We start from the raw sequence: 72089 nt of genomic DNA on the forward strand, positions 1-72089 counted from the left end.
GGCAGTGTGACTTGGCTATAGCGGGACACCTATGAGAGGACAAGCTGCATGACTGCAGAGAACACCAGAGTCAGCCCAGAAAGAAAGAGGAAAGATTTGTCTTTTTTCCAAAAAAACCCAGAGTTACTGAGGCCAAAAATGGCCATTTACATCACACAAAACAGTGTTCAGTTTTTTCAAGTAGTAAACAACAAAAAATGGCGTCTTTCTACCACTGCCCACCTGAAATACCAGGCAGCCAGAGTATAGGCCAAATTTCAACTTACAAAGACAGCAAAAGACATGACAAAAAATACTCCCAGAGCTGCCAAAATGTCCCAGCACAACACCAGACAATACTCAAAATAACAAATACAGTAGCTAAACGACCTGGCAAAAAGCCATACTCACCCAGTTCAGCAAGACGCCCGGCTCCGGGTCTTCACCTTTTCTGCCAGGCTATAACAGCAACAAAACCGAAAACAGTTTCAGTAGCTTGACTACTTACAAAGCCTCCAAACTTTTCCTCTCTAAAGTTAACTGCTAGAGGCCTCTCCGCGGTCTTCAGAGGCCCACACCAGCCTTCCAAAAGATCAGCACTGGTGAGGGCCAAAATCACTGACCCCAAAATTGCTAAAGATCCAAAAATGCTAAATCCCAAGCACTAAATGTTCAAACGCCAAATCCCAAACACCAAATCCTGGGGGCTTCTTCTGCAGTCCCTTATATTTCTTATCAAAGTTTCCACCCCAAAATATGATACTTTTTAACATTTTTCCTGGGGCTATCTATCCTCACCAACCCCCTCCAGGGGACAGTCACCAGTTACAATTCGATTACATTTCCCACAAGTTGTGTTTAAATATTGTTTGTTTACCTGTAGCTTTCATTTACTGGAATATATATATATATATATATATATTTTTTTTTTTTTAAAGATCCATTCATGTATGCATACAAGAGGTGGGGTACAGACCAGAGATGTGCATTCACCAGAGACAGCATGGGGAACAGAACAGGCAGACTGAAGTACACTGCTGTGGGGAGCAGCTGGCAAGTCAGGAGAGGTCTGCTGCGCCATGTGGGCTGCTCCCTGGCTGGCGGGAAATGGAAGTCATGCTACAGTGGCTGCGGACAGCTTCATAGGCCGCACCCTAACCCCTGCGCCACGAGGGAGGCCCTGGGATATAAATGTCTTAAGGTCAGGGAACATGTCAATTTTGTTCCTTATCTTATACTCAGCTCCTGAAATCATAGTAGTAGGTGATAAATTTTGATTAATTAAAAAGAAAAAGGAATCTAAAAAATGGAAATTTTTGTGCTCTCTAGGAAAATTTAAAGAGAAATAATATCTGTATTATTAGAAGGAAAATAAAATGGAAAAAAACATAGAAAATTTATTCAAAGAAGCATCACTGAAAACCAGCTCACTTTGGGAAACGAACCAGAGGTTTTGATGCAAGATGTGCAAAGAGTTCCAAACAAATTAATACCAGACAGATATATGCCAAGACACATAATAATAAAGATGTCAACAACCAACAAGGACAGAATATTAAAAAATGTATCAAGGAAAAAAGAGTAACCTATAAGGGAAAACCAATCAGGGTAGCCACCAATTTCACAGCAGAAACATTCTAAGCACAAAGGGATTGGAAAGAAATATTCAAAATACTTTAAGAAAAAGACTTCCAGCCCAGAATCATTTGCCAGCAAGATTAACAATTAAGATAGAAGAAAGAAGGCCTCCCTGGTGGCGCAGCGGTTGAGCACTGGGTTGCGAAGCTGCCCGCAGCCTCTGCAGAGCCGGTTCGATCCCCGGCTGCTCCCCGGCCACCAGAGGTGGGTCCCACATGGCGCGCAGATCTCTCCTGCTGCGCCCGCTGCTCCCCTCAGCGGTGTACTTCGGTCCTTCTGCCTGCTCTGCTCCCCGCTCTGGCTCTGAATTCTCTCACCCTCCCGCACTTCTGACTGTACCCAGTGCTTTCATAAACAAACAAATAAATAAATACATAAACAAACAAATCTTTAAAAAATAAATAAATAAATATTTAAAAAAAAGAAGAAAGAGTAAGGCACGTCACTGAAAAGGAAACGCTAAAAGAATTTATCAACAACAAACATATATGAAATAAGTCCTAAAGAGGTTATCATAAGCAAATAAAATAATGACTGTCAAGGCATAGGGCACCTAAATTACTTAACATGAAGGAGGAAGAAGAAATTTACAATGTGGCCCATTAGAAACAGCCAAATACCAGACCATCCAACAGGTCACACAAATAGCCCATCATATACAAACAGAAATAATAAAAATAATACATAAGACAGTGGAAATGGAATCTAAATGAAACATATTACAAAGCCTTCAAAAACATAAAAAAGACAAGACAAACCAAAACAAAACCATAACAAAATAGCAATAAACAGTTCTAGCCGCATTTTAGGATAATGATATTGCTTGGCCGTACTGCAATTATAGACAAGCTAGAGACTTTGCCTCCCAAAATGAAAACACAGACAGTTTTCTACTTTCCAGTGCCAACACTCCAACCCTTTTTAATTTGAATTAGTAACTTCAATGGTGAGATAGAATGTTATTTCTGTTAAACAATATCTGGTGCACTTTCTGGTGAAAGCTTATTTTTCCTTGAATCCTTTAAAATAAACTTGGGCAGTGATTTTGGCTAATGAAATGTGAGCAGAGTAACATGAGTCACTACTGTAGGTAACAGTGTGAGGAGCCAAAGGGTTTCGCTGCACTCAATTTTCCCTCAAGCTAGTGAGTAGGTATGTTCCCTGCCCCCTCAGGAATATTTTGCATAGTTTTTTTTAAATATGTATTTATTTATACATACAAGAACTGGGGTACAGGCCAGAGATGGGGGGTAGGGGTATTGGGGGGTGGTGTGAGGATTCACCAGACACAGAGTGGGGAACAGAACAGGCGGATATACTGAAATACACTGCTGAGGAGAGCAGTGGGCGAGACAGGAGAGGTCTGCTGGCCATATGGGTAGTTCCCTGACCAGCTGGGAATCAAACTCATGCTGCAGAGGCTTCGGATTGCTTCACAGTGCAGTGCTTAACCCCTTGTGCCACCAGGGAGTCCCATTATTTTGCATATTTTTTTAGTGTAAAAGTTATTAATAAACCTACCTATTTTATATGCTTTTTTGTAGAGTCCTGAAGATACTTTTGAAGAGAGAATATGATGTTCCTGTGAATAAAGAGAATGTTAATTCTTCCTTTCTACTTATGTTTACTATACTGTCTTTACGTTATAACATGTTAGAACCAGACAGAACAAAATTGGACCCTTATCTCACACCATATACAAAACAAAAACTTGAAAAGAAACAAAAGGACCTGAAATGGCAAAATTCCTAGGAGAAAACATGGGGGAAAGGTTTACTGATACATTTCTGGGCAATGACTTTTTAGATATTACCCCACAAACATTAAGTAGTACATTATTTAATGGAAGTAATAAGAGCATGTATCATTGCTTGGCTCCTGACCACAGAGAGAGATTGCATATTTTTTTTACAAAATATAATTTTGAATTTGTGCATTTTTCTTTTCCTATAGACCAATTTTAGCTTCACCTATTTTGAAGCTTTTTTATTTGTAATCCACATTTAGGGCTTCTATATTCTCATGAAATGACCCATTTATTTATCAAAATGAAATATTTCTTTCATGTTACCTGTATGCTACTATTCCTTATCCTAAATTTTATTTTATCTGATATTAATGTAGTTATTCTGGCTATCTTTACATTAGTTTTTATACCTTATTTGCTATCATTTTTTAATACATTTGTCCTTACTGAGATTTTCTAATTTTCCATGCTTCAGAAGAATTTTTAATTGCTTTTGTAAGTCCTTTGATGATGACTACTTTAAAATCTTTGTCTGATAATTCCAATAGTTGATTTGTCTCTCTGTTGTCATCTGTTGGTAAGGAGCATCCTGTCCAGGTTTGGCTGGACCTTGCACCCTGAGTTGACAGAATCTTGAACTGAAGTAATCAAGTTGGAATATCAGTGATCGAATACAATTATTATTTACTATGAGAAGTGTTCTGAGTCCTTATTTAGCAATTTAGTGACATTTTTGTAACTAAAAATATGATTTAGGAACCTATTGGAGATGTTAAGTAGGACATTCATCTAAGGGTAATTTTATTATGTACCTCTGTTATTACAGATTTCTGAATACTTGCACAACTGAGTATCATTTATTTGAGCAGGAAACTCAAAATCTAAGTTCTTTTCTTTCTAAAAACTTAAAAAAGAAACAACTTTGATATTCTGCACCCAGTGTTGCTGTTGAAATGCCTGATATTTATCAGATTTATTCTTTTGTAAGCCTTTCCTTTACCTCTGAAAAGATTTAGAACTGTTGCTTTGACTTTGATATTCTTAAAGTTCACTAACACTATCATGTTCAGTAGAGATGAATTTTCCTCTTTCTTATATTCTGAATATCAGTAACCTGAAGCCTTTCATCTTTTTCTTTTTTCTGTCTTCGGAAATTTATTGTTTCTTTAAGTATTTTTCACTTTCCTTTTTCTCTTTCTAGAGTGTCTGTGTGGATTTATGTATTTCTATCTGGCCTCACTACTTATTAGCATTTCTAACATGTTTTCTGTAACTTTATATTATCCTCCTGCTTACTAAGAGATTGCCTTTTTTTTAAAGATTTATTTATGCATGCAAAAACTGGGGTGCAGGGGGTGAGAGGGTTCACCAGAGACAGAGCAGGAAACAGAACAGGCAGACTGACAGAAATACACTGCTGAAGGGAGCAGCAGGGGAGACAGGAGAGGTCTTTTGCACCATGTGGGTAGCTCCCTGGCTTGTGGGGACCGAATTTGTGCTGCAGAGGCTGCAGATAGCTTCACAGTGCTGTGCTTAACCCCTTGCACCACCAGGGAGGCCTGAGATTGCCTTGATTTCATCTCTCGATCCATTTATTCTCCAGCTACACAGACCCCACTACTATTGTGCTGGGACACATTCACTTCCCAGCTCCCTATGTCATACTGAATGTATATTTTTTTCTTTCATTTATTCTGTGACTATCAGGGTTTTGTAAATCTTCAACATGTGGATACCTTTTCTCTGATTCTTATCAGCATTCTGTGTCTGTCCTGCCTTCAATGGAACTTACCTACATCTTGGGTATCCATTTATTTTAAGCCTTAATGTCCTAATTATCCTAATTTCTATTTGTAATATTCTATTTTTACTTAATATTTTACAAGACACATCTACTTCTTCCAGGTTATGGAAAACTTTCCTCAAATGATTGGTGCTTTGGAAATTTGTGTGTCTATTCAATTAATTGTACACATTCAACATATGGACAGAATTTGCTTTAAAATGGCAGGAAATATGATGGTATTAATAACCTTAAGAATTTTAAGCTTTATTTGTAGTTATTTTTAATAACATTCCAAAAATGAAATCTTTTAGGTTTATCTCATTCATCATAGAAGGTACAGAATAAATTATGTGCCCCAAGAACATAACAAACACTCCATAAATTTTATTAGAATATTTGTTTATATTAGTTATGATTGTATTATTCTTTGACATTGAATTCTGCTTTACTTAGGTTATTGCCTTATAATTAAATATTCTTAATGTTTACAAATTAAATCTCTTTTTATTTGAATGCATTTTTTCTTTCATTTATTCTATGATTATCAGGGTTTTGTAAATTACAAAATAAATACTTCCAACATCTCTTTAACACTGACTTTTTAGTCTGACACTTTCTAATAAAGTAAAATAAGTAACTCTTTTCTTATACGAAGTTAATGTAGATGATTTTTCTGCAAATGTCTGAAAAACACTCAGAAGGAAATAATATAATAATAACTACGACATTTTGGGCCTCCCAGGCAGTGCAAGTAGTTAAGGCGCAATCTATGAAGCTCTCCACAGCCACTACAGCAGGAGTTCAATCCCTGGCCAGGGAGCTACCCACATGGCAAAGCAGACCTCTCCTGTCTCACCTGCTGCTCCCCCAGCAGTGTATTTCAGTCAATCTTTCTGTTCTGTTCCCTACTCTGTCTCTGGTGAATCCTCTCACCCTCCATACCTCTGACCTATACCCTAGTTTGTATGCATAAAAAAATAAATCTTTTAAAAAAATGAGTATCACATTTTGTTTCAAAAATAATGGGAACTTAGGTAGCACTTGCTTCTATATTATGGTGGCAAGTTTCTCTAGGAGTAAACCTTTATCTTGCTCTTGCAAGAACTGTTCTATAAGTGTAAACAACTTAAAAGTAGTCAATATGCTTATACTATTATCTAAACACTTTTTCATTGTATTGTGGAAACAATAGTTGGGTGGTTATGAATTATGTATGAACATTTGTTACTTTGATTCATCACCCTAAAATTTTTAATTTTTTGTTATTACAGAAAAGAATTCTTGTTTTCTTCTGAACTTTCCCACTGCTCCATTTTCACTCTAGCCCAAGTTTTCACGTCTATGTCTATTTCTCTTTTCCAGTCAAGTGCTCCAACCATTGGGCAAGGCTGCCATTAGCCAAAGATTTATTTAGTGAGTGAGAACATGTGGGAATATTTGGCCTGGTGCATGCCCAGGCTAACTCTCTTTGGCAGTGGTTCGCTGAAGGTGACTGTCAAAGAGAACATCATATTAACCAAAAGAACTGGGGAACAGCCATTAGAACCAGCAGAAATTATCTGTGCTTTGGTCTAATATTTTTTTCCGCTGTGGAGAAACATTCTCTCTTTCCTTTCAGGATTGTTGTATTTCTTCAATTGACATAGGGAAATGTTTAAATAGTTAAAAAGATCACTGGTATAAAGAAGAAAGATAATTCAGTATAGGCAAGGTAGTTTATATTAGTACCTGCTAATAAAAAACACTAAAGAATATTCTACTTCACATTCTGGTTTTTAAATGTTTGTAAAATCCTAACATATTGAGTTACATGCCTGATGCTATAATTTTAAGACTTTAGCATCAATGTTATTGTGAGGGGATACAGTCTGTGCAGATAAACAGAAACAATGAAAATATAATAAATTATTTTTTGTGATCACACAAACGATTCTTTTTTTACATAAATGATTCTTAACATGCATATAGTATGCATTGGTACACTCATACATAAATCAAAAATGTTCAAATATTTCAAATATTTCATTTATTTTTAAATAAATAAAATCCAACTGTTGTCAATTAGGCCCTGATTTATAATGCAGCATGTCTCTTAAAGAGTGTAACACATTCAAAGTAGATTTTGCAATGCAATGATTTAACTTCCCCTTAGGTCATCTTAGAGTGGTCTACATCAGATCGCATGTTTTACTATTTTTTTTTATATAAAGCACATAGAAGCTCAGACATTTAAGTTGATTATAGTATTTCAAGAAAGGAGAATAGTGACAACTCAGCTAGAGTTAATGCACGCAAGATACGTGTTAACACCTTTGTTACATCTGTTCTTTCCAATCTCCATAGCAGCTGCACCAAGTTTCTCTTTCACATCACAAACCTGTCCAAACTCTTCATCTCTTCCCCGTTCTCATTGTTTTTATTTTTCTATTATGTTTATCTTGTTTTATTAACTATTGATTCCAGACTCCAGCCTGATTTACCAACCAACATGTGATTCACAGTTTTTTGATCTCCCAGATTTTGAATCTGCCTAACGCCTTGAAACTATAAAAACCTTCAACTCTTAGATTAGATAGATATATAAACAAACAGATGAATATACAAAAACTTAATAGTTATTGTCAAAATTTTCTGCTGTATAGCAGGAATAATTAAATACCTAAACCAAAGAAAATAACTTAAAAACCAAGCCATAAGTTTTAGATTATTTGAATTTGAGTGACTTCTAAAAGATTAGGTTAATGAATCTAAGTTGCTTGAGAGGGATAAGCTGTTGTTTCAGTGTGTTTTGTTTTAATCTAGGGAGGAATAGTGAACTATAAAAACAAGGACTGCACCTTGTTAAGTTTTTCTAGCCTTAGAACATAGCACAGGACCCGGTGCCTAAGAGGTCACAAGAAATATTTGACATATAAACTTATTTCATTTCTGTACATTGTTTCTCTAAAGATGCTTCTTAACCATTTCTTTCCTTTTGGTGATTACTCCCTGTTCTTCTCATCAAGAAATGGAATATAGGGCCTCCTTGGTGGCGCAAAGGGTTAAGACACAACCTATGAAGATATCCGGAGTCACTGCAGCATGAGTTCCATTACGGACCAAGGAGCTAACCACATGGTGCAGCAGACCTGTCCTGACTTGCCTGCTGCTCCCCTCAGCAGTGTATTTCAGTACATCTGCCTGTTCTGCTCCTCCCTCTGTCTCTGGTGAATACTCTCACCCTCCCTGCACCTCTGGCCTGTACCCCAGCTCTTGTATGCATAAATAAATAAATATTTTAAATAAATAAATAAATAAAGTTAGATTTTGAGAACATGCTTTTGTTTAGTTTCCTCTGTTCCTTTGTTTTGTTATCTTCATATTCCGTAATTGAATGAAATCATTCTTTTTCTGACTTACCTCACTTAGCATAATCCCCTTGCGCTCAGTAGTCACATGAGGCTATTAGCTACCATCTGGGACTATGCAACCTTAAATTTTTCAGCTTAATAATGTAGCATTTTCAAAATTATGTGGAAATCTGAGTTATTTAAAAAAAATTGTTTAAAAAATGGATCTGTTTCGGGCATTTGGGCTGTTTCAAAACAGCCCAAATGCCCAAAAATAGATGACTGGATCAAGAAGATGTGGTACATATACACCATGGAATATTACTCAGCATTCAAAAAAGATAAACACATGCAATTTGCAGCAACATGGATGGCGTTGGAAGGGATCATGCTCAGCGAAATAAGCCAAAAAGAAAAAGAAAAATACCGGATGGTCTCACTCATAGCAGGAATCTAGAAAACTTAAATAAGGGACCAGGAAAATGAGTATAAGAAAGTGAAAATCAAAATCAACAAAAAACTATGAACCAGAGGCACTTTTTGGGGGGTGGGGGGCGGGAGGGGAGGGATTGGGGTCAGAATGGGGCGTTTGCAATTGTATGGGGGAATATAAAAATAAAATTTATTATTAAAAAATAATAATAATAATAATAATAAATAAATAAAATAAAAAAATGGATCTATTTGTGGGCCTCCCCCGGTGGTGCAGTGGTTGAGCGCTGGGCTGCGAGGCTGCCCACCAGCCTCTGCAACGCTGGTTCTTTCCCCGGCTGCTGGCGAGAGTCCCACAAAAAAAAAAAAAAAAGATCTATTTGAAATACAAATTTCTTCTTCCTAAACCCTTGTATCAAAATTTTAGGTTGATCCAACATTTAAACATAATAAAGAAAAGTTTGAATTTGCTTGAAGAAAACACTGAAGATTTTTTTTTAACTTATGTTTAGAGTAAGAAATAAGCAGGGCACACATTTCAGATATCATTAGGGAATGCATAACAACATACAAACACAGAGTTAAAAATAAGAGGAAAAATGACTGGAGAAAGTATTTTAAATTAAAAGGAAGTATTAACTTCTTAATTATATAAAGCAGCATAATGGTTCATTGTTAAGAGTTCACATACATTCATGCAAAATTGCATAAATTCAAAAATTTGCTTATCTATGATTTTAACGCATATGGAGTTTAGCTGAATTTATAAAGGGGAACTAGGCATCAAGGTAATAGCAAAATTTACTTTTCATCATAGCCTTTGAACTTCTGGATTTATTTTATTACTGACAGCTGTTACATTACCTTTTCTGAATAAATATAGTTTATAAAAATATACAGTGTAGCCTTCTAGATTCAGCCATAGAATAGCTAGTATTGAAGTAACCCCCTAGCTCAAAGCTACTATAAAAGTTGGAAAAGTTTATGAAAGTAGATGAATAGGTTCTTTCTGGCCTTTATAGTGAAGTCATCTTCAAAATAACAGACAAGGGAAATAGAGGATAAGCGGAAAGTGAAAATCTTGCTGTACTGGGAAGACTGAAGGCAGATATTGGTACTGCCATACTGGGGAGGATTTAAAGGGCAAACCTCATGGGAGGAGAAAACCCTAAGACAGACTTCAGTGGAAGGAAATTGCTCTAAAACAAATCTCCTTCAAAAAACTGGCTGACTTCTATCTGTACAATTATAGGTAAGACTCAAAAAAAAATTTTTTTTTTAATTAGTAGAAATAGCATCTGAGTGATTAAAATACTAAAGCAGAGATGCTGTAATCCATGGTATTGGAGAGAATTTGGAGTTCAAACCCTGTCCTAGCAGAGTGACTTTGGTAAGTACTCAAGACTCCAGAAGGGGTATGAAAATATGATTGGACACCTGAAGAACTTATTCAAAATTAGTCTGAGCTCTTTGCCAAATGAGTGATTCTTCAATGTTTTCCATCTTCAAACTAAGAATGAATGATAATTAGAAGAACACTAGGATATTTATTTAACCCACTGTCATTTGTGAAAAGGTAAATTTATGCACAAGCATAAACTTACACACAACTTTGTCCAACTATAGTCCTCGAAGAAGCCTATGGTTTTGTTTTGTTTTTTGGTCAATTAAAACCATATCAAAGTTATGGGGCTATTTCTAGCACATCTGTTCTGGATAATATTATAATAATTATTTCCTTCCACTGAACACCTCAGCAGTGCCAGAGTAATATGCCAAGTGGGAGCAAAAATATTATTAAGCAGTAACAATCTCCAATTCTTTTATTCCTCTGATGCATGATAATTAAAGTCAATTAAAGACTTCTTAAGTAAAAATAAATGTTATTTGTATTTAATAGTTTTAAATAAACTTTCACTTCTCAACTTCGAGCAAATGCAGTATTTGGCTTTTTTTATTACTGCAAGATCCAGCAGGTTGGGCCAATGTCCAGAATATGGGCTGTAGAGAGATAGATCAGGGCTGGAACTTCTCGGGAACACTTAGCACTGCCAATGTCCAACCCACCAGAAGACAGAGATCCCGGAAACAAAATCTCAAGGAAGTCCTTAGTCTTCCACCCAAGGCAGTGAAGGGAAGTCCACTGTCAAGAGATAACACACAGACCTTAACTCTCAGAGAGGCCACAAAGCCTTAACTCTCTGGCATGAGGCCACAAAGCATCTGGCTCAAATGATCTTCCCTGCTCTGCATCAGAAGTACAGTTAGGAGAACCTCTGACCCCAAGATGAGGGCCTGCTGAACTGGGCTGCTCCTGTCTGCAGAGTCTTATAGTACCTGAATGCCTGATGCTGGATATCTGATGCCCGAAACCTGAGGATAGGTGCAGGGATATTGAACTTTGCAGCCAGGATTTTCTATCAGGTCTATAGTGAGTTTCCAGACCATAGGAGGGCCTTCTGGGGGACACTCAACAGGATTACAGTCCAACTGCTCAAAAAAGAGTTGCAAAGTTCAATGAACCAGATCTCGCAAACTCAGAAGCACTTCCAGTCCAGACCAGAGTAACATGAGATGGAAAACTCCTGAGAATCATGGTTTTCCAAATGGACCTCAAGTGCCATAAGGTCATCTGGATCATCATTCGTATGGTAGTAGCCATCTTTCTAGAGTGAATCAATGGGAGGATGGGAGGAGTGACTATCTCTGCAGAGAACCTTAGTGGAAAAGGGCAGCCCTATCTAACAGGTTAAGATGTAGTATGTAGGAAATAACCCTGTGTGCTCCGTACTTTCTGGCTCAGTGTCCAAGCTCTGCGGTATAGTTTCCTGGGTATGGACTGGGCCACAGGTAAAACTTCTAGCTAGATTTCAGCATAACACTTCAGTGTTACAATTGCAGGAAATGCTGGGAAGCCCACTGTCAAGATACCTGACTCCAGTAGAGGCCTGTACCTTCACTGTCAGCACCACTAGGGAGCTACTCAAATGACCTTCCCTTCCACATCTAGGGTGAAAACACTGGCCTTAGAATGCTTAAATAATTTTATCTAGTCTTGAGTTGGGAATTGTAACTCAAGTCTCCACCTCTCTAATCCTCAAAACTATAGTCTTACTACTGCATTAACTCTACTAAACATTTGAATGGAAACTAAATAATTCCTCCCATGTCAGGTTGAGAAGTACTTTTGTACACATTTTATAATCCTTGAATACGCTATTCATTTGTGAAACACAAGAAGATCTGTAGAAAAGTAATGGAAATTTAGTCTTCTTTACAAGTCCTGTGTGATAATAAAGAACTTTGGTTCAGGAAACACCAAAAAGAATGAGATCTGTGTTCCAAGATTTTGAAATAGTGGGCTACTTTTCCAAGACAGTTAAATTACTTCAGCATCCATTCATTAAAAAGATAATAAAGAAGAAAAATAATATGCCCATAAAAGCATGAATATCCTGAAAATGGATGGTTGTTGGAGCCATAGTGATCATTGATGCAGAGCACATGGATCTGTGGTTCAGAGCCCACAAAAGAGAAGCCTGTATGTAGTTAAGATAGGGGCTTATCTTAATGGCAGAGGCATAAACCAAGGCGATGGAAGCTTTCTAACTTCTATACAGGTGGCCTCTTCCCCTACATTCTTTAAACTCCAACTCCAACCTGCCCATAAACTCTTAAATGAATATAACTCATCAACATTCATTTTATCTTCTGCTGTGATAATATGCAACAATATTCACTTATGTGTCAAGAATAAAATTAGGAATTGTTGGAAAATTCATTCTGTAATATTGACCTGCCATTTATACAAGGTGAAAATATTACCATTATCTCTGGGGTAGAGATGGATGAGAGTATTAATATAATCTCAAGAAGCTTATTCTTAAGTTTAAAGAACTCAACAAAATTTACAAATATCTCAAATTAAAAAGGCACATTAAAAGAGCATTATATAGTTTTTACAAAAATTGCAGGAAAATTCCTAGAGGATTTCCCATTTAGTTAAGTACTGAAGGCTCCATAGTATAACAAAGGCACAAGGAAATAACAACAAAAAAATGATTGTAATTATTTTAACAATAAAAAGTAATATCTAATGGCCATATACTATATGTTTGATGTTAATGACATTTCACATAATTTTTTTAAGATTTATTTATTTATGCATATAAGAGCTGGGGTACAGGCCAGAGATGAGGGGTGGGGGGGTGAGAGGATTCACCAGAGACAGATTGGGGAACAGAACAGGCGGATTGACTGAAATACACTGCTGAAGGGAGCAGTGGGCGAGTCAAGAGAGGTCTGCTGCGCCATCTGGGTAGGGCAGCTCCCTGGCAGGGGATCAAACTCATGCTGCAGTGGCTGCAGAGAGCTTCATAGCTTCATAGTTTGCATCTTAACCCCTTGTTCCACCAGGGAGGCCCTTCACATAATTCTTAAAGTAATCCCTATGAAGCATTCTTTATCCCATATTTCAAGTGAAGTAATTTGAAGCACAGAAAGTTAAAAAACTTACTTAAGGTAATACCTTGTGTAGAACTTAGATAAGCAATATGGAACAAGTCTAGAGAAGTTCTTAAATGTCCTTATAAAATGATTTGGTTTTCTTAAATAATGAAGATTATGGAAGAGAGTAATCCCATGACAAAATTACAGATGCATTAGAAAAGAATGGAGAGGAATAAAAGAGGAGGCTCCTGTTGGAGACAGTGCAATGGTAGAAGAAACAGATGCTGAATATCTATACTGAAAAAATTGATGGAGTTTCTCTATTGCAGGAGGGCAGTGAAGAGCACAGATGAATCTGGGTAAAAATTTACATTTTAACCATACTATTTAAGAAGGTGAGATGTGTATTTTAGAAAAATATGTTCCCACAAAATCTGCTTTAAGTTTTTAAGTTTTGATTTTATAAACTGTTACATTTTCATTACCTGTAATTGGAACCACTTAATTCCTGGCCAATATTTGATAAGTGATTATGATCTCATTTCATCAAATTTTCTCTCCAGCTGCTATTTGAGTGAACCCTTCTTTCCTGTGTGTTATCTAATTCTCTAGATTTCCCCCATTTTCATGCAATTTTTCTTTTATCTGCTCATACCCCCTGCTCATTTACTTTCTAAAACTATGTCCATTCTTTTATAATTGCTTTGTACTTTCAGATTATTTCCCTCTAGTGTATAATTTGTTTCATTTTATCCTACTTTCTCTTAATATAATGCTTCTGAACTTATGATTGTCTGCCTTTTCTCTTTCACATCCAATACCTAATTAATCAGGTTGACTTTGTAGACTTCTGGTATTAAGGATGTTATTTTATTAATGTCAATAAACCAAATTTAGAAGACTTAACAATAATTTTATTTTTAAATGATTTCTACATCAAAATAAGGATGCAAAGAGACTGAAAAATAATACTTTGAAACATGTTTAATTTTAGTAAGTTTATAGGGAAAGAGTAAATTCACCAAAGGAAAAACATTACCAAAGTGAACATTTACAGATTTTTCAGTCTCAAAGCACAATACATTTCTCACAGAAACAAACATCACCATCATAAGTACTATAATATGGCAACATTTTATACATAAAGTCATTTTACCATTAAGAAAATCAGTGGCAATGGTGATACAATACATTAGTTTATCTTTGTTAAACTTTTTACTACTATATACTTCCTGGCCTGCAGGAGTATTTGCCAGGATACAAAATAAAATGAGTGACCTCAGTTTGAATAATATACATAGAAAGCTCTCGCTGCCCACATTCACCCTTACATTTACTATATAATCACTAGCAAAGTTTTCATCACACTACTCCAACTTCATTTCATTACTGTTAAGGCCATTCCCAAGGAATCAAACATTTTAACAAATTGGATATCAAGGAAATATTTTATACAATATAAGAAGTGCAATATTGGGACTTACTATTCTACATGCCTAAACTTAACAGAAAGCAATACAAATATAAGTGGAAAATAATTTGAGATTACTTGGAGTAGGTAATAGTGTAGCATTGAACTGGGAAAAAGCTGATAGCAATGTTTCTTTCCTTTTTTTTAGTGTTGATTATTTTTAAATGTATCAGATGATTTTCTGAAGGCCATTCACATTCAATGTTAGATTCATTTTATTAGTGGCATATACAAAGCACCATATATTATATGAAATGTAGAACAATGACTATGAAATTAACTAGAAATAACTGCTAAGAAAATATAGCATTATTTAACACAGGATTTCTCAAACCATGACATATTCATTACTTTTTCCAAAGTTAATAATGTCCCATGTTTTATTTTACAGACTTTGTCTTTCAAGATTTATATGCATTTGGCACTTTGGGGAAGTAGGGCTGGAAATAGTTGATATCTTCTGTACAGTAATGTTACAGTTTTATACAAACTTTAGAAATAAGGCATTTGGAATAATCTCTACCATCTTCTTCCAAGTGTTTCATTTCACACAACAGCAAAAACTCTGAATGCCTTCCCTCCTGGAGGATTCTGTAAACTGCAAAAAATACAAAAAGTATACTGATGTCATCTCCACATATAACCCTTTCAATAAATCATGCTTTTAATGACAGTTAAGAAAGCAGCTCTATGAATCCAGATGGTCAAGTTTCTTAGGCTGCTATAATTTATGATTACTGGAGACCGTGAGTGAGGCTGACATAATTTTTTATATTTTGGTTGTATGCTGGACTGCTGAGATCTAAGGTGTAATGGTGGTAATAACAGTATTTTATATAGAACTCTGAAGATTCTAATTCATGTTTTAATATATTTCTACCTTTGATTCTAATAAAGCTAAGCAGTAGTTATTTTCATTCACTGAGGGAATACTAAGATCCTACTTTATACAGGACCAGGACTGGCAATGACTAAAAGGTAATTGCAAGTTTAAAAGATGATAATACTTAGACAATACTCTAGGGTACTAACTTACCATTTGCTAAACTTGAAAAAATTTAACTCTTTGCACTCCAAACCATTTTACAATATTTTGATTTAATTTCTTGTGCCATTTCAAGATAAAACTTCAGGGAAACATGCATGTCTCAAAAAGTTGCGTTGAAATAACCTCAATTCCCCGTAATCACTAATAAAATGCAATGTCCCCTGAGAGGGGGCATCTGAGTGATATGCTAGAATTCCGATGTCCCCTGAGAGGGGACAGCGGAGTGCAAAGGGCTAATTATATTGCTCTCATACCTATTTATATTTTTAACATTTATAGTTTCAAGAAAAATCTTAGTTAGGAAATATAATGGTTAAACTTAAAGGTCCTCAGAATTTCTTCAGTGAAATAAAAACAAAGCAATCAATTTCATTTTGGAGGTAGTTTATAGCAGAAATGTAAGGAAATGTAGAATCACACTGCTTAGTCTTTATTAATTATCTGTATTTTAGTTGACAATATCAACTAAGGTATGTCTTGTTGAAATGCCTAAATGTTAAAACAGATTGATAATTCCCGGAATTATTGTTTATTTTAATCAAATGGTCAACTTTTGATGTCTGCACATTTTTGCATAGAGCTTTATTTTCTTAGAAATAAAAAAGGCTTTTAGATATCAACACAATAAATGCTAAGTGGAGGACAAAGAATAATTTTTTTATTATTAAAAATATGCTTATGTACAAGCAATGGGAAAATTTTAGCTTGAAGAAAGGATGAGGATATCACAAATGTATACAGATAACATGCACACAATAAATATACACACATACTAGATTTTTCATAAAAGCAGATGGTGATCAAAAGACATTTTCATTTGTAGGAAATGGGCTGACAGGGTGCCCCAGAAAGTGAATGTATTTGGCGTGTTTCTTCTTTGTACATAGTGATACACTAAGAAATGTATCTCTGAGCCTACAGACTTAGTGCTGAACCTGAGCTTTGAGCCTGACTAGGTACATGATGCTGGGCACATCATTTAACCTGAGTCTCAGTTAATAGATCTGTAAATTAAGGTTTACAGAATCTACTCTATACAACTGTTGGTAGAATTGAGTTCATATACTTAAAGTGCATTAACAGATTTGGCAAATGCACAGTAAATGCCCCCAATATAATTACTATTCTTAATTTTTTAATCATATCATCTATCATTTTATAGTTTCAAAATAAATTTAAGAAATGAGGCAGGTAAATAACACCACACCACACAATTTTGCTCATATAGTTGCAATCTTACAGTTGCCTGTAAGACTCTGTAAGTCCAGAATGTATTTTTTCTATATTGTATCTGCTTAAGGAGACCAGGAGCCAGGTTGTAGAGAAGTCACATTCTCAACAATAACCTCTTGAGATATTTGAAAGAAGACGCTAAGCCAAAAACTTGTCTTTTTATAAAGATGTCACCCAGACAGTTAGGTGAAAGGTAATACCCTACATGACATATCTTTGGTCTTTTAGAGAAGCTTTACTATGTATTTGAACTCTCCATTGGTAATTTTGAAGAACTCAATAAATGTCTAAAAGTTAGTGATTTTTCTGTATCCATACAAAATACATGGGACTTAATACTGCTTCCACAATGACCAATGCTTTTAAAAAATCACTATAGGTTCTCCTAACTTTAATACTTAATTCAGTAAATCATGTGAATTTTCTCAAATCACTAAAATATATACTACTAATGGGTCAAATAGCATGAAATGACCTGAAAGAGTTTACTTACATTATACTGCCACCCAACTTCCAAAAAAAAAAAAAAAAAAAAAAAGAAATTTTGGTTCAGAGGAAAATCACTCATTATTTTTGTCCTCACCTAAAAAAAGTACATGTAAAAACTAATCTAGAAAATCCAAGAATGGATGAAAGAAATTTCCTTATTATAAGCTGAATTAACAAAATACTGGTTTGACTTATAATCCGATTTTCATGTTGATTTTTATAAGCCTGCAGAGACTGGCACCTCTCATACTGCAGCTTCTCCCATGCTTGGAAAACCTAGTATTATTACACAGTGTGCAAAAGAAACACTGGCTCAGCTGTGAGACTTCAAGCCCATACTGAAGTGAGTTGGCTGTAAAGTAAACATTAGAGAGGTAAATGGTATGTAAATATGTACTTTTTCATTTACCTTTCTGAGAAGATTCCATTCTGAAAAGAGGCAGTGTAAGTCTTTCTTTTGTCCACAGGCATAACATCAACATAACCACCTTGATTTCTAACCACCCCAGCGTGGACTGCAGCTCTGCAGATACTGGACAGCTGAGGAGGCAGGAAAAACTGGTCAGTATCAGGAAATTCCTACTGAACTTGTCCAGACAATTCTTCTGCGGGACTGAAATAGATGACCTCTGACTCTATATGGATACCGGGTCAGCAGCCAGAGGAGGATATTTTGTGTATTAAGGGATATTTCAAAAATCACATAGTTAAAGGCAATTCTGAGCAAATCCAAAATCACATCTGAGGGGCGGCTTCGCAGTCTAAGGTAGGGAACATTTGCCTGAGCAAACAGCAGGCAGGCTTTCTATTGAGGAAGCAATCAATGCAAATTACCTCCAATTAGTCCTTCAATGGCCTATTTACCATCCCTAAATTTTAGCATTTGCTAGTACCCACTGTAGTCACTGAGCAAATGTTCAAGGGTGGATATCTCTGTGTTAATACATTCAATTTTTACTTATAAACAAGTCAAAGGTGGTTCCCTATATATGTAAGGCACTTTGTCCAAAATATGAACATCTATCAAATGGGTTTTTTTTCCCCTATTAAATAAGATAATCTACCTAGAGAAAATATGCCTGAAAAAATAATCACAAGAAAATTATGAGGACCAATCGTAACATCTACCAAGATTTGCAATGTCTATCGGTCCTATTTGAATGATCTGACATGAAATACTAGGAAAGTTCTATGACTATATAGTATCAGTTATACAGTAATGAACTGAATGGCATTCGAGGGGGAGAACATTATTGTTTCAGGTTAGACTTCCACATTTTAAATACTACTGACTTCTGGAAGTCAACTTTTTTCTTCTGTCCCATTTAAGTCTTCTGTAGATTTTTAGGCAAGCTTTAACTCTTCTACCAAAATCTGTCAACAGCTAAGTATAGCCTCAGGCAATCCCACAAAATGAAACACTTGAACTGTTTCAGCAGGAAACAATATACCTCTTAGTCCCACAGGTCTTTCCTGATCCTACTGGCACTTTCTTTTCTTATCTCTATGCACATGGAGAGACTTAATGTGCTTTTTTTAAGTTCACATAAGCATGTGAATCTTACTTGACCTTGCTTTATTGCTGTGCTCTCAACTCTGTGGTATCAGTCAGGATTTATTAGATCAGAGAGTTCAAATGCCAAGCTATTCAATCCTTTTCATGTTTTTGCTATATAACAAAATACCATATATCTAAAACCACATGTCCTTATTCTAAGGAAGCATCTTATTCAACATTTAATGTTCCTCAATGAATTGCTATTTGAACTCAATGTGGCTCATAATAGATGGGATTAAAAAATAATTCTGTTCACATTCCAGTATTTATTTTATTTTGTTAAAAGGGCATTCTCAGCATTTTTCCAAGGCAATAAAAGTGCTTAGATGTAACAATTCACTAAATCCAGGCATTTAATATGCTTTGAAACTATTGTTTTGCCCATAACTGTGTAGTCAGCAAGCATTCCTATTTGAGAACAAAGGTCAGAAGAGATTTTCTTTCCATGCTCACACTTCATAAGAATTAATATATCATGAAAAGAAAGAATAATTTATCTGAAATCAATGGAATATTTTTAATGAATGCAAAAATCAGCTTCATCTATAATAAATGAGAAATAAAAGTTCAAAGTAATGGAATGTTCAAGTTATTATTCTATAAATGGAAAGAGAGAAAGATAAAGATGAGAATGGAAAGAGAGAAGGAGGGAGGCTGACAGCTCATCTTAAGCAGTCTCATCTTATCTTGTATCTAAAAGATAATATATTTTATAGGGGTGGGAAGATTGGTAGCTAATGGTTGAATCTCTGACTCTACACTTACCATGCAATAAAAATCTTTATATTTTCAAATTCCTCTTAAAGGGATTTGAAATACATAGTCATTTATCCATTTCACTGGTGTGGAAAGATAAAAATTATCTCTGATGTTCATTCTAACATCTAAAATCTTAAACCCAACAAAGATGGCTTTTAAGTGTAGAAGTATGTTTTGAAAATTTTGAAAGATTTTCACCAGATATGGTTAAAATTAAAAGTTTTGGTGGTTAAAGGGATAATTTGGAAAGAACAATGCCTTTGGAAATCTAGTGGCTCTAGATATGCTCATTGATATACAATATTTATGTGCATGATATTTGCTTCCTATCTGATCTCACTTGTGTGCTCTAAAGCAAGAAACAAGTCTGTCTTATTCAAAGCTTGGCACACATCAAATTGCTAATGAAAAAATGATGCATGAATTGTTAAGTTGCTGCCCTCAAGGAACTTAAAAATTAACAATAATAAAAGATGGGGAATCATGGGACCTCCTTGGTGACACAGGAATTAACGTCAGTGCTATCAGGCTCAGCAGCCACTGCAGCATGAATTCCATCCCCGGCCAGGGAGCTGACCCACACGGCAAAACAGATCTCTCCTATCTTGCCCACTGCTCCCCTCAGCAGTGAATTTCAGTAGAGCTGCCTGTTCTGCTCCCCTCTCTGCCTCCGGTGAATCCGCTTACCCTCCGTACTTCTGGCCTACACCCCAGTTCTTGTATGCCTAAATAAAAATAAATCTTTTAAAAAAAAAAACAAATAAACATGGTGAATCCGAATATCTAATAGTGTTGGCTAAGTGCTAAAATGAAAAACTAAGTAATAGGGTTAAGATAAGGGCAACAGCATACAGCAATACAATATACAGAGAAAGTGGCAATAATGCAAGATGTGAAGAAGGCTGTGTTTTGGGAAGTATGAAAAATTAAAAAAGGGATGTTTTCAGAGACAAGAAGATACACAAACTAGAAGACTAGCAAATTAAGATGCCATCTGGATATTTAGGCTACAAAAAAGAATACTACAAAGTTGGAGCTTGGAAGAAACAAATTTAAACAGTAATTTCAAAGGTAAAGCCAAACTAAAAAAAAAAACCCAAAAAACTGCTCATCTAAATGAATTCACCAACAGAGAAACATGATGGTAATATATGTATTTCATAGTATTTTATTGTATATATCAATCAAAATTATATTTCATAAATTTGTTTTTGTTACTTTCTGGCTTAGAAATCTGAAATAGTTTTTAAATGTCTGCCACATAAAATCTAAGCTCAGCAGCATGCACTAAGACTTTCCATTTATGTTTTAAGAGGTAGATCCTTCTGTCCCTCACACAAGAATGCCTGTAATCCCTTTTAGCTTCAACTCCCATCAGTTCCACGACAAGAAAAACCATGTGCTATGCCTGCATGAAGTTCACTTGCTCTCCCCTCCCTATCTTTGGAGTTATCCTTTCCCCTTCTAGAATGTGTTCCTTAATCTTCTTACCAAATCACACTCAATACCTGGCTCCAAAAGTGCTTATCCATACTGAAGCCATCACAGATAATATTTCTTGTCCAATCCCAGCAGTGCTTTCCATTACAACATTCCCTCAACTGGTTTCTTTTTGTATGTATTTTAATGTGTTATCTGTTCGTGATTTCAGGCTAATGTTTAAATATACCTTTGGCAAATAAGATATTGTTCACATATTTCATAAATTCTTAATTGTTAAGTTTATACATAGAATACTGAATAACCAAAAGGAAAATTAAAGAAAAGCAAAATATACTTTTCTTTCCAAGAATGCATCCAGACCATTTCATTACATGTCTGTTGTAAGATATATGGTTAAGATATGGAGAAACAATTTGTACAAATAAATTATTATGCACTTATTTTCATATAATATACACTTTTCACTGTTACTTATGATTACCTCTTCTGAGACTCTGTAATCAACACAATCTGTTTTCTTATTTCCTTACTCTGATTATAAGTGTACATGTATATTCACTTAAGTGTGTATATACACACACAGAGAGCTACATAAATTATGATACTTACATCTGAATAAACTCGAGTTCCAATTACACGCGCATAATGTGGATTTGCCTGCATACAGTTACGAGGACAATAGACTCTGAAAAAATATATAAATACAGACAAAAATTGAGTGCTGGTTACTTCAGTCTCTCTTATTAGTAAAACTAGACATGCATACACAAAAGTAACCTCAGCATGCTAAACTTAACTCTTTTTTTTCTTCTGAAATAGATCAGCTGACTAGGTCAGGTAGTAGACATAATTGCTTCTGCTTATTTCATCTACTTCCAGTTTGGGAGGACAAATGGGCTTTTTTTTTTTTTAACTTAACCAGACATTTTTCTAATCTGGGAATTTAAAACAGAAAGAAACATTAGAAGTATCTCTAAATATCTGAGAACCTGGTACCAAATGGATATATAAAATGTTACTGTAGAGCAGATAACACGGAAAAATTGAACCATTGCCTGTTTCGTGTACCCTATAGTTTCTTTTATGTACATTCACATCTTTGGTCACTTCAGTTTCATGGTTTTAATTTTTATCATCTATAAACTACTGATTTCCAAATTTACATCTCTAGTTGGGACCTCTTCTCTTAATTCCAAATCTGTATGTCCTACTGGTTATTCAACACCAGCACTCAGATCTAAGAAACATATCAAATTTACCATTTGACAACAAAATCCTAATCTCCCCAATCTGTTGGGGAGATTAGGACAGTTCCCCAATCTGTCCTTTCTGTAGTCTTCCTGTAAAAAATTAGAACTTCATTTTCCAGATGTTCAGGTCAAAAACTTTATTCTATTTCCAATCCCACTCTTTATTTTACACCATTTGATCAATCAAGTTATCAGTAATTTCTATTGGCTCTGCACTGAAATATATACAAACCCAGAGCATTCCCAAACATCTCAATTTCATGAGCTCTGGACTGTATTACCTCATGTTTGGGTTATTCTCGTATGCTTCCAATTTTGCCCCTTTCAATTTATTTTTCCATACAATTACATGAAAGTATACAAACCCATTATGTCATTCCTCTGCTCCATATAGTCCAGTGCCTTTAGATTTCACTCAGAATAAATGACAGGATCATCATAATATTAGGGCAATAAGTCCTGCATATTCTGTCCCCTCATTACTTTCTACTTTATATCCTACTCCTCCCTCTTACATTTTCTTATCAGCTCCAGGCTGTTTGTTGTTTTTTTTTTTTTTTTTAAGATTTATTTATTTATGCATTCAAGAACCGGGGTACAGGCCAGATGCACGGGAGGGTGAGAGGATTCACCAGAGGCAGAACAGGAAGCAGAACAAGCAGACCCACTGAAATACACTGCTGAGAGGAGAAGCAGGCAAGACAGGAGAAGTCTGCTGTGCCATGTGGGACTGATTATCACCGGCCAGCCTGGATTGAACCCGCACTGCAGAGGCTGCGGACAGCTTCACAGTGCTGCGCTCAACTGCCTGCGCCACCAGGGGAAACCCCAGGTACGCTCTTTTAATGTTATTCTTTAAATATACAAAACAAGGCCTCCCTGGTGGCACAAGGGGTTAAGCACCACACTATGAAGAAATCTGTAGCCTTTGCAGCATGAGTTCGATCCCTGGCCAGGCAGGGAGAAACCCACATGGTGAGGCAGACCTCTCCTGTCTCGCCTTCTGCTCCCCTCAGCAGTGTATTTCAGTCAGTCTGCCTTTTCTGTTCCCCACTCTGTCTCTGGTGAATCCTCTCACTCCCCCATCTCTGACCTGTACCGCCGCTCTTATATGCATAAATAGATATATCTTTAAAAAAATGAATAAATATGCAAAACAGGCTCCTCCTCAGGGCCCTTGCTCTTAATTTTCTCTCTTCATGGAGTGTTCTTTCTCTACATATCATATTGCCTTTTTGATATCTCATTACAATAGCACAATTAAATTAAGTTTCAAAAGTTTCTATTTAAATCTAGGGCCCAATTATCAGTGTTCAATCCCAGAGGGGAAAAACATATTTCCAGAGCTTCAGAAATAGTCAAGTGGTAGGTTTTCTTTTTAAAATATAATCTGTTGGATCATAAACACACCACACACATTCATGCACTAAAAGGAAAGTAAACATAACTCATTTTACATGGTATATCAGTCTCAACAAAATGACTACATAAAATCATTTTGACAAAGGCATCGATGATTTTTCTAGCAGTATTCTTAGAAAACTTATATTGGCAGTACCTTTAACAAATTAAAGAAGTTCTTTTAAGACGACTTATATTTTGTTATTTAAATAAGAAAAGCTACACTTTTTATTTAAAGTCATTCTTTTTAAAATCTCTGTAACACTATAACCCTAGAGTATATATACTTTATAACATCTAATGGAGAACTATCTAAATATAAATAGCAAATGAATCTGAGTTTTTATAACTTTAAATTAAAAATTGAATTGTACACTGTTGGGGGTTTCTGTAGAAGGAAGGGTATCGCCATTGACTGCAAAATTTTCTCCTTGAATTTGAGAACTGTTGGGAATTCACTGCCCAACCTATGGAAGTAATAACCCCAGCTCTGCCCTTTGGATCACGCTGGGTGGGCTCTACCAAAAACTTTGTCTATAGAAGGCACCATCAGTTACCATCAGTAGCTCCAAACTGAGATAGTTCTATTCCTGAATTCCAAGTGAGTTCAGGTCAACAAAAGACACCATTATCTTGTTTTATAGTAGGTAAACTCCATTATAATACTTTTTATGAAAGAGCATTCAAAGCAAAAATAAAAGGCAGAGGATGGGCTTTTTGATTCACAAGTAACAATTAGATTTATCTGATTTAAGAACTGGATGACAGTGCTAAAATATATGAGCTTTGTCATTTTAATTTCCACAGTAAGGACCTGTCAAGGACAGAATGTTTCCCTCTGCTTTGCCCCAATGAAGCTTCAACTCCAAGAGTGACTGCACTTGTAAATAGGACTTTGTGAAAGAAATTAAAGATAAATGAAGACATGAGGGTGGAACTCAGGAGAGAAGAGTTCTCACTTCCTCTCCCACCACTGTGAGGACACATAGAGAGAAAAAAGCCAAGTGCAACTGGAGAGGTTTCAAAGAAATCAAACCTGCTGACATCTTTATCTAGGACTTTGGCCTCAATAAGTGTGAGAAAATAATTTTCTGTTGTTTAGGATACCCAGTCTATATCATTTTATTATAGCAACCTGAGCAGCTAAGACAAAACTCTTTGTAGCACATGTGAACATGTGCGGCATATGCACAAATCTGTTATTATGGAAGAGCAAGACTTACTCTGGCATTTGGGGACAACACAGCAGGGATGCCTGGAGTACCTGGAATTAATGATGCCCCACTGTTCCCTGCTGCTTAGCAGTTCAGGATTATACATCCTTTGAGTTTAGGAATATCACAATTTCAGGCAAAAGCAGACATATGGGGTAAGAACACCTTATATGTTTACTGGCATAAAAAAGTAAGAAGTTTCAGAAAACGTTACCTTGGGCAATGTGAAGCAGGCTTATGAAATGGACAGAGTTGTTCCACTGTTGTTTCACAAGTAACAGCCTGAACTGAAGAATTAAATGAAACATAAAGCAGTAAGCAAATCCCTTGAAAACAGCAACATGCAATGTAGTAATAAGAAAAAATAAAGGTGAAAAAAGTGCTAACCTGTTACTTTAGAGACTGTGAAGGAATTAGCAGACTGATATTTGCTGAAGATAAAAACATAAAATCAATCATTTCTTACATGCATCATCCATATAACTTCTGTAATTTTGGTGTCTATGAATACTTTATTTCCCCTTAGTCTTATTTAAATGTCTAGATAAGTAGTCGTATAATACATTTTCTATTTTATGCTAAATCCAAATCAAAAGAATAAACCGAAACAATACCATTCGTGATATTATAGGATGATCTCTTTTCATTATCCATCTCAAAAACGTACAGATAATACCATAAAGTAATATACAGTTATATTTGTATACTCATTTCCTATTAAAGTTAAAACCCTCAATATACTAATTCCTTGTCACTACAAAACCAATTGATTAAATCTTTCAGAGCACAAAACACATGATAGTCATACATACTACTAATAACTATCTTCAAGGATTGTGTATTATTCATCTTTTTGCTCCCCTTATTACCCAGTAAATGAGCACAGTACATAAATGAATTCTTCTTTGCTATATGCATTATTGAAACAGCAAGAATGTAAGAACGGGCATATCATTAAATATTAAAATTTAATTGATTTATTTACACTCAGATTTTCAGAAAAACATTTATTGAAAAAGGTAAGGTTTATTTGTAATGGCACTTTAATATGACAACCTTCAAGTTCTAAGAGTTTCTATAATAAACATAAACAAAAATTAAGGTAAGAGAAAAAAATATCAGAACACAGATTCATTAATGCAACATTCAGTGTTTGGCTTATTAAAGCTAATAACCTATATTTATTACTTATTGAAGGTACTTAATAAATATTTGTAGAATAAGTTAATTAACATTTCCATAAAGCTTTTACTTAAGAGAACAATCACTAACAGCTGAAAGTCATATATCAAGCCCTTGAATGAAACTGTATACATAGGAGATCATTCTACTAATTTGCAACATCTTAAATAAATTCTTATTAAGAATTTTCTTCTATATAGTTTCATATAGCAATTGTATAGCTATAAAGAAAGGAGACTATGTCATATCTTCTAACTAAAGGCAGTCCCTATGAACTTCATTGTTTTTTAGATTGAAAAGATACTACAAAGATATCTAAAAGTCCATATCTTACTACTATCTACAGAATGTATAAGAAAACATACAGTATTTCAGAATCATATGTTTAACAAATTTAATGAGAAACATTTAAAAAGTTAATCAATATTTTTATTTGGGTTACAATATGCTTATATAGACAAAAGAAAAGGTGACATGGTCTATCACATATTTAAAGAACTTTTCAAAGTCTTTTTACCTATTAATCTAATTTATCTTATAGACAGAATCGGTGTGACATGAAATAAACCATTTTCCAACATAGGGCAGGAAGTAGATGCAAATCAATATACCCTCTACCCTCGGTGGAGTATATTCTTTCACAGATGAAAAATTTATTGCTTTGCATCAAAACAACATTAAAATTGTAGATTCTGAATGAAACATAGAAAATTTGGAATTTATAACCAGTAAGGTTCAACTATGAACTTAGATATTTAGATATTTTTCCTTTCTGTGTCTACATAACTGAAGTGAGCTTTGAAAACTACTTTCTTCTTTATAAGTTAAATATTTCTATATTTTTCTCTAAAAGAATGTATTAACTAATTGCTATAATTAAAAAGTATATGATTCAAAGGATCATTATGGTACTTACCCAATTGTTTGGATACCATTTCTATTAGATTTGATGAAATAATGTTTTCTTCCTTGTCTAGTGATATCTACCCAACCACCTTCATTGTCTATTATGCCATAATGTATTGCAGCTCTACAGATGCTGGATTGCTTGAAAAGAGGAGGGGAGAAAGGGAAGCTAAAATATTAATATTTAAGCACAAGACAACTCATCATTGTTTATGTGACTTCAAACATTTCCGAGAAAAGATCAATATTTATATAAATAGTTATTTTTCACATTAAAAAAATCAAATTTATATGAAAGAACTCTATCCTCAAATAACTACATTTAGAAAACTTACCATTTCATAATGCACACTGCCTATAACTTTAGCTTTACTATCCAAACAGCCAGCAGGGCATTCGTATCTAAACAAAAGAAGTTGAAAAGAAAATTTAGTTCCTCTGAATATAAGTATAGAATGAAAACATCTCATTATTTTGTCAGTTAATTTTGAGAAGAACAAAGATTACCTATTGCAGGTTGTTCCTTTGCACTGATCTCTTAATCTTACTTCACAAGAAACAATTTGGGCTAAAAAAATAGTAATTTAGATAATGTTAAAGCTGCTATAAGTCATCACAAAAAAATTTAGTTGATGTAAAAGTTGCTATAGTTCATCACATAGAGCTTTTCCATCCTAAAAATACTCAAATTAATAAAATATAGTAGGAAATATCATCTATGTAAACTTTAAAATTTTTGTAAATAATGCAGAGGTCTTACACATTTGCTGTGTGCTTACAACTTCATTTCTGTTACTATCATCTGCTCTTGTCCGAATGTGGGTGTCATGGACTTGTGACTGCTGCCGTTCAATTTCATTTGTTTCTTCTTCTCGAGGAGGGTAATACTTGTCTGACCCTTCTGTAAGACGGAATGGATTTAATTAATATGAATCCCATCTTATAGGTACATAAATTATTAAATAATATAGCTTAATGTGGCTTTCACATTTTTAAAACAGAAAAATCAGAACTACCATTTGGCCAAGGTTTTGGTTTAAGGTATTCATATGCACTACACTGGAATAAGCTTTAATCCCTTTATTTTTGCTACATCAAGCTAATGTTAAATGGAGACATTTTGAACTTTGCTTATATTTCCATGTGGTATTGGTGATTGCTTCTCATAATGACTCCAAGAAATCTACAGTGATCTAATGAAGTAATAAAGTGAATCTGAATTTGTTTTCCCAAATGAAACATTATTAATATTTTTAGGAGGATTTTAAGACACTTCTTGAATGAAATTCGGTCTAAAGAAGGACTAACATGCCCTTGTGATTTATTACAGTATCAGTTTCCATGGAAAAGGTTTTCTTTTTTACAAGGAAATTCAACACCTAAAAATTTGAATTTAACAATAGAGAATAATTTAAATCTTTGAATATATTTTTTTTTTCAAAATTGGCTTGACAGTGGCACATTTTGGAGAATGCTTTGTTTCCACGTGTGCCCAAGAACTTAGAACCCAGGAAAAGGAAGTATGAAATCAGAAGAAAATCAATTTTTAGTAAAATACAGTGGCCACTGGTAAAGAGATAAAAAGGTTGGAGTTATGGGAGAAGAAAGGACAGAAAACAGATGAACACATATGAAAAATACTGTGAATGTATTTAGGAATTAAAAATAGCTCAGATAACAGCATGAAATATGCAAATAATTAACATTCTGTCTTCAAGGAAAAAAAACATCTTTTATGAGTGCTGAGAAAAAGGTTGTATGCATTCATACATTTTCTAATATACTTAGTTTGCATTAATCTTCATTTTGTCGTCATTATGAAAAAGGAGTGAAAACTGTTCACTTGGCTACCCAAGAAACATGACTTCACAAAGTTTTGCCATACACATTTTAACTTCATGTGCTATAAATAAAACGCCATATTTATGTTTAATTTTTTGAACATTTGCGAGAACAACTTACAACAGTTTTTCAGTATTATACTTTTTTTAGTATTTTGGCATGAGAAATTGTATACGCCCCAGTGAGAAGCGGAGAATCAGAATAATTCATTGAGCATGGTTCATAAGATTCATGGATAAGTATTTTGGCAAAAACTTTTACACTGCTAAAAATTAATTGTGCTAAATTGCTAAATCCTTCAAAAATGATGACAGTTATGGAAATAACACTAGTCAACAATTTGTCAAACTGGTTTCTAAAGTATAAATATACTTGCTATTCTGGGATAATTTCAAAGTAGAATTAGAAGTAGTTATCTGGAATAATCATGAAATGTTCTTTAAAATACATATTGGTATTATGGACTTACTAATAGAAATATTTAAAGATATTTTAAATGCCTTCTTCAAAATACTTGAAAGAGGTCTAGAAACTATTCATGTAATAAATTAAATACACTTTTGGATTTTAAAATAGGAACTGATGTATAAATTAGATCAAAATACAAAGCAAACTGAATATTACAGCACAATAGCACATACCTTTGTAGCATAGATTTTCTCTACAGCCCCCTCCAAAACTAGGTGGACAAGCAGAACAGGGACGGCCATGTTTGTAGGGGGCATGGCCCCACCAGTTTCCCCTTAAACAGATGAACCAATCTATTAGAAGTGAGCCTAACAGTATAATTTATAAGACATTGCAAAATACTAGACACTATAGATTATATCTATATAATCTCTATATAGGGATTATATATACATAGATTATATACAGCTTATATTATAGGTTATATCTAGATACTATAAGATTATATCAGAATCTTCTAAGTAATTATTTTGGTGTGTAGATTTCAAGTATTAATATCTTTTATCAGATTCCTTCTGGTTACTAGGTTTAAAGATAAACTGTTGCTTCATTCTCTTTAAAATATACAAAATAATTTGTGACGTACATTGTTGAAAATTACAAAGTCAAACTTTTGCAGAACCTCATATTTGCTATGGTATATTCATATATAATCCATTTGATTTAGTAAAACAAATTTCAGACAGATTTGATCCTAAGTATGACTATAATATATTTGCAGGGCAATGATCTTTATATAGGAAAAAATATATTTCTCAGTTAATCTATGATTGCTAAGTTCCAATAAGTCAAAATACCTAATAATTTGTGCAGTGGGTAAAATGAAGACATAAAAATATGATTCATATATTCATAAAGATATTTAAAATTTTCATATTCTCTTTAAGTTCTGACTTTATGCAGCAGGCAACCACAGTTGTCATGTTAAATAATCTGAGTTAAAACAATATACTTTACTCAATGAAGGTAAGAAAAAAATCAAGGATATAAAGATCTTTTCAAGTTGATAAAAAATTTACATATGAAAGTAGCATTTTGCCTACTTACTTTGGGGAATAATTGCACACCAGGTAGACAGCTTTGGGCCATATCTGCCCCCAGATGTTCATGTTATGGCACAAATTAATGGCACAGCCTATTCTGCTACTTGTTGCCCATACCACCTACATTCAAGAGACAAAATGGTCAGAAATAGAAGACTGAAAAGACAACAAATCTGAGAAAAAAATGTATTTAAGACTGAACTTGAGAAACATCATTCAAAACAATGGAAAGTGTTTAATTCAGATAAATCTGATTATATGAATATATAACCATTTTTAAAGTACAAACATACTGAGTAATTCATAAGTTATATCACTATAATCTTGAAGGTTATATCAATGTTTCTGTGAAGAAACTTACCTAACGAACAGAAGTAGTCATCTTATACAGGGAGTACTAGAACAAAATTTCTTATGTGACGTGATAATTTCATTTTGCCACTGGTTCTTCAGGTGTTCAATGCAAAGGCACACAGAACAATCTGTCTGTTTTATATTCACTAATAATTGGCCAAAGAAACTCTAGGAACTCATGAATAGTAATCAAATCTGCCTTTAGTTATTTGATTTAGGAATTACTGAATACCAAATGTGAATACTAAATACTCCTGGAAAGATAAACACTGCATGCATATAAATACTGAATGCCCTTGGTAAATAAAACCACAGTTTTATTCTTTGGAAAAATAAAAAATAATGGCAAGTGACTCTGAAAATGGTAAATTTATTCTTAGTTCACATTTACTAGGGCCATATTAAAATGGTTTCATATACAAATCACTGAAACAATGTCTTTTTAAAGTAGATATTTGGATATTTTTTCCCAATAATTTTGTTATAGATTTTGTAAGCCTATTCTACATAAATCAGTAACAATATGATGTTTTTAAAAAATAGGCCTACCAAATGGTATGACATAAATTCAGTACTTTATCTCTCAAATGCAATTTAGAGGAATGAAGTATATCAAAAAGTACCTGTGTGTAATGAGTACATACAGGACCAGAACACCTGAATGGACAATATGGGTTGCATTCATGTTCATATGGGTAGCTGAAGTCTCTCACTTCATCATACCATGCTTGCACATGAAATGTTGGGGGTCTATATCTATTTAAAAGAAAGTTAAGTACAAATAACAAGTTAAGTTGGAGAATATGCACAAAAACAAATATGGCAAAATAGATTTATAAAGTTTAGTAGGGAGATATTGTTGTGGAAGTTATTATTCATAAATACTTAGGTTCACTAGATTAGTAAAGTAGGAATTGTTTAAAAATAAATCTAAAATACTATTTATAATTCTGGTATAATACTTATGTTGTTTTTCTTTTAGGCACCAAGCCTTTGAAATTTTGAAATGAATTGATAAACATTTTACTAACACTTGTGTTTTTAGACACAAAAAGTTACACTTAAAGCTACCTTCCCCAATGTGCTCCCAAATTCTGTCCAATTGATGGAAGCAAGCTGGAAGGTCCATGTTCCCACACGCAAGTTTCAGCCCAGGATTCCGCAGATCTTTCCAGCTCTACATCCCATGTCTATAGTTCAAAACAAAAACAGAACACAGACACAAACATATAATATTATGTGTAGAGTTTGGACCCATCTTCAGAATATAGTGTTACTCAAATCTTATGTTTTGTTTTGTTTTGTTTTTTCCCTTCTTACCTCTTCGCAAAATCAACATCATGGTTTGGGTTCTCATCCACTCTCACCTAAATTTTGTACTGACCTCCAAACTATTCTTCTTGCCTCCATCTCTTACTCCCTTAAACATGTACCACTAGTGATTAGCATTACCAAAGTGACTGATCTTAACTACTCCTTTGTCTAAGAATACCCAACAAATCCCCATGTACATGAGGTCCATGATCCTCGGTCCCAGTGTTCCCTATCACAAAACATGCCATCCCATGCTTTCGCTGACATTATGGTTTTGGCCTAAAACATCCTTCTCCCTATTTATTTGTCAGACAGACCCTACTCTTTCTTCACAATCCAGTTTTAAATGTATTTTGTTAAATTCTCTCAAGTGTGGACCTCCCCAGTGGCACAGTGTGTTGAGCGCAGCTCTGTGAAGATGTTCACAGCCTCTGCAACACAGGTTTGATTCCCGGCCAGCTGGCGAGATGCCCACACGGTGCGGCAGACCTCGCCTGTCTCACCTGCTGCTCCCCTCAGCAGTGTTTTCAGTCCATCTGCCTGTTCTGCTCCCCACTCCATCTCTAATGAATTCTTTCACCCTGCTGTGGCTCTGGCCTGTACCCCAGTTCTTGTATAAATAAAATAAAATCTTTAAAAAAAAATTCTCTCAAATGTAAGCTATCCCCTGCTTGAGGTACTTAAAGCTTTATTATTATGCTTTCCTTCTTTTAGCAGCAATTACACTGCAAGGTTAGTATTTGTCTACGTATCTCATTCATGAGTCGCTCAGGGGCAGTTACTCTACTAACACTGGGCTTACATTTTTGGTTTATTTTCTATGGACAAGGTGATTAATAATTGTTTTTTGAATATATGAGTGATTAATGAATTTGGTTCCTATCAAAATATAAATACATGATAAGTTGTATATATTACTCATCGATGGCAGTTCATTCACATTTTAAAAATAATTCATAAATAAATATTTAAAATTATAAAGTCACTGAAATAATTTTGCACAGCCTGGGCTTATTTATTTTTATTGAACTAGCTGCATATATTACAGAAGTTTTAGGTATGCATCATTGAAATCAAAATGGGTATATGATATTATAGTTATTAGTCAAAAAACAGAATAGAGTAAGCACGGTAGTAAAAACAGTATTAGTGAGAACTGAATTCAACCTCAGTATTTTCAATTAAAGGAGTCTGGGCATTTTAATGGGATGGGAAAATAGACCAGTGACTAAATCATGAGGATATATGTTAAGGTGATAGTGATGAGATGGGCAGAGCAAACATATTGAAATAATGTTTAGGAACTTGAAATCCCAGAATTTGATGGATGACTGAAAGTAAGTGATGAGGGTGAGCGGGAGAAGACTGGTAAGACTATCAAATTGAGAGAAAGAAAATACAGAAATAGATTGACAGCGTGTGTGTGTGTGTGTATTTCTATGTGTAGCAGAAGAGTGATGTGTGAGGTGACTGATACACACAGCATTTATGTCAAGTGAAGAGTGAAAATATCTGATTCTGGGGAAGAACTATACTCTGAAGATATGGATTTTGAAGGTAACACCTGGAGATAAATTTCTTCAAGATGACAAAGAAAAAGGAGAATATAAAAAGTATTTAGGGATATGAAAATGGAAGAGGAGAAAAAACAATGAGTTAGTACAATAAAATGGAAAAATGAAGTCAGAAAGGTTAAGTGAAAACTGAAAGAAGACTAAGTTACTATAGTGATGGGACAAAAGATTCCAGGTGCAGAGTGTGAGCAACAAAGTCAAATGCTAAAGAGACAGTTTAGGATTAAGAACAATTTCAGCTCAATAATAAGTATAGAAATCAGAATATAGAAATCAAGAAATGAAGTGAATGGAAAAAATAAGTGGACAAAGAAAATGTGGGTAATTTGTTAAGACTTTAAAGAGAAGAGAGAGGGGTAAACGTTAAAAAGATAAGATGGCATGGTCTAGGCAGAATTTATTTTCTTGCTTTGATTTTTATAGGATGGAAGAAACGTAATCATGATTACAGGCAAAAGGAAAAGACATTATGGAGAAAAAAGCACTGAAAAATTTAAAATTGGCATATGTAAGGAGGGGCAGATTCTTTATGTTTATATAATTATTTTTATAACTGAGCATTCTTGCTCTTTCAGTTGTGCACTTGAAATACACCATGTTTTCAAAGCCAAAAAGTAAAAGTTATACAAAGTTAGAATAAGTATATTCTTATGAGAGTGCACCATTTTCTAGCAAAATTACAAGAGTACTTTACATGCAACTCAAAAATTCAGCAGTAAAAGTAGCTGATTTTCATAAATATTTTAATTTTTTTGGATTAATATTGAAATTCAAGATGATTGGTTTTGTTACATAGGTATCAGAACTGTGCGCAATAAATATCATTCATGTACTTTATTTGCCAAGTAGGGGTATACTGTTAATTAAGTTCATGATTTAAACAAGACCTACATTTTTATATAATTATAAACAGCTATTTTTCAAGTTGTTGTCATTAACTACCCAAATATATTAGGTAAGAAACAAAGAATTTGGCTGAAGTCCTAGAAAATGAGCAAGATGCTGATCTCCTTCTGTATCCAGTCATCCCTCAAAAGCAAGCAGGTTTCCAGGTACAGGTCCCTGGAAAGTAGATCTTAAGAGACAAGCAAAATCTTGTCTTCAATCTTGGAAATCATTTTCTTACATAGTTCTTTAATTACACACACTGCAAAACTATACTTATCCATTTGTTTCTCACCTAGCAATCTTATATTCTAGAGCAGCCAAGGACCAAAAGAAAAATAAACAACTCCTGAATGGCTTTAAAAAAAAAAAAGTGATGTCTTTAAAACACTTTCTGCACAAAAAGTGGAGTTGAAGTTTCGCCCTTCCCCATCAATTTGAACTGGATTAATCAGTATATAACAGAAAAATGTTGTGAGTCTTGTAGTTCTTTTCCTTTTAAGACACACATTTGATAGACTTGAACAAACAAATTATGAGTCCAGCTTCCTTCAAGAGGTAGCTGAGAAGATACTGTGGCTAGATAAGACAAGACAGATGAAGGAGAGAGTCCCTTTGCTTGTGTTTTCCAGTCAGACAGCAGACCTGAGTTTGCAAGACCTCAGATGGACTGAGTCCAGGTCGCTGCAAACATGTGAGATCATTAGCAAGAATCATGTAGTGAGCCCTTAGAAGAGGCCAAGTCCCTTATTCAAGGCCAATTTACTTTTAACTCTTGTTTTACACATGATTTTGTAATTTAAAGTGAGTTGTTTATATGAAATTGAAGATGGATCCTTTTTAGAGAAGATATATAATTCCAAATTCAAAATTTATTTCAAGTTTCTTATATCTGTTGTATGGAAACCAGCATAAAATTTAAAACATTATTCAAATGCTTGATGCTAAGATTTATTTGTAAAATTGACCCCTGAAATAGAAGATAACTCAGGTTCTTTCAAACTTATCTATAGATAAGCTATTTTTTAAGGCATGACTTCTATTTAACCCATTAGAAATAGAGGTGAAGCAAATCAAATGAACTATAAGAATGCTAAAATAAGGATGTACATTATTTTTTTAAAGATTATTTATGAATACAAGAAGTGGGGCACAGATCAGATGTGTCGGAGGGTGAGAGATTCACCAAAGACAGAGCGGGGAACAGAAAAGGCAGAGTGACCGAAGTACACTGCTGAGGGGAGCAGCGGGTGAGATAGGAGAGGTCTGTTGTACCATGTGGGTATTTCCCCGGCTGGCCGGGATCAAACCTGTGCTGCAGAGGCTGCGGACAGCTTCACAGCACTGTGCTCAACCGCCTGTGTCACCAGGGAGGCCCAGGGGTGTACATTATTTTACTGTAACTGTGGCAGAGGAACATGCATCCAGAATTTACTAGCAATAGCTAATACATATTAATCAGTTGCAATTTTAATATAATTATCTAAAGAATCTATTCAAGCATAGGTAAGTCAAGTTCAGTAATATAAGAAGATTCTTTTAGGAAACAACTTACTGAAAATTTAGCTATTCCAAAAGAAATTTTATAACATGACAACAGCATGGAATGTATATTTTTATGCTACAACATAATATTTCAGGTTTTAAGATCTCCAATAATTCATACCCATCCCATTTAAATGTAGGTTAGTCTCCACTCATTTCTATTTAAATTCAGGGTTTAAATTAAATCAAGATGGCCTCAGGAGATTCTTTTTTTTCTCTCTCTGAACTATTCACCCAGCACTAATTTAAAGCCAAACCACACTTAAAATTACCATTTCTTTATAAAATGGGTACTTGAGGTGTGTAGAAATGAAAACCACTCTATTTTCCAACTACATCCATAATTTGTTCCCTGTTAGAGAACAGTGAAGTTTAAAACTGAAGTTTTATTATTAAAAGAAACATTTAAAATACTACTGATACTCTTTGTCACCAATTTTGTTTGAAGTCAATTCTACAGGAGACAGGCACTATCATTTTCTGTGTGTGTATATATGAGGAATCTTAAACCTTGACAAAGGATTTTCAAAATTAAACCAAGAAATATTTACTTTAATACTTAAGTATGGTCTTACAAAAAATGGAAATTATGTAGCTATTTAGACATGCATGGAAATTCTACTAATTGCAATCCTTTGTTAAGTGTGAATGAGCATATACAATTCATACTACTATCAGAAAATTTTCTAACCTAGTTGTATAGTAGAATGAGAGCTGTAAATCACACAAGAATGTACTTTATATAGTTAATATTGCTAGCTTACCAGTAAGTTGCATACATTAGTAATTTGTATTAATAAGTTTTATAGATTAGGTTAAAACAATAATTAGTGATACAGCTTTTTCACTGATACTGAGAATAGTTTTATCTTTAAAAAAGGACTAAGTATTTTTACAAAGTAAAAATCAAAATCAACAAGCAACTGTAAACCAGAGACACACCACAGGGTAGGGGGGGAGGAAAGGGGAGAGGAAGGACTAGGGTCAAAACAAGGGGGGGGGTGCAATTGTATGGGAAATATAACCAAAATGATAATGCATACATTGTGCAAAAATGAAACATGATGTAAGAATTATATAAAATAAATTATTAATTAAAAAAGGACTAAGTATTTTTAAATATATCTTCTTGATCAGGAAAAAAAAATACCTCTTTCCAGTTAATATAATTTGAAAATTAATGTCTTGGAAATTATTTACTCTTTATAGTTCCAAAATTATTGTTGTAGTACATCTAAAAAGAGTTGAATACCAAAGTTAGTTACTAAGAATTTATCTAAAGATGAGTGTTTTCTTATGATTCAAAAATATCAGTAAACACTAAAGGGACAGGTAGATTGCTTTTCATATAAAAACCATGTCTTAATTTCACAGATAGCTAATGTTAAAGTTAATAATTTTAAATTGTATTAAGGAAAATGGGGTAAAGTTTTGTGAGATTGTCTGCTTATGCAAGTTTGTGTAATCAGACTACCCATACATAAATTATCCCAAAGATTGGTGGTATGGATGAAGATGATGGGTATATATTTATACACAAGTTACTGGTAAGCACTTATTAGCAAAGTTATCATGATATTTGTCTACAAAAAAAACTACCCTAGGTGACAGTGAAGCTAAGTACCTTATTCTATAAAATTAGACTCATCAATTAAGAAAAAAACTGAGTAAATACTGAAAATTAGCTACCATGGCCTGATGCTTTCTAATGAACAAAGAAATAATATACTCAAATAATCTCATAATTGTCAAATGTGATTTTAAGTAAGGAGAAATATCTTAGAAATATTTTCCCCATTCTAGAAAACCCTATGTAATGAATGAAACTACAATAGATCTTTCAAAGTCAGTAATCAAAAAGATAAACTTATGCCACTAATAGCAACATGGATAGAGCACAAAAGGATAATGCTAAGTGAAGAAAGTCATAAGGAGAAAGAAAAATACCAGATGGGGTCACTTTGTCAAATATAAAGTAACTAAACTAAGAGTCAGATAAAGACAAGCTTAAATACTAATCCTTGAAAGTTGACTACAGAACTGAAGCTTTGACTACAGAATTATAGGGAATGGAGAGGTAGCAGTAAGAACAAAGAGGGAAGAACACAATGGACTTTGGTATTGTACTATGGGTGAATTGGTGGTGAGTGCACTATGGTGGCAATACCTGATGGGGGTATCTAAATATTACCTCAATTAGAAAATAATTAATTAAAAAATAAAATTTTAAGAAAAACATCTTTGATACCTGTATAGTTAGACATTTCATGAACAAGAAATACAACTAGTAAAAAACTTAGAAAAAAGCAAATGATATCCAAGGTCTTTAAATAATTAAGATAAACTTTTTTCAAAGAAATTGGAAAATATTAATTAATGTTGTCATTAATTACATAATTTTCAAGAGTACCTCAATAATATAGATGTTTTGACCCATTATTCCTTTTTGCAAAATGGATATTGAATGAATGGATTGCCAAGAAAAATGCAAGAAAATAATTGGCCTTTGATTATCACAATATTAGGTAGCATAATGACAATAAAACAACAGTCCATGATAGTTTGAAATTTAATATGAACTTACAAATATGCACTACTCTGGCACACTAGAGTTGAAAGGCAGTTATGCTGGAAGTCAAGATCTAGGCTGGAAGCTCTGCACTTACTTTCCTACCATAAAATGACAAATAACACAATGAAACTGTATTTAAAAACTAAAAATCTACAATAAAAGGAATTCCAAACATCCTTTTTTTGAGACATATAAATCTGCATACTTGACTTAGAATACCATCGCCATATCTCCAGGTCTACCCCAGTTGTGAGTAGTCAGTAGCTGTCAAAAGGAATGATGGCACTTTAGCTTTTAAAGTTATTGAAAATACCCTGGTGCTAAGTCTTATGGACATAAGTAAACAAAGTCATCAGTGATACTTTTTTGTTTGTTTGTTTTCTTATATAGATAGATAAAGGTGAGTTTGCACTTTTCTAAATCACTCAAACTACGGGTAATTACAACACATGATACACCCTGGAAGAGTTCTCTTTCCGTAATTTCACAATTTAAATTGTGAATTTGCAAAATTATCTATTTGATTATATATAGTTTGATTTCCAATTTTTTCACCTATAACATTAGAAACTGCAATAAGGTTTTTTTTTTTTTTGATCCTTAAATTCTATTAATTTGTACTTGCAATGTCATTTAGAATGCCCTATACATTGCATGTAGAACCCCACACTATCTTATAATCCATATAATAAAATTTGTGATGACAACCAAACTGTTTTGTGATTCTGAAGACAGCATAATCAAAGTTTCAGATCTTTTAATTATAAATCTAGAAAAGAATTCAATTACATCTAAATTATTTCTATTTGAGAAAGTGTAATTACTAAAATTTAAGGTCTGTGAGAAACTTCAGGAAATTAATTCATTTTCTATAATAGTTAACTGAATGAAACAAGAAGCTATTCTCAGTCAAAAAATTAAAACCAGGCCTCTCTTCAGTTTAATCTGAAAACCCAACGGTAAAATCTTTGAAATAAGACCCAGACTTCTACATGTAATTTTTCTGCATAGCTTAAAAAGAACACCAGAGTTTTCCACTAATTCACAAATGAAGAAGTGGCTGAAGAAATCAAAGACAGAGTTACCTCATTCTAAATACCATCTTAAAAGATAATTCTTGTTATGCCACCACTTCTGGAAAAACAGGTTTGTGATTATACATCATCTGTCAAAACTAAATTCCTTCTTCAATCACTGTTGTGTTTTCATTTTTAAATAAGAAAGTTCAATCCCCAAAATTTGATGGACTAAGTTGTCATGTGATCCTCTAATAGAGATAACTTGACCTCTAAGAGAATGTTATTTTTTGGAAGTAACACAGTTGACAGTTCTTGACATTCAAATTCCAAAAAAATACCTCATCATAAAGTCTTTAAAGGCAATTTCTTTTTCCTGTTGGTGGTATTATCAGAGCTACAATAAAGAAACAGACATCAGTGAAAGACATAGCATATCAATTTATGTTGAAAGAGTTTACATTGATTTTGTGACTAAGTTATCTCATAAAAACAGCACCATAGAAAACAGTAATACATTCCTTACAACTCAGAAATCACCTCAGGTGCTTAACTACTGAGCGTCACCTGTTTTGAAAATACTTTGTAGTTACAAGGAAAATGCACAAGGTTCATATTTCAAAGGGAACACCTGAATTACTGGTCACAGAGGCCTTGCCAGGTACTGAGAAATAGCATTACCTCAGGGTAATGCACATATTAGGGCCCATAGGAAGTTACAGAGCTGTGAAGCAGATATGGGAGTGTTTCACTTAACATTCTACCTGAAAACAAAGACTTAAAATCTCAAAAATGTAGGATCTTAATAATTCAGAGAATTGCCTCGTTTCCCTAAAATTAATTTTTGAAATAGAAATTTGACATATGGATCAAAGTAACAAGATGATTTCAATTAAACCTATTGTTTACTTATGGAGCAGATTCCTTGTGAGGAAGCAAAGCCTTCAATTCCACACTATTTTCACAATTTAAAAACCTATTGATTCATCTCATCATCTAAATACTAAGGCCCCCAATTTGGACAGAACTAATCAACCTCATTAATATTGCCCATATGCTCAATGTGGGCCCTCTACTGCAGACTCTGAAAATTTAAAGTTTATAAATCACCTGGAGATCTTGTTAAAATGCAGATTCCGAACCAAGAGAGAAATCTAAGATTAGATATTTTAAATGCCTGCTACCATTACCACAAAATAAAAAACTGAACTTTGAGAAGCAAAGTTCTAATACATGCCCATTGATATTTTCCCCAATGGAGTGTTCTTTATGCCTTTCCTTGGTTACTTACACTTTTATCTTTTCCTGAAGTCCTGTTCATATTCTCTCTCCTGTTAGTAGTCATTGCAACGAGAATATTCAGTTTATCTGAACCTTCTTACACATATAATTTACCAATACTACCAACGCATTCTCCTAAATCTGCCTCTGTTGCTTTGGGTCTTTATGCCCAAACATGAATTTTAAATCAAAAACTGAGTCTCATACTTTTTTGTATTTTCCAGTGTATTTAATATGAAATGTGGCATACAATAAATACACCAACATGTACTCATTATCTCTAATCTCACAGTTGGCCTGGTCTGAATAATAACTTTGATCAGAGATACAGAAGCCTAAGTTTGCTGTCTCAAACATTCACATGTGATATAAACCCAGGTGGAAGGGTATTCATAAGGTACCTATGCTAAACATAGGTAAAGTCATGAAAAGCTGGACCTGGATTATCTTTGTAAATCTTTCTTTACATTTTTATGATGACATCATTATTTTTATTGTCACCTAAGAAGAGGAAAGATAATAACCTTCAAGACTACATTCTGCATGTCTGAGACCTCAGTAATTAAGGAAATAAATTGGTAATTGAGAATGTGCCACCTATGAGTTTTTAAGTCTTGACCTGTGGCCATCAGCTCATTTTCAAAGAATGAAAACTTGTGTTTTTGTTTACTTACAGACTATAAATTTTAGATAGATGCAAGCCCAATTTAAAAGTCAAGAATAGAACAATACATGATAGGAAAGATAAACTCATAACTCTAGAGTGTCTACTTAAATTTTTTTTCATATTTTATATTTAAATATCAAAACAATAAGTTCCTCATTGTTTTATATTGAGCATTCCATGTTATGTTTTTACTAATAATTCCTACTTGAAATTGTTATGCTTCCAGTCATTGGGAGCTATGTAAACCATATGGCTTCCTGTTTCCCTTGACTGCTAGGAAACTCAAAGCTAGTTTAATAGCCACAGCAATCTTTTTTTTTTATTAATCAGATTTACAGGCATCCCTTAGGAATATGCCTTTACCTTTGTCTTCTTCAACAATCAATGACTTTGATGGTGATTTTAAAAAACAACAAAATGGTTTTCAAAAGTCTTTTAAAATTTGGGGAAAAATATTGTGCAAAATATTCATTTGCCCCCACATATCTATCTTCAGGCCCCTGCTCCTTTGCTCTGCATCCCCAAAGTTTCAACTATGCATACTCAGTTACTTTATGCTCTCTTTTTTTTTTTTTATAGAGGCATGTTTATTTATTTTATTTATATGTTTGTTTGTTCTGTTTACACATGCACTGGGTACAGTCAGAAGCGCGGGAGGGTGAGAGAATTCACCAGAGCCAGAGCAGGGAGCAGAACAGGCAGAAGGACCGAAGTACACTGCTGAGGGGAGCAGCGGGCGGCAGGAGAGGTCTGCGCGCCATGTGGGACCCTCCTCCGGTGGCCGGGGAGCAGCCGGGGATCGAACCGGCGTCGCAGAGGCCGCGGGCAGCTTCGCAACCCAGCGCTCAACCACTGCGCCACCGGGGAGGCCCACTTTATGCTCTCTTGAGCTCTGGATTCCACTTTCATTTGGCAATGGGAGAACACAGACAGGAAGTCAGAAGGTAGGACTTGAATTTTGGTACATATTACTCCCTCCAGAATCCCATTCATCCCCTCTGTGTTCTCTGCCTCACCACGATGGTGTCCACACCTTCTTACAGAGCCCTACTGAAGGCTCTATGCTTACAAGGGGTAACACTACCAGTCAAGCCGAGGTGGCTGCCAGCCCTGGTGTTTCACCTTTGCCCCAACCATAAATCTGCACATAGATCACTTGTTGTTTTTCTGTAGAACTCCTGTTATTGTGGCATTTGTTTCCTGCTGAGAATATCTGAGAATTGAAATTTCAAAGAATTTGTAATAGCAAACTGCTTAACATAGTACCTGATACATACTAGATCTTAATAGATGTTTTCCTATTCTTTTAAATATCTGCTTTATAATTGTGATTCAGTCACTTTATGAAACATTGCTGACATTCATGTGACTAAGAAAGAAATTCATATCCAAAATTTTGAATGGTTGAAAACAACTGTCACTTAAATTCCAATAAAAAAGTAAATGGTCATTTTAGAATTCAAATTTAATGTAATGTTATCCATAAAACATATTTCACAGTAAGTGATTCCTAGATTTGTTTTGAATCTATTGACAATAAACTCTGAGGCGTTTGCCTGCATTAAATTTCCAAGATGTTATTTCCACGGAATCTTTCAAGTATCCCTAAAGTCTAGTTGACAACATCCACAGTTGTTTAACATGTGTTAATTAACCCCAAATTTGAAAATCCTCTGTAGTAACTGTTTCACTTACAAATGTCAAACTAATACTACCAAATTATGTCAAATGAAATGCTCCTTTATAGGCATACAGAGTGAAAAATAAATAGAGCTATTTATTTTTGAAGCTGCCATGATTCACACTTGGTAAAACAAGATTCTTTTCATCTTATTTGGGAAGATATGTCCTCAAATATTTCCATATGAACACACAGACCAGTTCTTGCAATGACTGCCATGTCCTCCCCATTGATTCAGAGGCTCTCTACCACAGTCCCTACCACACAGTGGCTATAACTTTTTCCACTACTGTTTCAAAGTGTACCTCTTCTAGAAGCCTTTGCTGGTTACTGCTTTATTCTGAAATTCCTTAAGGTTTATAGGTAGTTTAAAATATATTAACCTGTATTTCTTACCACATTGTGATTTACATCTTTTTCTCTAGCAAAAACTTAAGCATTCTGGTTATTATATCTCTTGGTAAACACATTCCTGCTTGTTCAGTGGTCTAACAATCCATACTTCATGAGACAGTTGTCTATAATCCCATGTTAACTCTCTCAACATCACCAAAATCCAATGCTAATTTTGCTGCCACACTAATTAAAGAATGATTTTACCCTAACCAAATAACTACCGTACTTAAAAATATAAAATTAGGTAAAACATAAGCACAATACTTCATTAAAAAAAAGTGCTTTTGTAGTTTTCTAGCTGCAGTTCCTTGTCATAACCAATTTAATGATATTTTATTCTGCCCACTTTAAATCATTATTGAAAATCTAGTCATCTTTTTTTGTTTTTTCATTCTACTTTTTTTTCTTCCCAACTAAATAAATTGAGGTTAGAGCATGTCAGTCAGCCAACCAGATGGGGAATGCAAAAATTACTAAAGCACTGTCCCTTCCCACAAAAGAATGTTAAGGCTAGAAAAAGAGACAGAGATGTAAATAACAGAGGCTGAGGCATGTATGAAACCAGGAAGATGGGGTGGGAGAGCACCTAACTCTATGGGGGAGGGTTCAGACAAATGCAAATTATTCTTTAGGTGAGTCTTGAAGGAAAAGGAGAACTTCATTAGAGAGAAAACAATGATGGCATAAGGCTTCCAACATAGGCAAAAGTGACCAGGCTTGTTAAGATACATTACACCACATCAAAAAAACCCAGGGCTTATGAAATAATGACATATTTTCCCATGAAACTGCTTTTTATTTGTTTAGACTATAGTCACTGTGTTCACAGACATCCTGATTATCAACCACTTGGTCTTTTCTTTGTAGGGAACCCTGGTATTCCATTTTCACTGGAGTCACCCAACCCCCCCAACACTATTCCTTTGTCACTTTGGTTTCCCTTCTTTGGATAACATATGATATCACTATGGTTTCCTTGAGCATATTTTAAATCTTCGGTATTTCAGACATGGATTTGCCATGTCTTGAGCAAATATAAGATAAACATTTAAGTTTTATGTTTAGAACCATTATTGTATTGTCCTGTTTTGGTGATTGTTTTATATGAGGGGCAATACATTCAGGAGAGAGTCTATAAGCAGTAACTCTCATTCTCATTCCTGGATCCTATATAATGTTTATTATCCTATTATCTAGTCACCTCCCCTCCCACAATTGCCCATTTTAAAATTCTACTTCTCTCCACATGGCCTTTGTAGTTTATGCAGTCACTGACTGCTCTTCACTTTTCTATATCCAGCAGAACTGCGCCATTAGCTAATTTTGAGCTTTCATTTTCCACTCCTCCTCCAATTAGATTAACTTAAACAGTCTTGGTGAATCCTAATGTGCAAGCTTCTTCATCTTTTTTGGTTTCTAAGTACTTGTTGAAAGGGAATGAAAAAGAGTTTCTGTTTTTCTGCATTGATAGCTACAGTTGCTAACTTATAAAAAGAGAGAAATGAATGTGATAGCTGAGGGAGGGAAAAAGAATCTGAATTCTAGATTCAAATTCTCATGTCTCCATTTAGCACTTCCTCCAAGGAGCCTAAAGCCTTCTACTCAAAGTGGGGTTCCCAGAACAGTGGCTGCCACATCACCTGAAAGCTTGTTAGGAATGCAGAGGTTTGTGGCCCACCTCAGACCCAATGAATCAAAATATGTATTAGTTTGAGCAGTATTAGACTTACACTCCTTATGTCTGTACCCCATGCTTTTCCATGGAAAAAAATCATGTTATCCTTAATTTTCTGATGACTAATTTCAAAATATTCTTTGGACCAAAGCTTAAAACATTAAGTATGTATAGCCTGATAAACTGTGTCCAAATTCTATTTCACCTTCGAGGTTAACGAAATGGCAATATTAAGAATTTGTTGCCTTTTCCCCAAAAGTTCTATATAATTTGTTCACTTTATCACATCTTATTGATACTATTAGTTAAATAGAGAGAGAGAAAAGATTCATCAGATCATAGTTTCAGTCCCTTATCTTCCATGAGCATGGCACATCATTAGTTCAAGTTAGATACTGGGATCAACAGCCGCAAATTTTAAGAACTGTACTTAGCAATCAGTTTGCAATTTGAACCTCAAACATAGAGCTTGTATCAGAACTTGATCTGTATTACCTAATCTCTGAATACTTTAAAAATTGAGGCCCTACTAATATGCCTTTGAACATTTCTTTTTAATTTCTAGGAGCTACCTAGTTAAATGTCTCTAGAAGTCAAGCAGGACCTATGGCAACTAGAGAAGGCATCATTACTTTAAATCTCCCTAATTTTTTGAAATTTCTTAATATACTTTAGCAAACTTATTCCATATCTATTAGATTTTTTTCACTTAAAGAATTTTGAACCCAGTGAACTTAAAACACCTACAAAAATTCCATACACTTGACTCCACAAAGATCCACATGTACTATCTCCAAAATTATGATTTCATAAAAGACTTAGCCTCATACTCCTTCTTTCCTGCCAGCTCCTCTCAGTTGATGATATTGTTTCACGCTTCACTAGAAAAAGCAGAAACATCCACATGAAAATTCTCTTCTCTTTTCCTCATTAAATACCCAAAATACTTGCTTCTGTACTCACAGACTCAGTCTTTACTGTTAGAATAAATGAACTGATTTCACATTTTGTTTTTGTTACCATGCCAAGCACTCTCTTAACTTCTTCATTTCTATCATTGGCCAACATGCTCTTTAAAAACAAAACAAAAAAACATTTTCACATTTTCTTCTAGCAATAATTCCATTTCTTTCATCTCCTTCACAGCAACACCATCTTCAGGAATTAATGTTCCTTCCACTTTCTCACCTCCCACTTTCTTTATTTCTATTTCAGTAGGAATTCCAGTTATACCCTACCACTGAAATGATCAAAGTCACCAATTACCTCCATGTTGACAAAACCATCCTGAGCTTTTCTTCACCTTACTTGCTCTCAGCAATATTCAAGTGTTGACATCTCCCTTGCTGAAATCTCTTCTCCTGGCTTTGGGACAAGTTTATCTTGTCTTTCCCTCCATTCCTGCTTCTTCTTTACTTCCTTTGCTACTTCTCCCTTCTGTTCAAGCTTTATATATTTCTGGGTATTCAATCCCTGTCCATAAAAATCTTCTCCTTAAACACTATTGTTCTGTCAGTTAATTTAAAATGAACTAACATCCATGACTTCTATATTTTGATCTCAGCTCCTACCTCTTCTGAGACTGAGGAGGATTAAACTCAATTGCAGATGTTATATATGGTAGTGCAAACTAGATTTTGGTCCAAAAGAAAGTCCTTATTTCACTCTCGCCTCCCTCTGTCTCAGCAAATGTTCCAACTATCCATTAGAGTGCTTAAGTAAAAACTTAAGAGCACCGGAGATTTTTCCTGATCCTTCACCTTCCACCTTAACGCAATTGACAAATGCTAACAGCAATGCCATGAAACACATCCTGAAACTGCCCACCTCACTCCATATTTACCACAACCACCATGTTTGCAATGACCATCATGTCTCACTCAGACTACAGCAATGGCTTTCTAACTGTCTCTCCACATTCAGCTTTCATCCCCCTCAGACCATTCTCCACAAAGCAGAGTAAATTTATGAAACTGAAAATAGGACCAGGCCAATTTCTTGCAAGAAATTTTCCAATGGCTTTCCAGTTCACTTGGAATTAAATTCAAATTTCTTCTTACCCCAAGGTCCAAATGGGATCTGTCTATGATATTATGTCTACTTCATTCCCTAGCACTTTTCTAATTATTGAATAAAATTTGGTCACATTAGCCCTCTTTGTGATACCTGAAATCTCCCACTTCTTTTCTGATTTAAAGACACTGTGTCCAGGGCCTCCCCAGTGGCGCAGCAGTTGAGCGCTGGGTTGTGAAGCTGTCCGCAGCCTCTGCAGCACCGGTTAGATCCCCGGCTACCGGGTGAGGGTCCCACATGGCACGCAGACCTCTCCTGCCGCCCGCTGCTCCCCTCAGCAGTGTACTTCGTCAGTCTGCCTGCTCTGCTCTCTGCTCTGACTCTGGTGAATTCTCTCACCCACCCGCGCTTCTGACTGTATACAGTGCTTGTATAAATAAATAAATCTTTAAAAAACAAATAAAGACACTGTGTCCAGTATTCCTTTTTCCTATATCTCTGTACCATTTAGCTCTCTGCTCAAAAGCCACCAACCCAGAGGAAGCTTTCCCAGCTTCCAAATATGATTAGTTTTACATATTTCATTCTCTATCATCTTACTCTGTTAATTTTCATTAACCAAATGAACTTTTTGTACACTAATGTACAAGCATTAAGAATAGTGCCTGGCACAGAAATGTTCAATCAGTATTTACTGAATTTAATACTTTCTTAAACACAAATTATTCATGAGAATAATGAATTATTTTAATCAATTGTAAATGTCTTCTGAAACAAGATTATGAAGGAATAATTACTTATAAAAGTAAGTTACTTAAACATACCTAATGTAAAATCCTCATCAGACAATTGTCACTTGAGTCTTTTACTATTTCTTCCAATGAACAAAATGTTATATAATATATGTATACATATGTGTGTACAGCAGACTTGTAAAAATCTGGCTTTAACTGTATTAGTAAAAATCATTTAAAATATAAAAATGTAAATTACAAATAATGTGCAATTATTGACAGAGCTAATAATTTTCTCTGTTTTTCTTTATTTGGCATCCAAACATCATGTTCTCTCTGATTCTCAATTCCCTCCTCACTTTCCCTACCTCTATATTTTAAAGTGGGTCCAGGGTTCAATTCTTGAACATTTCTTCTTTATCTATACTCATTCCCTTGATGATTTCATCCCTTTTCATCTAAATACTGTTGAATCCTAATTCTAACTACCAATTTAGAAACCAATTATACCTAATTGTCAAATGTCTAATTGAACATATGACAGATTCACTTGAATATTTAAATGAACTCTTAAAATTAATACATTCAAAATTGACCTCCAGCTTTCTCTACTTCAAAGCTGATCCATTCATTCTCTCCTGTCTTAGAAAATGGTAATCCCAGATGTTCAGGCAAAAAATGTAAAGCCATACCTCTCATCCAAAATCTGAAAATGAATAAAATCCAGTGGCATACTCCACAAGAGTGTAACTGGCTATTATTGCACAGGAACTCCATCACTCCCCTGTTCTGCTTCGCACACTAAAGTTTTCATATTTTGGCATTCATGGAGTGAGAAAGTGGACAGGATTTTGGTAAGCAATTGCCAAGCACACTGGAAAATACCAAACATCCTTATTCTGAGGAGGCAAAGTTTGAGTTCAACCTTCATGGTAAACTCCTGATATTTATTGAGTGAAGGAATAAATAAAAACAATTTCAAAATTTTGTATTTTTTTCTGGCTCCACTGTTCCATTCTATTGAAATGGCTTCTCTCTCTTGCCTCTTTCAAAGACACTAGAAATGCTGCTTACATTTAGGGAGCATTTACATTTAATCTCCCAGAACTCTATGGTAATTACTAGATTCAACAGAACTGTAATGTCACTTTGTTCATATAGGTATTGCTGTCTTTGGTGCAATTTCAAAAAAGGAAAAATATATTAATTTAAAAGCACATACCTCTTTTTTAAAAGAACCTATCCAAATTAAGATTTTCTAAATTTCAAAATTCTGTAGCCCAAAATACTTGAAACCAAATATAACTTAAAACATGAAAACATTCTAAGAAAATAAAATTATTTTTAAAAATAAAGAAATCTTGATAATTTTAAATAATGTTAATATTCTTTGAACCAAAAAAGATATTTCATGTACCTTTAAGTGTATGTTGATTATATTGGATATTAAGAAAAGATTCAAATATTTAAATTTTGAAAACTACCAAGTACTTGCAAGTGCAATGGGGGAAGGAGTGAGGGAGGGAGGGAGGGAGGGAGGGAAGTGCTTTAGAAATCAACAGTTGTAATAAAAATTTAATTGCAATGTATTCTTCCTGCTACTTTTAGCAACATAAGAAAAGTGTCCATGTAAATGAGTTATGAGGGCATCACTCCTTTAATCTGAGTTTTTCTGGATATGTCACTGGTGCCAAGTAAAGTCAGAAAATATGGTTTTATGAGGCTAAGCAGAGCAACTCACAAGTTAATGATCACTTTTTCAGGCTTGTATTCAAGCTATAGTCAGTCAGTAATAGGACAAACCTCAGATTAGTATCATCCTGTTCAACAAGCTAAACTGTCCCATGCCCATTGCATGGGATTATCTACTTTATTGAAGCACATAAGGAAAATGAAAACTAAATATAAAACAAGAAACATGATTCCCAATGTTAAATACAGCCTTAGAAAGAACGTAAGTGACAAACTGGAATGAAGCCATTGTTTGCATTAACATGGACCTGAAGTCCCACTGGTTGTTTGGCTCTGGCCACCTAGCAAAAAGATGTATTCTGTCCTACATTTGAAAAAATGGCTGTGCCAAGATTCTGCCCATAGTCTTACACATGTGGAGGTGAGGCAGACAGGCACAGCAATCAACCTCCAGGCAGGCTGTCAACAGTTCTCAAAGACATGGAAATTGTTATAATGGTGGAAAATGGCTTATATACTTTGGCCCATTTATCCTTTTTTAAACCAAGTGTCTGGCTGCTAAAGCACATTCTAGAATAAGGTAGATTTTGTACCACAGTAAACTATTCTGGGTTTTAATCAACCTACAATGCTTTCAAAGTCCTATGATAAAAATGTATAATAACAGGTAACTAATGAATTAGTTAGTATTAATTCATTTTGTTGTTTTAATTTCAGAATATTTGAATATTTTAACATTATCTCTGTAGCTCTAAATATACAATGCCATTTTTATATTCCAGGAATTTTTTAATAGAAAAAAATCATAAATTATTTGAAGCATTTATGATTTCAAGAGTATTTCCAGTTTGTCACAACAATATCTCGTACTGGTGATATCCCCTTTGCGAATTCATTTTAATTCCTCTCTCTTCCCTGTCCTCCATGTTTATCTCACATACTACTTACTACTTTTTCATCCACCCATCCCTTCATTCAACACACACTTAACTTTGAACAGTATTCAATCTACAAATATTTACTTCTGTGCATCAGGCATGGAGTTATAAAGAAAATTAAGGCATGATCCTTACCCTTCCAGAAATTCAAAGTCTTGAAAAGTAAAACAGACTCAAAAATATTTAATTTCTACAAAATTTTAATACCATAAATAGGCTTCAATAAAATAACTGAGGTGTATAGAAGGAGTAGGATAGGAGAATGGGGTACACCAGAGAAAGCTTCACAGAACAGAAAATAATGAGCTTAGTTTTGAGGGAAAAAAGTAGGAGTTTGTCTGGACACAGAGGAAACTGAATGAATGAGTAAAGAGACACAGAGGCATAAGGAAGCAAGATATTTAAGAACTTAAAAATAGCAAGTAGCTCAAAGCAAACACAGATACAAATAAATGCAAGGGAGTTAAGGACTATGGGGAAGGTTGAACTAGACCTGCCTCCTTTCATAAGCTACTCAGGGTGAGATTTAACTTGTGAGCAATCAGGAGTTAACAAGAGCTTTGTGCAGCTGAATAACCATCCAAACTTAAGCGCAAAAGCAATTTAGTAACAGTGAGGAAGGTGGACTAAAGCAGGAATAAACTGGTATATTCTGTTGGATGGGAAGCTGTGGCACCAATCTAAGGTTGAGATAATGAATAAAGGTTAGGATGAAACAGAAGAGATGGATTCAAAAGGTTTTATGAGACAGAATCTAGAGATCTGTAGAATGAAAGAAATTCAAGTGAAAACCTGGGAAACAAAGTATTAAGAGATGAGCAGGAAACAAGACAGAACATGTTGAAGGAAAAAAAAAAAAACAGAAAACTAAAAGAACCAAGTGCTGGTGTTAAAACTCATGGAAAGGAAGTAATTGAAGAGCGAGTATGCGCAGCAACATCATTTATCTTACATCATTCAACCACTAGGCTTTATATTCTTACATTGATTTTACCAACAAGAAAAACAAAGCCCCAGAATGTTTCCTGTCAGAATTCACACACCAGTAAGCAGAGACAAAATGTGAACGTGCTCTCCAGGTACAAAAAGTATTTTTCCCTCTAAAATGTATTGCCTCTTTAGCAACAGCTTTATTTGATGACATTGAAGCTCCAGGTTTTCAATTCACCCTCAATGAAACCCTCGGGGTCACTGGCTATCATAATCAATAACTTATTTCTCTCCTTCCTAATTCTGCCATAGTCTGCTTTCATCAACCTATGCTAATTCTCTATAACCAGCTTGCTTTCCCAGTTTGATTTCATCCATTCCTCTTCTCTAATTCAGGTGTACCCATCATCCTTTGCTGCCATTTCCTGGACTATCTTCCTGGAACAATATATTCCTCCTCCTCCTCCTCCCCTGAACTTTAACCATTTGGAATATCCCATTATTCTAAGCTTCTTTGGCATTATTCATACACATAAAAGAATTTTGCGTCCTTTCTTACTTGAACATTTTCATGTGTGTCTAGTCCATCTTCTCAACTCAAAATCTTTTCAAGGGAAGATGTGATAATGACATATAGAGTATAAGTAAAAAGTGGCGCCACTTACCATAGGACATTGCAGATTTTACAGCCAATTTTTGTCTTCCCAGGATAAATATACTTTAAATAACTATTTGTATAATTTACACTTTCACATAACATATGGCCAACATATATGTATTTATATTGTATATAATACCTGAATAAATAGTATTTCAAATAAAATAGCATGTTCCCTTGGGCATCCCCTTAAATCTGTATTCTCGAAAATGTGATACAATACTACAGTGGAGCAATGAACTTCTGTTCAGGCCAGTTAAGAGCCAAGACACAGTTTCGTGCTAATTTTATCTAAGGCAACACAACATAAACGCTGGCTGGTTTCTTAAACTACATTTCAAGGATAGAAAGAAATAGGTGAAAAAAAAAGCTCATACAAATACCCCAGGCCAGATATCATACAATAGGCAGTTATTTTCTTTGGAAATCAGACATGAAAAACAATCACAAAACTGTTTTTTCATAACTTTTCCTGTTACTTGAAACACATACAAATATTCTCATGTTTTTTTCTTTTCCCCTTTTGGTGGGTTTGAATGCCCAAGTTTTTCGTTATTTTAAGTAAAAAGTAACTGAGTATGTATCTATATGGAGTAAGGATACAGGCCTACTTGGAAATTTCCGTAATTAGCTTTTTCTGTTTGAGAACTCACAGATGAAGAAATCATAGAATTTTTTACTTTGGACAAACACTAAAATACATAAAAAGCAAAAATATGAGACATTACATAGAAGAGTAAAGGTTTCCTTACATAGTCTATTTAAGCAGCATGAAGAGATATAAAGTTAGCTACATATCTCCATAATATTTACTGAGACCTGATATATGCCCGATAATGAGCTAATAAACATTACTAAGTTTTCTCATTCAATCCCATTACAACCCTTTAAGGTGTGAGTACACATGCTAGACATGAGGAAGCTGAAACCCTAGAAACTGGTAAATTGTCTAAAGTCACACCACTAGGGGGTATCAGTGCCAGGATTTAAACCCTGCCTGACAACCCAGATCTACTTCTTAATCTCTGAGTATCTATTTTCTTTTTTTAAGGTAAAGTATTTTCTAGTAAAATAATATAATGCCATATTTTGTAGTGTGAACTAAGAATGTCCATGTTTCATGAAAGATTCCTAAATGGGGACTACTCATCAGAACTAATGTAAATGCAAAAAAGGAAAAACTAGAATTCCTGAAAGTTAATTGCACCCTGTATCTAAAAGAAAAACATTACCAACTTCCAATGTATATTAAATAAACTTTTCTACCACCAATGATTATTATGTCTCTGCTAATGCAGTCCTAATTTATGCAAATAGTATAAAAGGTTCGAAAAATTTTCTGAATATTCGGTGTAAATAAATATTTCTACATATTTTCTGAATAATATTAGTACATTAATGAATTAATATTAGCATATTAATGAGTTATATGCTAATAAAGCAATTCTGCTTCCCAAATTTGCTAATTTACTCCAAGAGTAAATAAATATCAGGTTATTAAGCATGTCACATATTTTTATTTGCTTCTTTGCCCAGGCTTACATTCATACTTCAAAGCTCATAAATATATCCAAAAGGAAAAAAATGCTACCACCAAAATATTCCTTAGCATAAAGCAACCATAGAAATGTACCCTTTACAATGTTATATGTATGTAAGACACAAAGGCCCATTAGAAATTATATATATCAGCAATCCAGAAAACTACTTCAGATTGTTGTCTGATTTCTCACATCATCTATTTTTAAGAAGGTTCTATTGGTTACAAATAGGAATCAGCTGTTCTCAGTCAGTTAAAAGCAAATACACTAGCTGTTTAGCCTTTTTTTTGTACAGGAATCCTCCAGGTAAAAAGTAGAACTGAAAGCACATAGTAGGAACATTGCATCTTTAGATTCTTAATTCTGCTTTGAATTTCAAAGAGCTCTCAGAATTATAGGAACACTAATAAATAATATTCAAGGAAGATATTCTTGAAGAAAATCTTTTTTAATTCCATACATGACAAATGACAAAAATTAAATAACACCAAAGGAATTTAAGCATGGAGGCTGAAAGCATCAATAAAAATTTCTTTGTACATACCATTTGAAAAAATTCCTTACCATATACTCCATATTAGAAGCTGTTGGATACACCTGACTTCGTAATTTATTATGAAGGTCCAAGATACTCTGCATGTCATTGTCTGTGATGGCCCTTTTCCCTCTTTGCTTGGCCGTCCACCACTCACCATCCTCATCCATGTACTTTTCCAGAAGTTTCTCCAATAAAGTGGCATTAGGAACCACCATGGCTGGAATTGCTCTAGCCATGAATAGCACTGTGGTTACTCTGAGCCACTCCCTCGCGGTGCACTTCATAATGAATGATCTCACGATTTCCTCGGGAAAATCTCCAAGACAGTCTCTTCCACTCCTTTTGGCTATAAGGACATGCAGTGTGATTAAGACACCAAAGAGGTATTAATTTTGTAACATCAAGAATAAAACAGTAGTTACAAAGTATACCGGTCTGATTTATCTACAAGGCTGGTAAAATGAATATATACTTTGAAAATAACTTATCTCCAACATATATCCTCCCCAGGAGACTTTTCACAAAGTACTGTTTCCACAAAGTAGACAATTACATACTCCAGATAATATGCATAAGGTCAAAAAAGGGGCGAAAGCAGCCCAGAAGAGTGAAAGCTTGAAAATAATTTCGGAATCCCAAGGCCTTAAATGGCTACATATGACATACAGCCTGCAAAAAGTATAATCTATATAGAGTATTTTATATCATTACAGAAGTTCGCATTCCTCTCTCTACTCGTTTTACCCCAGCATCTCCGACGACACATTCAGAAAGTACAAAACATTCTAAAATTGAGGATGTATGTTTTAAAGAACGAGAAAATGCTGTTCATGCATGTATACGTGTGTGTGTGTGTGTGTGTGTGTGTATCTCCTTGGATGCATCCGGAGGACCCAGGGAACTAAAGCAAATGAAATATACACATCACTAGGGGAAGTCTTCTCTTACCAGTACAAGTCAAGAACTTAACCATTATTTCCTGGAAAGTAAGTGCCTAACCTGTAACCTGCACCCGGATAAGGTCAACTGTTCGCCAGCGACCTGGAGCTGTTCCTCCCCTACCCCGAAGGCGCACACCGACCACTTAACTCAAAACCCAGGCTAGCGCGCGCGGGACGGCAGACGTGAAAGTCACAAATCCCCGCACATCTGCGCCGCGGGCGCGCGCCGAGCAGCCCATCCACCCTGCCTGGCCCGTCTGCACAAACGGCTTTATTTTTTAAAGTGGGGCTTAAAGAGAGAAAAGTAGCTAAGAAAAGGTGGGAGCCTGACGACCCAGCGCTGCGTTTAAAAAAGCCCTTACCTCTCCAGGGCGCAGTTCCCCCTGAGAGCTGAGCCGAACGAGCCCGCCGGCCTCCCGCGGCCGCGCGCCCCCTCCACGCGGGCCCCACGCACGGGCGGCTCGGGAAGGACCGGGGCACGGTGAGTCCTCGGGCGGCCGGGGCGCTGACTGCAGGGAGACCGCGCCTCGGCCTCCGCGGCTCCTTCTGGACCTGGAAGGAGCGGGGAGAGGGCTCCAAAGTTAGCGCCAGAAATCGGGGCGGAGAGAAGTGGCCGCGGGAGCCAGCCAGAACGGGCGCCGGGCGTTATCTGCAGGCTCGGGGGGCGGGGACACGAGCCGGGTCCGGCGGGGCGGCGGGGCGGCGGGGCAGGCGGCCACTTCGCGCTCCCGCTGGTTGGTGCGGCCGCGCGCTGAGCCGGCCTCCGAGCGCCTCCGCGGCTCCCTGCAGCTCCCCAGCATTTATTGCGGTCCCAGCGCGCACGTGACGCGAGCGCCCCTCCTCGCCCACCCCCACCTCTCCCCGGCCCTGGCGGGAGGCCCGCACGAGGATCGCGGAGCAGCCGCCCGGCCTCGCCCCTGGCCAGGAGCAGCCAGGACGCTTGACCCTCGTGGGCGTGCTTTGGGACTCAGAGACCCCGAGTGGAAGGTCTGGACCTTGGGGGAGGTGTGTGCGAGGAGGGCCCCACCTCCTCCTGCCCCTCAGAGCTCCACTGCGTGCAGAGATCTTCAACCTAGTTCTAGTTCCTTCCTGATGAGCTGGTAACGCGTCGTTAACGACCCTTTCCAAAAAGGAGCTGCCCCTCTGCGCCTGAGAGGAGTGGGGATGGGGTCTGCACCTTCCGTCTTGTAGGCGCTGACAGAGAACTGAGGGGTGGTCAGGGGAGAGAAAGCTTTTCCCTTTTTTTTTTTCGTCAAAAAAGTGCTGCTTTTCTGGGACCCAGTATCCAGAATTGAGTTGTTCTTTTTGGCTCCGTTAAACCTTCAGGTTGACCAGATGGGGAGGGGGTTCATAGAATGATGGTGTGATCGGTCCCTCGGGATTGCCTGGCAATAGAACCCTGTTTCGTTCAAAAAAATTGTGGCATTTGCTTCCCATGGTGGCCACAACACTTTTGCTAATGGTGTAGACACTTATAGAGCTGATATTAAGGGTACCCTCAATTAATTTATCAGTGCCACATGGACAGTAATTTAAAACCCAACCCTAAAATTTAGTTAAATGAGAGTGTCCGTGTTTCTGCTGTCCATGTTGTGGAAAATTACTAATTTTAATTTAACCAAGATTCATCCTACTGAGTGTGGTGCTGCTTCTACAGGTAGGTTTTTGTTTGTTTGTTTTAAACTCATTGACAGGCATTTATTTATCTTTGCTTTCCTGCCACAGTGACCCATGATCTCAATTTTCTTTATTGCTAAGTTTTAGAGAATATATTATATGATCAATTAAAATAAAAGCATTATGATTGTAACTCCAAATCATCCCAACTTTCAGAGTTGTAATTTTGTAGTTTTATAACAACTTAGTCACAAAAAGGTTAGTGTTTTTCAAATGATTATAAATTATTCACATGCACAGGGGTCAGAAAACTGACTTTACCTCCTGGAACCTAAGGGAAGACCCCAAAGTTCCTGATAAAAGAACTGCCATTCAAATAAAGAGCACATTTCCATACTGCAATTTCAATATGTTAATGAAAAGTATATTATCAAATAAAAAAGTAATGACATTACTTTAAAAGTTTTCAGATTTAAATTAGGATGAAGGGAATTAAGATGATAAGGAAATGAAGTTAAATGCATTGACTCCTGAATGTTTTCGTTATAAACTTTTCCACATAACATACATTTCAGACACTCAAAGGCTTACATTAAGCAAAGATTTGGTTTTAAGGTTTTAGTTATGAATCTTTCTCCTGACAAGAAAAAAAGTATTATGTCCCTTGACTGTTTTTATTGGCTTCCAAGTTGAAACTTGTGTTTGTATTTTTATATAAAAGAATTAATTGTATGTTAACTACATTAAACATTAACATATCATTTGTGCATCTTGCTGCACATGATTTAACATATATGTTTGGAAAGCCACTTTGAAGGAATAGTTATAAAAAAATCTTCAAATACTCAAAGATGATATGGTTCATATGTTTTATTATTGAGAAACTATATGTAGACAGAAGAAACCATCTCTACAGAAAATTCATATAAAAGTGTCACCTTAGTTTGTGGCTAAGGCTGTTACTTGTAAAGTCATGGTTGTTTTTAGCATTACTGCTTTCCTGTGGCAGTCACCATTGGTTGTTTAACCAACAACCAGCCTTCCATCCCTTTCTTCTAAGTTCTCAGCCTCCCATTTGCTGGGAATGTCCACTCTCACGTACGGTCAAACTGGCATTCTTGGGAGGTGAATATTGTCCAAGCAATTCATCACAGTCCATCCTTACTAACTGTAATTGACTTAGTAGCAAGGACAACCTGGGCAACCCTAGCTACTGCAAAAGAGAAAGAAATCTGTTTGGGCAGATGAGGAGGAGATTTGGCAAGGATTTTCTTTTGTGATTAAAAAGAGATGTAAAAAAAAAGCAAATGTTCCTTAGGGGGCTGAAGTGTAAGTTTGTAAAATTTAAATGGCAAATGGCGCAGCAGCTGTTACCCTGCTAAGAGAAGGGACTAACCTGAGGACAGAGACCTGTCATCTTGACTAAGCAGAAAAACAGATAGTGCTTGAGTCTGCCCATAGACCAATCCTTGGATACCTATCCTTTTTTTCTGGTTATAAGACATAACTATTGTATAAACTCCATTGTCATTCAGCTACTTGCACTTCAAAGTGCATTAACGGAAACATTTCTAAACAAATCTTCCTCTCGTAATGTTATATTTTCTCCAAGCTGCTGTTATTTTCTGTTCATGTGTGTATACTTTGGAGTTTTCTTTAAGTATGTTTGTGCTTTTTTTTCTCTGTAGTTGTGAAAGTGGACATGTATTCATCTCTAGACATGTCATCCACTGTATATTCATAACCCTCAACCCTTAATCTCAAGATGAGGTACTGACCAATCATCATATTGAAAGTCATCCCTTCACTGGGGAATGGAAATGGAATTTGTATATGGACGTTATTATTAAAACTTTATTGTTGAAGTGTAGCTTACTTGCAGTAAAGAACACAAGTCTTAAAAATAGAGCACGATGCAATTTTACAAAGTTATCACACCTGTATGAAAACCATTCAGATCCAGGTAGAGTACAGAACCATTTCCCAGAAGGCTCCTTCCAGGTGCATCCTCCCCACAGGTCAATCATATTCTGACTTTTATTGAAAATTAGTTTTGCCTGTTTTTAATCCTTACACAGATGGAATCCTACAGCAGACAGTTCTAATACATGACTTATTCTGTGTCTTATTTCATGTATTCAGTAATGTCTGCCAGATTCATCTCTATATATGTAGTGGTAATTTGTTCTTTTTCTTTGATGAACATACCACAATTTATTTACCCATTCTGGTATTCAATAATAGAATTATTTCCAGCTTAGGACTCTTAAAAAGAATGTTATTAAGAACCTTCCTATACATAACTTTTTCTGCACATACTTAGGCATTTTTATTGTCCACATAGAAGGGAATAGAATTCTGGGTCCTAACATACTTCTGCACAATTTGAGTAAATAATTGGGTTGTATACCCTTTCCTTATTGATTTGAACTTGTCCATGTTAAATATAAAGTATATTATGCGCTTTTTATCTATCTCATTTCTTTGCCTTTTCACTTTCTCATTTCTCAATGAACAGGTTGTTCTAATTTTAGTTATCAATCTAATTTTAGTTATCATCTTATCAATCTTTTATGGTTAGTGATATGAGTGACCTGTTGTAGAAATATTTGCTATCACAAGGTCATGAAGAAAAATCTCCTATATTCTAGCTTTATTATTATTTTATATTTTACAATCAAGTTTTCAATCCATTTAGAATGGAATTTATGTTATGTTGTGACAAGGGAGTAATTGAATTTATAATGAAAGATTGCAAGCCCGCCTTTCTTGTAGTTATTAGTAGAAAACACTATGAATTTGTTGTAGGAAGAAAATATAAATTTTAGAATTAAGAGAAAAATGTCTTTGTCCTTCAAGTCTGTCATTCAGATGCTTCAATTAGATTATTTTAAAATAGAAATGCTAATCTCCATATTAATGTCATAACTTGGGAATTCTTTAACCATTTCTTGAATATAAGAAAATAATTATTTTAAGCTTTTTTTTTTAAATTTGCAGAGGACCTATTGTCCACTGGAAGTTTGATCTTCAATCACTAAATACAGTGTTTCATTTTTGAATTATTTTCTACAACCAATGCTGCCCTTGATGCATTTCATAAAAACACAGCTTTAATAATTTTTGTATGTTGCTCCTATGCCTTTCTTAATACTGTTTTCATTGCTTAAAGTCTCTTTTATTCAAGTTTTTTCTAAAAAAAAAAAACACACTCTTTAATCATCATACTTCACAAATGTTTTTGTTAATCCAGCCAGTCATTATCTCTGTTATATTTTCACTAAATCTTACCAATTTCGCTTACATAAATTGTAGCTGTTCATATACTTGTCATATCTCTTCAACAATGTTAAAATGTCCTTGAGAAAAAATATATTATGCTTATGTGACTTTCTGTGAAATACAGTACACAGTACATTTATTAAATACTAACAATTGTCAAGTCAACAAATAAATTTGTATTGGGGGGGTTTTCTGTATTTCTCAGAAAGTACACGCATACCCCTGAACATACACATCTGTTGACAGGAACACTAGTATCCACAAAGTAAACAAAGCACCTCATGCTACAAAAGAGTTTTATCTGCACATATTTGTTTGGACGGGAAAATCTCCTATTGAAACAAACGTTTGTCATAAAGCAGACAGGCAATCCAGATTAATTTTAAAATAAAAACCATGCCTGACATAAATGTTCTGTATAGTATTTCCATTCCCACAAACATTAGTGACTCTTCAGTCAAAAAGCTTAGGACTACAGCTCTATACCATTTATTGAAATAAGTTTATATATGCAAACTTTTATTTGAAAAAATGTCAGTTATTGCATTCCTTCTAAACTATTCATTCCTTTCAATATGTTACTTCTGAACATTCATGGGAAAATGATGCTTCCCAAAGTAAAGAGATAGAAGTGAAATATTTACTTAAAAATGTATTTTAGAATGATGATCTGTACATTTCTCTATTGTAGGCTTTTATTTCCGTAAGACTCTTACATGAAGATTTGTATCTGTGTATAGTTAGCATCCACAGTATTGTGAATCACAGGAGTCACAGACCTACAACTGAAAGTTATTCATTGATATGTGGAAGCACTATATTTTATTTTCTTTAAATCAAAATACCAAGACAGGCTGCCCCCCTGGGTGGGTGGTGGGGCTCCCTTGGCACATGGGTTAAAATCTCAGCACTATTAAGCTATTGCCAGCCACTGAGGCCGGCATTCAATCCTGGCCAAGGAGCTAATCCACATGGTGCAGCAGACCTCTCCTGTTTCACCACCTGCTCCCCTTAGCAGTGTATTTCAGTGGAGCTGCCTGTTCTGCTCCCCACTCTGTCTCTGGTGAATCCTCTTAATCCCTGCACCTCTGGCCTAGTCCCCAGTTCTTGTATGCATAAATAAATAAAATAAATCTTTTTTAAAAAATACCAGAACAGTAGGAAATGCTAAAAACCTTCAAAATTAAAGAAATGTCTCTGAAGTACACGACAGAAAAAATCCAGCATCGCCTTTAGATAATCACTATTCTTTCTAGGCCAGCGGAAGTGCTTCATCATGGTTCCAGTGTTTTTCAGGTTTACCAGGAAGGTCTGTTGAAAGGCAAGCATTACAAAAGGAAAAGTATTTACCCTGTCATCTATAGACTTAATGATAGAGACAGATTTTTCATCCTAGTGTAAGGAGGATGAAAACTTACTCAACTATAATTAACCAAACACAAAGAAATAGTTGGCAAAAGTTCTGTAGTCAACTGCAGTAATCTTAAGGAATCATTTAATAAAATGATCATTTAATTAAAATTCCTGTTATTATGCTACAAATGCCCTCCATAATTTAAAATATATGTGTAATTATAAAATATATCTATATACATTGTTATTAAAACAATATTGAGCACATTAGATTACTAAGTAATGGAGGAGATAAAATCTAATTAATTAATTAAGCTGTAGAGCAAAACATGAAATATGGGAGAAAATGTTTTTTATTTGCAACTAGCTATTCTGAGAATAAATCAATAATTCATACAAATTTTAGGAATGCTTTGGTTTAAAAAATGAAATCATTACAAAATAAGAGTGTTGGTAAAAAATTACTTTCTGAATAATAAGCAGCATAAAAAACAAATAGGAAATATGCTTAAATAAACAGCCTTCACAAATATATATGAAACATTCATATCACTATTGTGGTACTATCTTATCCACAGATAATTCCTTTTGCTTCTACTTCTGTCTTGCTTCATGCTGTGCCCCAACTCAGGTACTCATTCTTGGTATCTCCTTCCTTCCTAAATATTCCTGGCTTGTGCCCTTGGCTCAAATTCTTCCCCTAAATTATAACATCATTCTCAATTGCTGCATGAATCTGCCTGCCTCTGCCTTTCAAGGTTTCATTTCAAATCCTGATTTTTTTCCAAGCCAGTGTCCTCAAATAGAAGTATTCTATTGATACTGTAAAATCCCCATAAACCCTAAAACACTCGAAGAAAGCCAAGCTTAACATAAGAACATGGTTTTAGACTTGAGAAGACCTGTTCTTTAAGTGGAAGGATAATTACACTGATGATCCATATATTAGGATCTCAAAAAAATCAACTCTTATGTAAAAGAAATATTAAACAATCTAAATTAAATGTTTACTTGTTGGAATTTAGGTTAAATGTGACATTTTTAAGGGTTTGGATTTTAATTTTTCATTAAGTATTCAATGAAAATCAAATTTACTCTCACTGGTGGCAAAGGCAGATTGATTTGTTCTCACACCATTGACTTGGGCTTGGCCATGTGACTTGCTCAATCGAACATGGATGAATGTGACAGAGTTTTAATAACAAGCTACGTCTTTTGGAGGCTTAGCAATTCCTATCTATTCTCTTGGAGCTTCTTCCTTCATTTGTAAAGAGCACGTTAGTTAGCTGTTGCTTTTTTAGTTTGGGTAGGTCTGAATCAATCTAAACATGGAGTCCAGTGTAGTCCAACTGAGGCCAGGCAAAACCAGAGACAGGTCCTCCCTGGTGGCCCAGGCAGTTGAGCACAGCACTGTGAAGCTGTGCAGCCTCTGCAGTGCAGGTTCAATCCTGGCCAGCTGGGGAGATGCGTACATGGCATAGCAGGTCCCCTCAGCAGTGTATTTCAGTCAGTCTGCGTGTTCTGTTCCCCGCTCTGTTTCTGGTGAATCCTCTCACCCTCCTGCACATCTGGCCTGTACCCTAGTTCTTTTATGCATAAATAAAATAAATCTTTAAAACGAAACAAAACAAAACCTGAGCCAATTGTCACATCCCTGAACACCCAATATTGTTTCTGTAATCCCTTAAGATTTCAGTGCTGTATGCAGCACAAAGCTACCACCAGCACAACAAAAAAGACTGATAATAAACCCTTTTATATTGAATTTATCAACATTATAGCACCCCTATGAAATATATCATTGAAGTTCAGAAAAATTAAGTGACCTGCCCAGAATTAAATGATAAAACTTTTCCTCATTTTGCTTGCCACTATCTGACCTCCCTTTTCTTACCACCACACTTTCCCCCACTCACTACCCCTTTCTTTTTCAGGTTCAAGTAAAGTATCTTTTGAAAATGCCAAAATTGTACCTAAGGAAGGGAGATAAGAAGAAACAAGCCAATAGAGAACATCTGTGCTAAGCATGTTGTTTTGAAGTTTCTAAGTCTTATTCATGGCTAGATAACCTTTTTTAGTTACTTTTAACAAATGAGATTTTTCCTTGTGAGCCTTGGAAAAGGACTGATATATCTTACCAGGATAACAAGTACAAATAGGTAGTGGCTTCTATATGATTGAATAGTAAGAGATACAGGAAGGTGGTAGATGAAAGGTTGTAGTGTGATAATCCGCAATTATCTGCAATTGGAGATTGCACCTCTGGAAGAATTGTATTTCTTTTCTAAGAATTTTTTCATTTAAAATTCTAAAACTAAAACCAAATTTCTGTTTTAGTCAACCCCCAGGTAGTGTTATATTTTGAAAATAATAAAAATAATATTTTTAAAATATCATGTTTCTCTGCATGATAGGAAACAACCTTGAAGAAGCCATTCAATCCAGAGCGGGACTTGAACCCTTGAATGGTCTGATGGTGTAAAGAGGTGTATTCACTTGACTGAGGAAATGAACAACAGGAAACATATAGGAACACATCCAAGGTAGGACATATTTCTTGATATTGGAAAAGGAAAAATGAAGTACAAAGTCTTTCTGCCCTCAACAATATTATATAAAGGAAGTTATGTTCTGAAAAGTAGGGGCACGCTCATGCCAGGAAGGAAGAAGTAGGTGTGCGTGTTTTGAAAGGTGAACAGTGGCTGTTATCCAGATGGCAGACAGAATGGCTGAAGGAGGAATCAGAAAAATTCAAGACACGTTTCTCCTTTTGCCAAGGTGGCAGTCTGTCCAAGTTTAGTCAAGATTTAATGTTTTAAAAATTGAGGTGAAACTAACTTTAATTATACTTTTGGAATATTTGAAAATTGAGATTACTGGTAGTTATAAAAAATCTGGAAAGGAATATGTGAGAAAAATCATTACTTCTGCAAATCCCATACAATTTATTCAATTTCTATTTTAAATTAATAGCTTATCTGTTAGTAACAGTTAGGCTCACAGACCATCTATGAACAAGATGAAGCATTGCTTCCACATGTTGAACGGATTGCCTTTACTTTATCAAACCAGGTTTCCTCTTCCATTTCTAGCATCTCACCATTTGTTTAAAGACTGCCTTTGATTTGCTTTATTAAATCAGACGCTAGGGATAGAATTAAAGAATACAAACTTGGGGAAAAAACAATTCAAAGTTTTATAATATATTCTTTCTTTCACTGTTTCCTTGTTTGGCTATTCAATCCATTATTCTCTATTTTACTATTTCTTTGCGAGATAACTTCCTTTGTTGGTGATCCATTTTACTTTTAATATGAACATATTTTTATCTTGAACATGAATTTAGCTGAGAATCATTTTCAAAATTTTTAAACTTTCTGATTTGGTAAAATATACCTTGCTATTGATCTTCAGTTTGTGGCATAACCTGGCATCATCACACCACTGTGGCTGTCAAAAGGAAAATATAATATTCTTAACAGAAGTGCCTTTGTCTTAGCATTTCATGAGTACTTAGCAATTGCGACTAACTGATTCATAACTCTCCATGACTTTGTTTGCTTTCCATTGGTAATCAACACCATGAAAATACCTACAGAGGGATTTAACAAGCTTCTGTAAATGTGTTTTATTCACTTGTTTAGTTTTCACTTACTCATCATCTTATAATAACTTGGTAAATACCATTGGGTGATTAAAAATCACTAAATTCAAATTATTGACATAATGATATATAAGAAGATTTTTTTAAGTTTATTGAGAAGTAAGCACAAGGAAAAATGTAAATATTCACTATTCTGTTTATGCATATTCATTTACTAATCCAGATTATTGGCAAAATATTGTCAATTTTTAAAAATTAAAACTTCACTAACAAAGAATTTTCTGCCAGGAAAATGCAATCATTTGGCTTGACTTGGTCTGTTCTCAAATATAAGAATCATGTCTTTCTGACTATGAGAAAATAATGAAAGCCAAAGGTCAGTGTAGTCTTGAGGTTTAACCACTAGAGATAGTATCTCATAGGACAAAAGTGTTCAAGATATCCATTTCATTATTATATGGATTTAATTAAATATGGCACATTCAAAGGCCACCATGCTTGTTAAGGACAACTTAACAACATTGGTTCCATATTCTGAGATATTTCCACCTGTTTTTTTGCCAACTTCACTAAGACTATTTTCTTTTTAGTTCATAGCTATTTCTAATTTTCCGGTATAAAAAAATCTTTGCTTCTGGACTCAAGTCCAATAGGATTATATTTAACCAATATAGCTGAATGAATTCAAAGAATGGAAGACAGCACACATGAACATTTTCTTTTTTTAAAAGATTTATTTATTTATGCATACAAGAACTGGGGTGTATTACTTCATTTAAGAAAACACAAATCAAAATAATAAGTATCATTTAAAATCCATCATATTGTATTGTTAATTTGTGACCAGGATTCAGAGACAGAGATATTCATACTGATATTATTGGGACATACTATATGCCAGAAACTCTGCTAAATACCTACCAGTACTGACAGTGCAAATTTAAATATGGATAAGAAAATTATAAAGCATACATGCCAATGATATATACCAGTTTAGAGTGAAGCTTCCCCTTAAAGATGATAGAAGAATGTAACCAGAATGTTGCAAAGTTTTGCCTGCATTTCTCTGTTCCCTTTTAAACTCAAAGAGAAACAGCTAGAAAGACTGAAGAGAAACAGAGACTGACTAAAAGATCTGAGCCAAGAGGAAAATGTTAGATGGCATGCCTTCGCACCTTCCTTGCTTCTGTGTTCTGTTAGTTGTCTCTTCCTAGAATTCACAGGCTTAGTACCCCTTTAAATGCTCATAGCAAGTTGAGATACTATTTCATTTGATGTGCAGTGAAACAGAAACTAGAAAATATTGTCTTGAACTCCTAATTAGGGAGTCAGAATTAGAACCCAGATCTCAGCTCTTCCAAGAAAATGTTATGGCAAGGTGTTCTACCAGCTACACAAACACTGAGTCGGTCTGGACACACTGCTAGGCAGTATCCATGGCACAGAGGAAGAAGCCCTGGTGTGGAGTCCAGACCTGAGGTCCAGTCCAGGCACTGCTAGTACTGAGCAACATGAATCTGGAAAAATCACATAAACTCTCTAACCCAAGTTCACTCATCTCTAAAAAGAGATTCAGTATTACCTACCACAAAGAATTGTGAGGGTAAACTGTGTTGCTAGCAATAATGTCTTTATCAATACAAAATGATGAACAGCTTCCTTTACAAAAATAATTTCTTTTCATGAACAATTAGCACACCCAAATGGTCTTTCTCCAAGTGATAGATAGATAGATAGATAGATAGATAGATAGATAGATAGATAGATAGATATTTAGGGATCACATCTATAAATGAGCACCATGATCAGTGATTTGGAAGATCAGCTAGATCATTTCATGCATCTTCCTAAGGGATTTTAATACCCATTAAAGTCTGTTATCTGCCTCAAACCATGCCTTGCGTATAGTGAGCATTCAATCATCATATGTTGTCCTGGTCTTAGGAACCCAGAATTCAATCATTAACTGGCAGCTCTCTATCGAAGTTCTATGCAAATCTGTTACCCTAGGAAGAAGTAAAGGATCCCAGCCAACATATGGGGTTTGATGTTAAAGTCTTTGCAGTGAAAAGGAAGAAGAAATACCCTGAAGATTTCTTGCTAGTAGCCTAATAGGGTACAGAAAGAGGAGCAAAATGAAATTTGGAGGTTATGTCCATCAGAGACTTACTTGCTTTCTTTGCTTTCTTCCGTGTTGACTCATGATTGGAGAAAAGGCAGAAACATCAGAAAGTCTAGGAAGTTGTAGGCAGCAGGTGACTACCTAGCTGGAAACAGTTGCACAGGTTCTAACAGAAGGTAATGAGTTCATCAGGTGTGGTTTGGACTCCATTCACATGATGAGTGGAGGCCCACAACAGTTTTTGGGCTAAATTTGTCAGCTTACACAAATCTTGGAGCCCCTTTTAAGAAAAAATAATAATAATTCAGTGGTGAACATTTATTTAAAGTGAGAAATTAGCAGTCACAATGAAACACAAGTTTGAGAAAACTAACAAATAAATAGAACAAATATAAAAAAATGTAGAAAAATAACATTTCTCAATTACTTCTTGAAACATGTCTATAATACTTAATCTTTTAGTATGATTATGAATAGTCTTGGATAAATAGGAAGAAATTTGGATGAATAGTTGTGTTTCTTCATATGACAGCAATCTTATAATATTTCCTAAAGAGATAATAAAAAGAGAGTCATTCCTACTACAAGGTTGATCAAAGAAACAATTTCTAATGTAAGCAGCTAATAGTAACTACCTGGACAAGATTGTGGACTACATAGTCCATATAAATATATACCATCTATTCTAAACTAGGTGAATAACTGTTCAATTTAGCTTCTGTTTGTACTCAACAATTGCTGGGACTCCTCCAACCTGCAAAAGAAAAAAGTGTGATAATGAGAACTTCTTAATTAGCTGTCACCAAAATAGAATGTTTTCCAAATTGTGTAGACTCATAAGACTATGTCAGTATGTTGAGGTCCTAGAGGAGGTCATATGGGTGATGGACACTGGAGCCTGATCTCTATCAACTTCAATGTTTTTCTACTTCTATTCAGTTTGTCCTCTACCCACTGAAAATATGTTATGGGAGTATGAAGAGGGAAAGTTGGTAATGAAGGGTTGGGGAGAGGAAGAACATCTCCTCTAGTCCTATTAATATTGTCATACTCCTAGTATTCAAGCCTCCTTGAAAACTAGTCAGAATTTCAAGTCTCCTCTGCAGTGGAAATTATAGAAAAGAACATGGTCTTCCTGCCAAAGCTCATGCTCTTCCACTGTAAAAGAAATAGAATCAAAATGTGACTTCATTGGTGTTTAAAGGAAATTAGTCTGACAAAAATGACTTTTATTATCTTTGGAGAGAATTTTATTACTCTATGGAAGATGTATTAGGAAGATGTTTTAACACTCACACTGGTCTGATAGGCACTATTAAAGCTCTGTGTTACTAAACTACACTAATGGGGAGACATGAACATGACATGTGAATTTAATGTCCTACTAAGTAACCTCTATTTTTCCTACATGGAACCCTGGTGGTTTAAAAAATCCCGATCTGCTAGGGTACCACAGTAGATGACTTAGCACATAACCAGAGGACACATTTGGAGTAAGGGAAACTAGGGCTCAGTGTGAAAATCCAGCTCTATTTTGCATTTCCACCTAGGCCACAAAGAAGAGGGAGCTGGAGGTTCAAACAGGGACAGTTTCACAAGGCAACTCAAAAAATTAAAAAAAAAAAAAACCCTTAAAACCAAACCACAACCATGCTCACACTAACCTGGCCCTGTGAAGCCCTATTCCAGTAACACCCTTGGATTGCATCCACTCTTCCCAGGGCTCTCTCCCAAGACTGAATGAGCTGAGGAGTGCCTTTTTGCTCACAAGAGACAATGAAGAACAGATTCAGCAATATGGCAAAGCTTTTATTTCTTGTAGGTAGATGAGCCAGGTGAATAAATACAAAAAGCAGATGAACTCTTCGGGATTCAGGAGCCTCAGATTGATAGTATAAATATGATACAGATTCCTCAAACTCACCTAGATATAGACTCTGGAAAAGTCAGTTCTATATTTATATATAACAGGTGCATTATGTGTTAAGCCTGTATACACATGATTCTATATTCCATGTAGTTTTCATAATTCTAATATTTAATATATTCAGGCAATTTATTATTTAAAGGACGTTTACAGAGGAATGTAACAATCTCAAAATCATCTTATCTACTATGGACACCATTCTAAACATGTTATAAACCGGGCTAAAATAAATATTTTCCTCATCCCTTAACTTGAAAATGAATCATTGCAAATTTTTGGACAAGGTATACCATATGTTAAAAATTATAATTGGTAATAAAACTTGAAAAATAAGAAAGAAAATGTACATCTGATATTATCCCTTTTCTCCTATCTTCAAGTGACTAATCCAAATTAATTTTTGGTCATAGTGGCTATTAATCCTTTTAATAGCCATATTTATTATATGGCTATATTTATTAATAGTATATAAACAAGACATAAAAAGATCAAAAACATCATCTAATCTCTCTTAATCTGTTCATGGGTAAATGGTAAAATGGCACCAATGCAACAGGGTAAGAAATGACTAGCAACAACTTCCTTGTGGTCATTCCTACTTTTTGACATTGTTTTTCTTCTATAGTTCCATTTTAACTACATCAACAGCTGATTTAATTTCTTTAGGAAAGTGTGGTAATAAAAAAGGTATTTGTTCATCAAAATTTATTGCATTTTCTTAATATGATTTAGAAACTTTACTTTTTATTTAAATGCAGAATGTGCCAAGACACAGTTCCATAAAACTGAAACCAGTTTTCAAAGGTTTTATGTTTATATAAATTACAGAATGGTAGACAGATCAAGTATTTAGAGACTAGATAGATTGCTCCCTCTTCTGGTAAATCAATATATTTCAAACGTGAAAGACTAAATGTGTGGCCTTTACCTGACAGTATTTTAATCATTCAAAGCAATGGCTATCACTATAAACTATTTAAAATAGGTCACAATTAATTAGAAGAGTCCCCAAACAGAGACCTTAGAGGCTAGATTTAAAATAGGATCTCTGAGGGGTAAAGGTAAGTTTTCTTGCCTTTGGTAAGTAGTGAATTTTTTTTTACCCTAAAAACACTTGAAGTATTTCCTGACCACTACTCTTACGTATAATTATGATTCATATTGAAATCTGAGATGTATGGCAAGTACTATGTTGGGTAGGGGGTGGACTAGCAGAAATATGTTTCCTTACTCATTTATAAAAAAGTCCAGAAAATATTGCCAAGACTTCCTTTCCCCTGAAATTTTATTTATTTAATTTTGTCTCCTACTCAGAAGGGCAAAATAGGGAATGGGGATCATATGGTATAACATGTCATAATCAAAGGAAAGCAAACCAGACACTGTAGAACAAAGGATAAAAATGAATTCTTTTTTATTTTTATTATTCCTCTGTCTTGTTTGCCTCTTGGTTGTTACTGAGAGTGGACTATATCTAAAGTATATGGAGTATGTCTAAAGTATATCTGCAAATCATTGATTTGGAATTTACATTTTCCCGTCATAATTAAAACTATCAACAGTGGTTAGTTTCTTTACTAGTCATTAAAAAAGTCTAATGAAAATATAACAGAAAAGAGAAACTATTACATTACCCCTGAGTACAAAGAAGGAAGAGTCTCGGGGAAATACCTTGAGAGAGAGTCCTTAAGAGGAGGAAAAATCATAGTCCTAAGGACTTAGTTTGCAAAGAATTCCTAGATTAAAAGTGTTCTATGTGCTACATAGTAGGGAACCTGGGAGAGCAAAATGAGAAAGCAAAACGAGAAAGAACACCAGAATCTTGGGGAAAAGGTCATCAGAGTCACTGTCCAGAGTGAGAGGAATGAAGAATTTCAGAGTACAGAGGTGCCTTTTTTTTTTTTTCAATTGAGGTAACATTGGTTTAAAACACTGTATGTGACTCAGAGGCAGAGGATCCTAACACTTTATGCAAGTCACCACACCACACCACACCCACCACCAAGGCACCCATGGTCCATGGTGCCCTGCCCCACCTTGTTTTCTCCCCTCCCCCGCCTCTTCTTGTCTTAATGCTGTAAAACTCCTTTGTCTTCTACACCATGCTCTAAAGTAATGAAAAGGCTGCACCCTCTATAAGACCATTCTTTAAATTTCTTAAGATTTTTGAGTTTTGGAAATTAAGTTTTATGGTTTGTTTCAGGGGTGGAGAAGAGGGTCCAGGCTGGAGTGGTCAGTGGCCACTGAGGCTAGACAACCATGTATGAACAAGAATTCAAAGTAGACTCTCAAGTATCTTTCTAAACAAAACTGCCCTTGCTGGTGTTACAACAATGATTTCTTCAGTCAGCTACACTTAGACATCTGTATGTTAATTAGTTCTTCAGGTGTAGCTTTCTTACCAAAAAAAAAAAAAAAAAAGAGGGAGGAAGAAATGGAGGGAGGGAGAGTGAAAGAGAGAGGAGAAATTTAACTATATATGTGTACAATATATACACATGTGTATACATATACACACCAAAGAAACCTATTAAAGTCAAATAAGCATTTTACATAGAAACACAGTTTTAAA

The 72089-nt window shown here is 35.0% G+C and overlaps 1 protein-coding gene across 2 annotated transcripts; it reads right to left on the reverse strand.

Moving 5' to 3' along the window:
- Positions 1-15377: 15377 nt before the first annotated feature.
- Positions 15378-54955, reverse strand: CRISPLD1 (cysteine rich secretory protein LCCL domain containing 1; the record flags this gene model as incomplete). Of its 2 annotated transcripts, XM_084230448.1 has the most annotated exons (14): positions 15378-15429; positions 18011-18141; positions 21971-22046; positions 25441-25513; positions 25614-25657; positions 27325-27455; positions 27650-27716; positions 27822-27882; positions 28075-28215; positions 29798-29898; positions 30672-30787; positions 31645-31777; positions 32093-32211; positions 54698-54955. In XM_084230448.1, the coding sequence occupies 14 exons, from the start codon at positions 54953-54955 to the stop codon at positions 15378-15380; spliced, it is 1503 nt and encodes a 500-aa protein (XP_084086574.1). The 2 variants fall into 2 exon arrangements, with proteins under 2 accessions (XP_084086574.1, XP_084086575.1); XM_084230449.1 differs by lacking the exons at positions 30672-30787; positions 32093-32211; positions 54698-54955 and having other exon boundaries at positions 31645-31712.
- Between the last annotated feature and the right edge of the window lie 17134 nt (positions 54956-72089).

This window comes from Talpa europaea, assembly GCF_964194135.1.
Source record: "Talpa europaea genome assembly, chromosome: 3".
Taxonomy (NCBI): domain Eukaryota; kingdom Metazoa; phylum Chordata; class Mammalia; order Eulipotyphla; family Talpidae; genus Talpa; species Talpa europaea.